Source organism: Danio aesculapii, chromosome 4 (assembly GCF_903798145.1).
Source record: "Danio aesculapii chromosome 4, fDanAes4.1, whole genome shotgun sequence".
Lineage (NCBI taxonomy): Eukaryota > Metazoa > Chordata > Actinopteri > Cypriniformes > Danionidae > Danio > Danio aesculapii.
The window spans coordinates 44,395,816-44,467,904 of record NC_079438.1 but is presented as its reverse complement, the minus strand read 5'-3'; the positions used below and the strand labels follow the sequence as shown (position 1 = coordinate 44,467,904).

General features: G+C 34.2%; 7 protein-coding genes across 8 annotated transcripts in view; 3 read left to right on the top strand and 4 right to left on the bottom strand.

The window, feature by feature from the left end:
- Nucleotides 1–6,752, top strand: part of shisal1a (shisa like 1a) — a 52,629-nt gene extending 45,877 nt beyond the window's left edge. The window contains exon 5 of the mRNA XM_056455774.1: nucleotides 4,295–6,752. Within this exon, the coding sequence (XP_056311749.1) occupies nucleotide 4,295 (1 nt within the window). The 3' untranslated portion in view covers nucleotides 4,296–6,752. The remainder of the gene's footprint in view (nucleotides 1–4,294) is intronic.
- Nucleotides 6,753–19,400: 12,648 nt separating this feature from the next.
- On the bottom strand, nucleotides 19,401–23,759 carry si:dkey-14k9.3 (C2H2-type zinc finger protein). The gene is made up of 5 exons (XM_056455080.1): nucleotides 23,444–23,759; nucleotides 23,171–23,207; nucleotides 21,951–22,178; nucleotides 21,666–21,709; nucleotides 19,401–21,580 (listed from the first exon to the last, which is right to left on the bottom strand). Exons 1-5 carry the CDS (start codon nucleotides 23,475–23,477, stop codon nucleotides 20,319–20,321), a joined length of 1,605 nt encoding a protein of 534 aa, XP_056311055.1. The 5' UTR covers nucleotides 23,478–23,759; the 3' UTR covers nucleotides 19,401–20,318.
- Nucleotides 23,760–24,436: 677 nt separating this feature from the next.
- akr1b1.1 (aldo-keto reductase family 1, member B1 (aldose reductase), tandem duplicate 1) lies at nucleotides 24,437–29,910 on the top strand. 2 transcript variants are annotated; one of them, XM_056455772.1, is made up of 11 exons: nucleotides 24,437–24,587; nucleotides 25,526–25,693; nucleotides 25,942–26,058; nucleotides 26,952–27,029; nucleotides 27,342–27,464; nucleotides 28,036–28,142; nucleotides 28,647–28,728; nucleotides 28,887–28,970; nucleotides 29,068–29,150; nucleotides 29,243–29,327; nucleotides 29,722–29,910. In XM_056455772.1, the coding sequence occupies exons 1-10, from the start codon at nucleotides 24,525–24,527 to the stop codon at nucleotides 29,283–29,285; spliced, it is 948 nt and encodes a 315-aa protein (XP_056311747.1). In that variant the 5' UTR covers nucleotides 24,437–24,524; the 3' UTR covers nucleotides 29,286–29,327; nucleotides 29,722–29,910. The 2 variants fall into 2 exon arrangements, with proteins under 2 accessions (XP_056311747.1, XP_056311746.1); XM_056455771.1 differs by having other exon boundaries at nucleotides 29,243–29,910.
- akr1b1.2 (aldo-keto reductase family 1, member B1 (aldose reductase), tandem duplicate 2) lies at nucleotides 29,683–35,958 on the bottom strand. Its single transcript, XM_056455770.1, has 10 exons — nucleotides 35,793–35,958; nucleotides 34,023–34,190; nucleotides 33,811–33,927; nucleotides 33,595–33,672; nucleotides 32,801–32,923; nucleotides 31,946–32,052; nucleotides 31,734–31,815; nucleotides 31,561–31,644; nucleotides 30,682–30,764; nucleotides 29,683–30,258 (listed from the first exon to the last, which is right to left on the bottom strand). The coding sequence occupies exons 1-10, from the start codon at nucleotides 35,856–35,858 to the stop codon at nucleotides 30,216–30,218; spliced, it is 951 nt and encodes a 316-aa protein (XP_056311745.1). The 5' UTR covers nucleotides 35,859–35,958; the 3' UTR covers nucleotides 29,683–30,215.
- An 838-nt stretch (nucleotides 35,959–36,796) lies between these two features.
- Nucleotides 36,797–45,504, bottom strand: prdm4 (PR domain containing 4). The gene is given in 12 exon segments (XM_056455769.1): nucleotides 36,797–37,413; nucleotides 37,805–37,973; nucleotides 38,896–39,327; nucleotides 40,226–40,353; nucleotides 40,489–40,574; nucleotides 41,679–41,797; nucleotides 42,200–42,349; nucleotides 42,673–43,428; nucleotides 44,940–45,084; nucleotides 45,086–45,129; nucleotides 45,226–45,338; nucleotides 45,457–45,504. Coding segments are annotated over 11 exon segments (2,472 nt in total). The 5' UTR covers nucleotide 45,338; nucleotides 45,457–45,504; the 3' UTR covers nucleotides 36,797–37,082.
- A 692-nt stretch (nucleotides 45,505–46,196) lies between these two features.
- psmc2 (proteasome 26S subunit, ATPase 2) lies at nucleotides 46,197–51,755 on the top strand. Its single transcript, XM_056455768.1, is given in 14 exon segments — nucleotides 46,197–46,365; nucleotides 46,700–46,737; nucleotides 47,139–47,220; nucleotides 47,316–47,415; nucleotides 48,396–48,527; nucleotides 48,610–48,682; nucleotides 48,766–48,861; nucleotides 48,969–49,071; nucleotides 49,074–49,109; nucleotides 49,112–49,131; nucleotides 49,235–49,322; nucleotides 51,018–51,220; nucleotides 51,347–51,443; nucleotides 51,545–51,755. Coding segments are annotated over 14 exon segments (1,296 nt in total). The 5' UTR covers nucleotides 46,197–46,295; the 3' UTR covers nucleotides 51,703–51,755.
- Nucleotides 51,756–51,945: 190 nt separating this feature from the next.
- Nucleotides 51,946–69,421, bottom strand: slc26a5 (solute carrier family 26 member 5). Its single transcript, XM_056456371.1, is given in 22 exon segments — nucleotides 51,946–53,199; nucleotides 54,411–54,465; nucleotides 54,914–55,023; nucleotides 55,026–55,122; nucleotides 57,255–57,383; nucleotides 57,579–57,616; nucleotides 57,619–57,663; nucleotides 57,816–57,892; nucleotides 58,186–58,241; nucleotides 58,243–58,342; nucleotides 58,471–58,562; nucleotides 60,335–60,412; nucleotides 60,629–60,742; nucleotides 61,934–62,081; nucleotides 62,182–62,264; nucleotides 62,359–62,511; nucleotides 64,089–64,253; nucleotides 64,810–64,982; nucleotides 67,543–67,652; nucleotides 68,056–68,220; nucleotides 69,080–69,179; nucleotides 69,182–69,421. Coding segments are annotated over 22 exon segments (2,280 nt in total). The 5' UTR covers nucleotides 69,234–69,421; the 3' UTR covers nucleotides 51,946–53,059.
- Between the last annotated feature and the right edge of the window lie 2,668 nt (nucleotides 69,422–72,089).

The window sequence follows — 72,089 nt, the reverse complement described above, 5'->3', positions numbered from 1 at the left end:
GCTGGCTTTGGTTTGGATTAGGAGTGTGTTTGGGTTTAGAGAAGCTCTCTTTTTTGCACATATGCAGACATGATCAGATCTTCATGTCTGCTTTTTAGATCCACTTTTTAAAAAACATTTTTTTTTATGAAACACTGATACTGTCCAATAGTCTTGTTTACATTTTGAAGATGATTGAGATTCTCTTGGAAGAAGCTGATGCGGTCTGGAAAGACTTGGAAGTCTTTCTCATGAATTAATGCTGAAAACTCAAAGACGTCACATGCCGTGACCCTTTAATAATCTTAATATCACATTTATACATAAAGAATATAGAATAAAATAAATATATAATCCATAATTACTTTTTCTTTTGTTAGAGAGAGAAAGAAGCAAACTAAACCTCGAAAGCTCCATTTTAAGTATTTTCCGGGATGCCTGTGGATTTTGGGAAGACCTGTGTGTGACATTTCAACTCTCGGCATGATCAGTGCTCAGAGGCGTTTCCTCAGACACCAGCAAACCTGTCTGCGCTCCTGGCCTACATTGCTTAAAAGCCGTCTGTAATGCATTATAAATGAGCGCGGCGCTCAGTGCAGACAGACCTGCTCCAAAGTAGGCCAAAGCTCTGGACATTCCCCAAACTTTAGCCAAGACTGAATCCTTAAAAAAAGCCCTGACCACGTCCAGAAGGGAGTAAAGATCAGTGTGTTTGAACACACTCAAGCGTTCATCACTGCAAACAGGATTAGTTTGTAGAAACAGGTTGATTCAATGTTCTGCCTTTATCTGACATTTACATTTATAAGGCTCTCTGGAATGGCAGAGCGCTCTAAATGTTTATGTTCTTTCCAAGTAACTCAACTAAAGTGACCAACAGTGAAATGACCAGTCTAAAATATACACAAATATACGCAGGGTTTTTTTCCTTTCAGGAAAAACGCACAGCTTTCCCCTACCGATAAACTTCAGGTGAACTGTTAATGTGACTATTTTCAATTTCATATGATTCATTTGACAGCATCAGTGTTGTACTGTAATTAAAATATAATCCGTTAAATAGACTTCAGCATTCATTTAGTTGTTCAGGCATAAAACCAGATGAAAATTAGTTTAAATGCAAGCGCTGTCAGTAGCAGCAGGCGAGTACAGAAACTCCATTGAAAATACTGTATGCTGTTCCTATCAAATAGCCAATTCTGAGATTTAGAGTTTTCATAAAGTGTTCTTTTTTATCTAAAATGTAAAGAAAACATCTAAAATTAACTTTTAAGTGTTTCTTTTGATCCACTTTTTCAATTTGTGTCTGTAGGTTTCATTTACAATATTCAGGTTTTTAAAGAGGGATTAGTTCATACAAAACATGCCTCTATATATATATATATATATATATATATATATATATATATATATATATATATATATATAAAGTTTGCAGTATTTTCTCAGAGATAAAGGAGAGATTGCCACTATATCCTTTGTAAAATCCTATGTACACGTATAATATGTAATATATATGTAAATATATGTAAATATATAATAAAGTAAAATTGATAATTAATTGATAATGTAATTTAAAAATGAAACAATCATTTTATATAAAATTGTGCCAAAAATGTAAAAGCCAAAAGCAAATATTTCAAAAAAAGTTAAAGATCATAAAAATAAAAAAACAACATTCTGCTATCACTGAACCTGAAGCCCCTATAAACTGACATGCAAAAAAATACTCATAATGAAGAATTTGAATAATAGAAATAAAACTGTGCTAAAAATGTTTGCAAATTAGCACATATTTCTTAAAATAATGCAAGATCATGTAAAAAAAAAAACTACGGAGGTCCTGAAGTGACATGGGCAAAAAATAAGAATAATGAAGACCTTCACATGAACAAGGGATATATATCACGTGTACAAGACATAGCCCCTCGTATCGCGTATATTTGTCGTGCACATACGATATGCATGTCTATATTGAAAAATTGAGGTTGTACTGATGTTCATTTGCACTAAATGGGGCCAAATTTTTGGGGCATACATTTTTTGAGCAAAGAAAAGCATGAATTTGAAACTTATCATTTCATGAAATCACTTCTCTTGATTCTTCTGTTACAATGCACATTAGTATTATTTGAGCTGTAATTTTATTTTGGTTAATTTTAGGGTTTGACTGGTCATGTTGCCATGATAGCAAATGTAAGATTGCATATGATTTCACACAGTAAATCGTAGCAAGCAGTATACGCCTTAAAATCATGTTAAAAAATAATGTTGTTTATTGTCTGTTTTTTGAGTGCCGTGATTTGCGTAAATCTATGCTGCAGAACAAACTGCCCCAAAATGGGACAATAGAGTTGCGATTAGCAGTAGCAGTAAAAGTAATTCACTCAATTTACTTCCATTATGTCACATTGTGCACAATTCAAAAGAAAAGGCTTTTTAGTTATCTGTGGTCCTTTGAAAAACCTGTCATATCTATGGAAACTTTGCACAATTATTTTATTGACATTTTATCATTACTATTTTTTTAATTTAAAATTGAAAGTTTGTAGCATGCGAATGACTAATGCAAATCATTATTTGCACAAGTTGTCTTTTTGTACTACACTCTCAGAAATAAAGGTACGCAAGCTGTCACTGGGGCAGTACTAAATTTTAGGCACAAATATATGTTTTTGAGGTACCAATTTGTACTTAAAGGGTCCATATTGGTACCTCAAAAACATATATTTGTACCTAAAATTTTTAAGGGGAACACTTTTGTACTTTTTAGGTACCAATATGTACCCTTGAGGTATTAATATGGACCTTTTAAGTACAAATTTGTATCTTTTGAAAAGGAATCACCCCAGTGACAGCTTACGTTCCTTTATTTCTGAGAGTGTAGGATCATAATGGTACAGTTTTTAAAAATGTGCAATTTTAACCATGTTTTCAATGTCATATTAAGTGAAGTTTCACAAACTAATTTCGAGAGGAGCAAGTGATATGATTGTCTACAGCTGATCCTCATTGCTAATCATTAGCTAGCCTATCAGATCATTCTAAAACTACTATAAATATCCTGCCTAAACTTCATTCCTTATCTTCGTTTTTGGAAACCCCCCCCCATCCTTCCCTTCTCCCTCCTCCTCATTCATGATCGGGCAACACGGTGGCTCAGTGGTTAGCACTGCTAACCTCGGGCTCATCTATCTCCGAGCTCAGGGTTCTCTCCCGGGACAGCATGCCAAACCTGCTATCATAGTCGAGCATTATCTAAGTGTGAACTCTTGAATGAACAACCTAAAGGCATAAAAGGTTATTAGTGACTAGTTTTTAGAAAATTGTCAGATAAATAACTAAATAATAAAAAGTTATTTAGGGAACCAAAAATGGCTAAACAGCTTAAATTTAGGATACACTTACAGGTGTGCCTTAGAACTGCACATTTTATGCCATAGCTGCAAGTGTATCCTTTTTTAGCAGCTTTTTTTTATTCTGTTTGGATTTTGGAAAAGGAGAAGCTTCCCAAAATACATCAAATACAACATTCTTGTGCCAGTCTGACTTCTGTAAACCATATTAGCAATTCAAAGGCTGTCTGTGTGAGGATGCAGTCTCTTCATATACAGTGATGTAGATCAGGTTGAGATGTGATCTGAGATTGTTTGTGAACGCTTGGCTAGAGCGTGCTCCGGCTTGCCCATGGCTACAGAGCCGCTGTCTGATTACAGCCAAACATCCACAAGCCTAATCAACACATCTGTTCCACCGGGAGATCCTGTTTTCCCTTTAAAGATCATCATACAACACTGATGGAGAAAGAAGACATGCTTGTATTATAAAACTCTCTATTTAAAACAAGGTTCCCACTATCAAAATATCAAATCCGACTAAAATCTGACTAAAAAGCTGAATTTGAAAAGTAGGCGTCTTATATTGTGCCAATATTATAATAGGGGTTAGTTAATTCATGAATTCAGAAGTCAAAGCTTTTAAAAGTGATATTATCATGACATCTTATCATTAGTTAACTGGTACAGTTTGGTAGCTGCAAGTGACTGCCAGTTGTTGAGAGTGAAAGGAATAAAATGGAGCTGAAAAACTAACTATAACAATAGGCATGAAATTATAAAAAATATATGTATAAATTGAAACAAAAATTTAAAGCAACAAATAAATATCACTGAAATTCCATGACTTGGACAAAAAATGAATGTCTGGAATAGCCTTTAAAAGCTGCATACAATTTATACTTTCAGAACAAGATAGAGTTTTAAAATAAGAGTATATACAATTTAATCTTAATTTCCCTCTCTCTTCGTTTCCCTAGATATCCTGATTTGATCCCACGGATTTACTCAGTACGACAAAGGAGGAACAGCCAGGAACTGGAGATTTGGTTTCCTGGTCCCATCTACATTTAGGACACGGACTGTGCCGACTACCTCCTGCAGCTCCACTGGATGAAATTTTCTCCTCATGCTGACGCTGATGCTGAGACTGACAGCTGCGAATGAGTTTCTCTGCCCAGTCAGCGGAGGCTTGTTCAGCTGGATCTACGTTTCGACAGCTGTTGAAGGACTTTAATGAGACTGTTGTCTTTGACAACCTCTGCCTTGCCTTGTCATTTCACAAGTTAAGATTTAGATGCAGGGACTAGGAGCACATTCAAGAGAGGAGGCTGCGGTGTCAATAAATCTCTACAGTATGTCATGTTTGCACTGCTCTGAAGCCATTGGCTGGCTTTTAGTTTTTTTGAAGTAGCTACATTATTTTTTGTTTATTTGACCCTAAAGGATACAGTGTAAGGATACAGTATTTAAAGGTCACATTAACTGATGTTCTGCAGGGAATTTTATGTGAAATTCGCCAGAGCAGAATCCCTAGCAAAGTCAAGCTGGTCATGCAGAATCTGCATGCTGACCAACAGAAAGACGATGTTTGGTTTGAATGTGATTTGAGGCCTGTGCTTCATACATCGTTATACTACAAAAGACAGTTTACTTTGAGTAACCGTACCATAAGGTGCCATTCACACAGAATGAAAAAAACCCAGGTCAGTAAAACCGAAAACAAAAAATTTAATTGTCTTTAGCTTACTGTCTTTAAATTGAGCGTTGCATTTATAGAACAAAAATGAGCTCAGCTGTCAGGTTCTTGAAGTTAAAAACAGATTCTTAATGATGGATTTTAATGATATTAACAATAAAAAGTATATAGAGGGCACTGTTGTGAGCTCCGAGGTTGCCAAATGACAAGTACAGTTATGTTGGTTGCACATTTTGGACATAGACAAGAAAATTAGATGTCCAACATATATTTTAGTGAATTTTTAATGGACACATATCCAAGTTAGTTGAATTTTAAAGCACAGAAATTCATAAAATACTAGATAAAAACAGAATAAAAATCTAGATATGAAAACTAGAAGCTTTCAAATTATCCATGGTTGTTTTATATACTATGGTATTATGGTTTAAAATATTTAAAGGGAGTGTTTATTCAAAACTGAAAATTCTGTCATCATTTACATTCCCTCCACATGTTCCAAAACTGTTTGACTTTTATTTTAACACAAAAGAAGACATTTTAAAAAATGTTGGTACTGGTAACCATTCACTTCCATGGTTCTTCTTGTTCCTACTATGGAAGTCAATGATTACAGGTTTTCAGTTTGCATTATGTGTTCAGCAGAATAAAGAAAGTCATTAAGGTTTGGAACCACCAGAGGGACTCAATAGTGAGTACATTTCCATTTTTGGGTGAATATGTCTTTAAGTGCAAAAATGTCCCACCATGACAGCTGAATTCACACTGAATTCACACATTTTCATACAATTCTGCACAACAAATCCCACCAAAAGAAAGCATTAGCTCCGCTCTTTTCCAAACTGCATACACTCAAAAACCTTTTTGCTGCTCCTTCAAACTGCGTGTTTAAAATGAGCTCAAGCAACACAATTCTTGAGCTTTTTTTATGGAGACAACTTAATTGTTTGACGTTCAATCTACTTAAATTTATAAAAACAATTCACTTATTAGATTTGTGTTGGGACAACATGGAGGAATTTTGATCCAATTTTCATCTACATGTTGCTTCAAATTATTTTATTTACATATAAAAACAATAAAAAACCAGCAGAATAAAATGCACAAATGTCTTCTGCGTGAATGGCACCTTAAACCTGGCTGACACCCTTTACAATTTTCTCCTTCAGATTCCAGAAAGGCTCATTTCAAACACTTTGAAACGTTTGTAACTACTGAAATTTTAGGGTGAGGATATCATTTCTACAAAAATACAATAGAATAACTATTTAGTGTCATTTATCCACCATAAAAAGTGGCATTGCTTCATTGAGTGTAGATCTGGATAGTCAGTTCATTGTAGAAATACAGCACCATCTTATTTCCCCCCTATTGAACTTGTGCACTAAGTTGAAACCAACTAGACATAGGTAAAAGTAGCCACTGTTAGGCTGTGAGTATTCACCTGCAATAACACACAGCGCTGTGCTGACTTGTGTTGTGTATAGAGGAGAACTTGTTGTGATCTTGTTTATCTATTTAAGGTGAAACTAATAGTTTTTCGACCCTCCTGGAGGGAAGAGAGGTGTGTTCTGTTTTGGAGTAATAAGTTATAATGGTTATAAATTGCCTTACGGTAAACCTGTAGTTCATGCCTAGCACCTTGTTCTGTGATAGTGGTTGGTACCTCAGTTGAAATGTGTGATCTGGCCGTCCACCTGTTAAACTTCTCTGTTTTTATTATGGGCTCGCTGGGTGGGAATTGGGGGGGGGTTAGGGGGGGCAGCGGAGTTGTAATTGCACTTGTTAATTAAATTTTTACTGTTGCAATCTGGGAGAAATAAAGATTTATCTTTTGCAGTGTTTTGGATGTCTATCAGAGCTTTCTCTCTCTGTTTCTCTTCCCAAACCTCCTCAAATGGTATTTTAATTTCAATTTCATACACTGCCATACTAAAATTTGGGATCAGTGAGGTTTTTGATAATAAATACTAAGTTTTTAATATTTTAAAACATGAACTGGTAACCATTGTCTTTCATAGTATTTGTTTCCTACTACGGAAGTCAAAGGTGACAGGTTTTCAGCTTTTTGGAAAATGTATTATTTTGTGTTCAACAGAATAAGGAAACCATTAAGGTTTGGAACCACTTGAGGGAGACTAAATAGTGAGTACACTTCCATTTTGGGGTGATCTGTGTCTTTAAGTGCAAATGGCAGCTGAATTCACAAAGGAAAAACTACATTATCCACAATTCTGCACTAAAAAATGCCACCAATCAGTGTTGCAACAAGCAAAGCACAGCAGAACAAAGCTATTATAGTAAATACTAATAATAGAGACACATTAAATTACTAAAAACTAACAATAATAATAATATTCAGTTTTTTAAGTTTCTCTTAATCAAAGAATTCTGACTTAATAACTTAATTCAGATTTTTTCAAAAATATCATAGCACAGCTGTTTTCCGCATTGGTTACAACACAAAATAAGAATTTAGATTAGTTTCTGGAGAATCCTGAGACACCTGAATATTAAATTAATGGCTGCTGGAAATTCAACTTGCCATCGATGAAATATTTTACCTTTTCCAATACATTCGAATACAAAACAGCTATTTTAAATCACAATACTATTTCACAATATTCCCTTTTTTCAGTATTTATGATCTTATAAATGCAGTCTCTGTAAGCATAAGAGTAAAAACTAATATAAACTCTTTACCTTAAGAATTAATTCATGATTAATATTTATGCATTTGAGCAAAACACAATTTTTATTTTATTGTATAAACCAGGGGTTCCCAAACTTTTCAGCCCACGACCCCCAAAATAAAAATGTCAGTAACTCACAACCAAGTATTTCATAAACATACAAATGTTGAATGCAACAGCTCACACACACCAATAGGCCTCTACCAACATGAGCATATTGACAACCCAAAAAAGCACAACAGTCGAACAACTATATATTATTATAGTCATTTATTAATTTGTTTAATTTAATATTAACCTCACCTATTGAGACTGGTGGGCACAATGTTTACAGCACAAGTCTATTCTTGGTATCATTTTGGAGACCACCACTTGGAGATCATACTCCATGTTCAGTCATCTGTATTTATTTTTAATGTGCTTGAGTGCCCTAAAGGTGTCAGAAAGTTTAGTTTGGTGAATAAAAAAAATCTTTAGCAAATGATGCTATTGCTGTGGGGATAATCTAACGTAAAAACCCCAGAAAATTGATAACAGATGGCTTTTAATTTGCTTGCTGTAACTATTTTTATCTTCTGTTTTTATCTTCTATGGGTTATGGATAAAATATAATAAGTATAACAGTCTATTAAAATTGATTTGATTTTTTTTAAATCACCAAGCAAGCCCCTCTCATTGTCCTGGACACCCACTTTGGTAACCACTGCAATAAACTAATCGAAATGCTTGATATAAAGTGTAATTTGTCTGTATAAATTATTAAAACTAGTGCCATGTACTCATTTTTAGACAACATAATAGTAATGTTTTATTACAAATGTTTTAAAATTAACATTTTGAGGAAAAACACTGAATACTTATACTATAAGCCTACCTATAATTCAGTCTTCTATATTGCCTTTTTTTTAATGATCACCAATACTGACTATTTTCTACAGTGGTGCATTTCCAAACTAATTCATAAATGTTCTTTGAATGCTGTCTGATTTTATTTTATATATCACACCACAAGTTGTCTCATCTCAAAGCAGAACTGATGACTCATGCTATCCACCCCTTTATGTTTCCATCACACACATCACATCTGTCAAAGGCGAGTGTGACCCACCAGACTTGAGAGTTTCCATCTCACCTTTGAGCAGTTGATTATTCCTCCAGAGGAGCGGCAGCAGCACCTGCCGCCTCCGTCTCCCCAGCGCAGGCTCCTCTGCTGGGCCTCCCCTTGCTCTAATTGCTTCCCAAGCTGGAAGTTCCTCTCTGAGGAGAAACACAGCTCAAATGAGTTTGTGTGGCCGGCTATTTCTGAACTTGTCTGAATGCAGAGCCCTGGGCGACAGACTGACGCTTTTGGTCGACAGACACATGTGTGAGTTTGAAAATAGTTTGTAAGAACGAGTCGCATCATTAAAGCCAGAGAGACGACAAGAAAAGTGTAGAAAAGCAAAAAATAAAGTTTTGTTTGATGAAAAGAGAAGCCATGGTCAAAATTATTGGCACCCTTGGTAAATATGAGAAGAAAAGAGATCCCCAAAATCTAACCTTCCATTAAAATAAAAACATTTAAAAATGGGGCAGGAAATCTCATTAACAATTCAGTGTTTTTTTAATTATTGGCACCATTGAAAAATGAAAAGTAACTTAACTGTGACGTACATTTCCATTATAAAGGTTTTTTTGCAACAGACAGAAATATCCATTCCCTCGAAAAAAAATTGATTAAAATGTTTAAATTAAACAATTCACTTATGTTTGTCTATTTAAACCAATAAAGTAAGTTTTCAAATTTGTGAAATTTGTTTTCATAGTTGTGGTGCTTCTGCAGTACCACATTTTGGTCAATAGTAATAGAAGTAATATCTGCACATGCGCAGTTTCAAAACAACACATGAACGAAGATACAGACCACAACAACTGCTCTCATTCCATGGGAATCAAAAGATGAAGATTACAGTACAAATTGAGAAAGTGCACAGAAAGTTTCCCCAATGTGGACACACAGGTGAGATTTTCACTTATTTTGCATTTCTAATGAGGCTGTGACAACATTTAAATCATGAATGTAACCTACTCCCTTGTAATACCATGTTGTGTATAACGTTAACGTTATAGTATTGTTATGAAATTGCCATGTTACTATGTCAATAAGTAAATAGATTTAAGCTAAATAATGAAATGTTGATTGAACTAAAAAACATTACATTATCTTTATGTAACTAACTTAAGCTCACTATGATAAATATTCTTTCTTTAAGGTAATTTAACTCGGTTATGTGGAACCTGTTGAAAAAGTTAATTAAAGCCAACATATCATTTTTTTGAGTGTTATTCTATTAAGTTATAGCCCTGCCGCTATATCATTTTTAAGCATTTTCTTCACAAACTGCAAATTATTATGAGAGTTTTGCAAATATTTAAAGGCAAATTTAAGATTTTTTTTAGATCTTGAAGACCAGGTAATCACCAGGTAAAGTAACACAATGAAATACTATTAGCATTGTATGCAATGGTATTAATAGTTTAGTAGTATTAGTAGTTAGTACTTAAAAGTAATTATAAAAATAATATCTAAAAGTTGATTACACCAATCGACATGTTATTTATTTTTATTAAATGTGTTAAATTTGTCTTAAAAGAGCTTATTCTTTCTTAAACACACACATATACATACATCATGTATATATTTATGAAGAGTTCAGATGCAAAAACCTCTAAATATTGTCTGAAATTTTCTCCTAAAATGATCATTTTTCTCAGCCTTCTATTAGTCTTTGGTTATTTTACTTTAAAGTCAATGAAAAAAACTTATTCATCACTATAAAAGCAAAATTACTGAGCCTACACTCAAGAGTCTGAGAAAAATGTTAATTTTAGAAGAGACTATCATTGCATTTAGAGGTTTAAGTCTTCATACACACAAAAATTAGATAATTTTTTGACAAAAGTCTTGTTTTCTGTTAAACTGATGACAATTAGGTGAAAAAACAAGTACAAATATCCCCCAATGGACTTTACCTACTGAGTTTAATTACTCTACACGCCCCATTTATAGATATTGTGCTTGTTTTAAGCCTCTTATGTAATCTTTTTGTCATTTAAAAGCCATTAAGCCAGTGAGATGACAAGAAAAAGTGCACAGAAACAGGTGTAAAAAGACAGATATGATGATTCATAATTGATTTAAAAGACGAAGAAAAAATAAGAAGAGCAACAGACAAAAATCTGATAATCGCATTCATTCATCAGCAGCTCTAAAAGCTAACCTTAACAACAAATCACAGAAATCACATTAATCTATTAAAGATCTATTTATAGCCCAGCCGCCGTCTCGTGTCTGAGGGGAGACTGGAAGCCATTCTTTGGTGAGTGTGAAGTTAGCATTAAACGGATTAGCTCATTAAGCGGAGCCGGGGCTCTTTACGTATGCATTAAAACTTTATCATGGTCTCAGAAGGGCTATTAAATTTCACGAAGCCCACTAGACACACGCCGAAGTTACATTCACCTCGTATAGTCAATGACCCTCACGGGAGCGTATCTGATCGCATGTGAATCCATTGCTAATGTTTCATCCTCACTAATGACTGGGTAAAACCGAGATGCACTGTCTGCCCCAGTTTGAGTGTCATTAAAGTTCCTTTCGGTGGCCTCCCTTCACAGCACGTCTCTTTATCTTTTGATGCACATTCCCACAAATGGTCTTTTCCCCTTTTTTTCACATTGAGAATATTCTCTGGACTGTTCAACACCTGTTCAAATGTGCTGTAGCTGGGATGGTCTTCGAACTAATGCAACTAGGGCAAATATATATGTCAGACACCTGTTTTGAGCTGTAAAAAAATCCATTGGTTTGATGCTAACAATTCAATGCACCGATTGTGGAATTTAGTTATTGATAATTAGAACGTTAAAGCTGATGAGTTTTAATTGCTTGCCTTTAAAAAGGGTTTCGTTCCAAAATAGAAAATTATGTACAAATCTGTTGTTGTTACTTTCACTTATTTCAAACAAGTTTCATGCTGTTTCAACTTAATTTTTTTAAGTTAAACTAGCTTAAAAGCTCATTTGGTTTAATAAACCACAGTATTTAAATCACTAAAACGTGGCTTAATGTTTTAAAACGGGGATATTAAACGCAGCAGGCACAGGGCGTCAACATGACGTCAGATTGACATTGTACCCCAAAATCGTGGGACATTGTAATTGGTTTGGAAATGAAAATCTATCGGACAGACACTGCATTTTGGTTACTTTCCAATGCAACCTAAAAACAACAAAAATCAATGTCTAATGATGTTACAGTCTGACGTCGTGTGGACATTACCAATATGACACTTATCAGACGTTGGATTTTGGTTGTCGTACCTGACAAATACATTTCAGTTTTTGACGTCAACATGACGTTGGTTTAAGATGTTGCCTCGGCATTGGATTTTGGTCACTTTCCAACACAAGCTAAAATCAACCAAATATTAGTCATTTCATGTCATTATTGGACGTCAAAACAACATTGTCCTTAGACACTGGCTAAATCTAATCTAATATTAATGTCTGCTGGAAAAAGATCGTATTTCATCGTTTACCTTACAGATGAAACATACTGTACACAATTTATGCATTCAGAGATGTTTTTAATGGTTTTCTGTGAGGAAAAAGTGCTATTAAATGTGTTCGAGGTGAATCTGTTCACTGGGATATAGTTTGATAACCAATCTTTGTAATCTGTAAGAGTTGTACTTAATATGAATGGTAAAAATGAAGAACAGTGAAGCAATTTCAGATTTCAGATGTGTCATGCTGTAAAGTGAATGACAGTACAGAAAAAGAGACAGTGCCTTGTATTTCTCATGTTGTGGCTACCAAATTTCCTTACATGTATAGCAATACCAGTAAATGTTGACCTTATGGGGACGTTTTTTTGGCTACTTTTACTTATTTCAAACACGTTTCATGTTGTTTCAACTTACTTTTTTAAGTTATTCAAGACAGATTGCTTAAAGCTCATTTTAATCAACAAAACCACAGCATTTCAATCATTAAAAACATAGCTTCATCTTCTAAAACAGTGATATTAAAGGTCAAATTTTGTATGCCTTACTGATAAAACATACATACTGTTTACAATGTATGCATCAGAGCATTTCGATCATATTAATGGTTTTCTGTGGGGGGGGGGGGGGGGGGGGTGCTATTAAATGTGTTCGAGATGAATCTGTTCACTGGGATATAGTTTGATAGCCAACATAACTCACACAAATTCACTTTGCATGTCATCTTCAATTAAAGTCATTGTTACAGCGAGTGCAAGTGCGCAGGACTGCAGAATTTACTGGTCAATGACACTTTAGGTATGCTTAAATCAAAAATAGTGATATGAAAAAACACATTTGTTTATGTTGACTCTAAATTCTAAACCTTAATTCAATTTGAATTAATTCAATAATAATTAAATACATTATTACACACATACTGTATATCAAAATAAATATCTCACACACACACATATATAACACTATGATTTCAATATAACCTATATTTGTCTGTATATGACAGACTTTGTTTATCATTTATTTACTGGTTCAAACAATTTAACATGATTAAAATAACATAACAAATTTAAAACTCAACAGCATAATTAATGTTTACCAGCAAGTTATTCACAATTTATTGATTTCTTCTCATTTTTATTGACTACCATTTAAAATTTCTCCTAAAACATCTGTCATTTTATATACAGTTGAATTATTAGCCCCCCTGTTTATTTTCTTCCCCAATTTCTGTTTAACGGAGAGATTTTTCCAACACATTTCTAAACATAATAGTTTTAATAACTCATTTCTAATAACTGATTTGTTTTCTCATTGCCATGATGACAGTAAATAATATTTGACTAGATATTTTTCAAGATACTTCTATACAGCTTAAAGTGACATTTAAAGGCTTAACTATGTTAATTAGGTTAACTAGACAGGCTAGACATAACTTTGTTATGTAGACAATCGGGAAAAAAACGCTTAAAGGGGCTCATAATTTTGACCTTAAAATGGTTTCTAAAAAATTTAAAACTGCTTTTATTCTAGCCGAAATAAAACAAATAAGAATTTCTCAGAAGAAAAAAATATTATCAAACATACTGTGAAAATTTCTTTGCTTTGTTCAACATAATTTGGGAAATAATTAAAAAAAGAAGAAAAAAAAATCAAAGGGGGGCTAATAATTCAACTGTATATACCACAATTTCTCTGGATTTACTAGGCATGTTCATAAAATGTTCATCTTTGTTAAAAAATATCATAGTTTGTACAAAAAAACAAAAGTGACTTCTCGAATCCAGAGGAAAAATTTATTTCCATGTTGACTCTTATTTTATTTTTTATTTTTTTGACCCATATATATGCCATTTTCCTATTACCCAAATAAAATATAACCCTTTAAATCCTTAAACATAAACATATACACACCTTCACTCCTGTTGTCTCACATCTGTACTCCCTTCTTAAGCAGCAAATCCCTGGAAAACCAGGTCTGAAATCCTTTCTCTGGAACAAAGCAAAAACACAAACAGGGCCAGGGATCGTGAGCGGTTCACACAGACTTATCGGCTGAATGCTGCGGGAGTTTGGCAGATGAGGGAATCTGTCCTCGTCAGGGTCTCGGCCCTGCAGAATTCAATCACCACTGGCTAATCTGGTTTATTTGGCTTGCACGGGCGCAGAGGCAATTTCCAGCTAAAGGCATTAAGGGCTTTACTTCAGCCAGGTAATTGATTGTTTGAGATGAGAGGGGGAAATTAGATAACACAAATGGATGGAGAGAGAACTGTGCCCTAGTGTTTGCTATAGTTTGACAAAGCTAATGAGGAGAAGACGAAAACCAAAGTTGCGAACGGGTGTTAAATTAATTCGGACAAACATTTAAATAGCCTTTTTGTCACTTCAAATTGAGGTGCCTCTTTTCACACCACTGTCTTTAATTAAACACATTACACCGTTATTGAGAACTGCAGGACTTTCAGAATTAATCCCACACGTCTGCTCTGTAATTAATGTTATACAGTCGATGGGATTTTAGTGCATCGAAATGCTCAACTTACATTACCAAGTTGTACATCTCACAAAAAATATGTATATTTTTGTGGTTAATTATTTCAACTTATTGTTTTGACTATATTTCTATAATTTGTCCATACAACAAGGCATTTTAAGAGTCTTTGTCTTGAAATCAACAATCATATAACACAAGTTAGAACTACTGTCAACAAAACTAAAATTAAAGAGATAGTTCAGCCAAAAATTACAATTTTGTCACGATTTATGCTCCTTTAAATGGTTACGAACTTTCATGAGCTATTCGTTCTTCTGTTGAAAACAAAAGAAGATATTTTGAAGAAATCTAAAAACCTAGGTGTCAATCAGGTTAAGATCAGGACTCTGGGCAGGCCATTTCATTATTTCAATGTTTTCAGCTTCAAGGAAGAGTTTAATCTGTGTGACAGGGATTCATTCCTGTTTAAAAGCAAACACTAATGGAAGTCAATAGTTCAACACTCTAGCAACCTTATTTAATGTCCTAGCAACAGCACAGAAACACTGTAGCACACCATCCAAACGACCATAACAGCTACACAGGAACACCTTAATGCCCACACAGAGATGCTTAACAACTACATAGAAATCACCCATAACAATCACATAGCTGCACCATTAGAAACCACTCAGCATTCTAGAATATTAAGCCTGAAGCCTTTAAAAAAAAGACATCAACAGAAAAGGACCACCACTCTAAAATATGGAAGCAAAAGATCAAACTTTGATCAACGATTACAAAAAAAGATTAACTTGCACAGAATAATTGTTCGCCTAAAAAAAAAAAACAATGTGCGCTAACTAAAAAAACATTGTAAATTTATTTCATTTGAACTTTAAAGTTTTCTCTTTTTTTCTGGATGTCTCCTACAGTGGATATTAAAATTAGAGAACTGTTTATAATCACTTCTGTGTATAATGTAGTCTTCATCATTCAAAATTTGAAGGAATTTTAGTTGTGGTTCTTTCATGCTACAAAAATACGGTGATAAAAATTTGAGGATAGTTTTTAAGGTTACTGGAGTCAAAAATGGGTAGGAAGTGTTTAAATCAGGTTCAGTTCAGGACTCTGGACAGGCCAATTCATTATTTCAATGTTTTCAGCTTTAAGGAAAAGTTTAACCTGTGTGACAGGGGTTCATTATCTGCTGAATGAAATTGCAGGATGAAAAAATGTTGTTGCTGAAGTAAACTTCTGAAAAAACAAAAACATTTGGATTCCTACTATCATGTTTCTGTATAAGAGCCCAGATCCTATTACAGAAACCAACACCAAGCCACTACATTTCACCTCCACTTTACTGATTCTACACTTTGGGTTCAGTCTTTCTCCAGGTTGAGGACAAACATAATGTTTCCCATCAGACTTGCTTTACTAAAGTAAACTTGCTTTCATCAGTAATGAATGTTAGGCCTGTTCTCCATCCATGCATCATGTTTCTCAGCAAAGATTAGTCTTGCCTTTTGATTCCTTCAGCTGATCAGATGGTCCAGATTCGCGTAAACATTGAGACACGTCAAGAAAGATCTTTACCCTGTTCAACATTGAAATGGAGATCTCGCTTTGAAAGTACACTAAACGTGGATCATTTTTGGCAGACAGCAGCACCCTGCCTCTTAAGTGAACGCATCTTCATGCAAAACAAGGCTGAGCAAGAAAAATCACTTTTACAGTTTGCAAGCCGATGCAAAATTCCCTCTTGCAAGCTCTGTATTTATAAACCATATGGATCTTAGTGCGTTGCATTAGTAAAGGGCTCCTGCTGTAAATGGAAGGTCAGTGCGCAGCAGCTGGGCAATGCCGGCCTCTCCCGTCCCAGCTGGAAACACTTACCCACCGAATGGACCAAGCAACTCCAAACAACCACCCACAAGTATCTGCCCTTTTCGGCTTTGTGTTCTAATATAGCACTATTGATTTTATGTTTCCCTGTGAGGAAAAGAATCTGGCTTTTTGGAGTCCATTAATGACAGCTTGCATCTTGCTGGAGAGACCAAATGGAAGAGAGAAATTGAAGGGGGAATGAAGCTTTTAAACTAGAAAAATGACACAAGAGCAGTCGGTGAAACACCATGCATTAGTATGTTCCAATATGACTTTAAAAGCCAGATTAACTGATTAGGAACATTATAAAATGTCAAGGGTTTCAGTCAGTAGTATGATCATTTAGAAAAAAAAAAGTCTTTACATACACTTAGTAAATTTACTTAAACATCATACTTGAACGATTCGGTTTTGATCCAGTTACATCAGATAGCAGTTTGCTGGAGGGAAGGATTATCTTGAAAAACAATACAAGCAAATTTAGATATTTACTTATTTAACCAGGAATGTCCCATTGAGATACAATATCTCTTCTACTATTTATAAAACCAATAAAATCATAACATGTCACGAGAAATTCACGAGAAGTGCAGCATTACATACTAAGTGAATTCTTTGAGGTTATAAGTAAAAAAAAAAAAAAACTATGCTAGTTCCTTTTCTAAATAAGAGGTATTTAAACCCCGGGATTACAAGAAAATTGGGTCATGTCGCATTAAATTGTAAATATAAAATGAGTTAATTATTAAATAAATAATAAAAGAATCAAAAATTGTATAAGGACAAATAAACACAGCATTAAACTAACAAGACAAGCAAACTAAATTATATATTTATATTAGATCAATAACCATACGGTTATTGAAACAACATGGAAAACAATGCGGCATTTAACTAATCAGACACTTGTAGAGCAGTCTAGATGAAAATGATCTATGATATTCGCACATTCGTTCATTTTAGAACAGTGACAACTTGTGACACGGTATTGTTTACCGCGCTATTTTGAATAGTGGCGTCAAAACACGTCAAAACTAAATTAAATTGAATGTTGTACTTTGGTATTAGCTGCTAATATGATTTCCTCATTTAGAATTCACCAAGAATACTTTTCTGAAACTATATTATTAAGGAGAATGTCCGAATATAAACCCAATAAACTTGACCTCCATATGAAATTGATTACATGTTCGGTTTCAGTCCTGCTTCTTTGCTAAACGCAGACTGACTTAAAGTATTGACATGTTTTACATCCAAATTAGATTTAGTAAGTCAGTATGGTTTTGAGTATGATCAACTGTTTTAACAGACAACCAGATTACGATTAAAACAAATCATACCAGTTTCCTTCTGCTTGTAGTTGTTATTGACAGCTGCTGGCATTGCTGAAAACACGGGAACAACAATTAGCGTGTGGAACATTTGTGAATGACTGTTGTGCTGGTGTCACCTAGTGGATGGCACTGGTAGTGTGGATAACATGGTCGAGATTCATTCATTCATTTTCTTTCTGCTTAGCCCATGATTATTAGGGGTCGCCACAGGGGAATGAACCGCCAACTCTTCCGGCATACATTTTACACAGCGGACGCCCTTCCAGTCGCAACCTAGTACTGGAAAACACTAATACCCTCCCACATTCACACACACACTCATACACTACAGCCAATTTAGTTTAATTCACCTACAGCGCATGTCTTTAAACTGAAGCACCCAGAAGAAACCCACGCCAACACAGGGAGAACATACAAACTCCACACAGAATTGCCAACTGGCCCAGCCATGACTCTAACCAGCAACCTTCTTGCTGTGAGGCGACAGTGCTAACCACTGAGCCACTGAAATACATATAATAACTTAAACGTACACTTAAAACTTTTTTGTTTACTTTATTGTCGTGAAAATTGGTCTTTAACAACAGCAGAATTAAAACAAAGTATAAAAAGTTTAAGCTACAACAGGTCTCATCAGGTAGATGTGAAACATGATAAATGATAATAAAAGTAATTTTGGTCAAACTTAGATATAAAGACGCATACATTTACAAGCCGATTGCAACAAGAAGAAGAAACTAAAATGTCCACACTGTTAGATATAAATGAATTCATTTCAGTTTTTTTAGATAACCCATGAAAGGTTTTCTTTAAAGCATTACTGAAACAACAGTTACTCACCGATACCAAACTATTCATATTTTGTGCAAGTTTATGAATATATACATTTATGAATATATGCTTGATGTCAAAGACGAAACTGTATTAACTGGAGACACAAAAGGCACTAAATCCTACAAATGATAGATACCAGATTACCATTATGAGATCCTTTAGGAATAAACATGACACTTGACATTTATTTACATATACCTCGAAATATCATCACATACACGACCTCACATACGGAAATTCACTGGCTGTTATGATTTCTGACACAACCAAAATCCACACTCCTTTGGAGACCTTTAGCCTCTTTTTTTTTTTTTTTTTTTGGTCTTCCAAGCTTTTTTAGCATTATTATTCTTTGAGCTTTCAAATCAATGAAACAGTTTTATTGACTTATGATTAAACAACAAACTCCTTTTCTTGAAGTTAACTTAAATGCCTTATTTTTCACTTATGGAATATTAAAAAAATAATATCTGACAAAGATCTATAGATTACACTTGTACTCTGGTTTAAAACAAGAACCCACAACTTAAGTTCCCATTTGTTTGGGAACAAATAAGGAAAAGAAATGCTCAAAGTGCGTTCAACTTTTTATAATATGTGTTAAAATACTCATATACAAATCTATACAAATCACCATTATTATTTGTTGGTAGTTTACTCACACACAGGCCATACAAGAAGGGTGCCATTTCTTTAGCAGAACATTAAATAAGGAACCATGTTCTTTGACGATTCATAAAATGCAAGTAAATATCAATTTAAGAGTGGAAAAAAACATATACAGCAAAACAAAGTTAATACCCAAGTATCCTGGTAATACAGAGAGGTCTTAAAGCGCAGGTGTCAAATCCAGCTCCTGGAGGGCCGCAGCTCTGCAAAGTTTAGTTTCAACCCTGATAAAACACACCTAACAAATCAAACTAATTGAGTCCTTTAGGTTTGTTTGAAACCGACAGGTATGTTGGATTTGGGTTGGAACTAAACTGTGCAGAGGTGTGGCCCTCCAGAAACTGGATTTGACACCTGTGTCTTAAAGGAACACTCAAATTTTTTTGGAAATAAGCTCATTTTACAACTCCCCTAGAGTTAAACAATCAAGTTTTACCATTTTTTAATCCATTCACCCAACCTCCAGGTCTGGCACTTTTAGTTTAGCTTAGCTTAGCATAAATCATTGAATCAGATTAGACCATTAGCATCTAATTCAAACAAATAAAAAAGAATCTTCCTATTTAAAGCTCGACCCTTCTGTAGTTACATCGTGCACTAAGAAAAAGTTATTTTCTAGGTCGAAACTCTTCGAATTTTTTTGTGAGATGCTAATGGTCTAATCCGATTCAATGATTTATGCTAAGCTAAGCTAAAAGTGCTTCCTCCAGACAGAGGTTTGCTAAATTGATTAAAAATGGTTAAAATTAAAGCGAATCACGAAAAATCTTCTTTAGTTTTCTTCCAAACACACCAAAAAAGACAAGTACATCTTACATGGCCTGAGGCTGAGTAAACAAACAACAATTATTTTTGTATTTTTGGTGAACTATTCATTGGATTTTTTGCTTTCGGGTTTCTTTTGCATGTGAGTCTGGAAGTGCACTTTCAGATGATACGGCTGCGGGAATCTCTTCCCGCAATCCAAGCACTCGAAGGGCTTTTCCCCCGAATGAATCCGCAGGTGCCTCTTGAGATGGGACGAACTGTAGAAACTCTTGTCGCATTGGGAACAGGAATAGGGCCGTACGCCGGTGTGCTGCCTCATGTGGACCTGCAGGTAGCAGGCCTGCGTAAAACTCTTTTCACAGTCGGTGCACTGGAACGGTTTGTGTCCTGTGTGGTAGCGCTGGTGCTTCAGCAGCTCGCCAAAAGTTAAAAAGCCCTTCCCGCAGTCCGAGCAAAGGAACGGTCTTTCTCCGGTGTGTGTGAGTTTGTGCCGAATCAAACTGGACTTGAATGCGAACAGCTTATCGCATGTGGGGCACTTAAAAGACTTCTCTGCTTGCGATTGGGAACACACACACTTTTCCGTACTTGAGTCACACTGTGTGCAATGCTCTGGATTACCTTTAGAGTGCTTCTTTTGGTGTGTCGTCAAAGCTCCGGGATACAAAAAACCCTTACCGCAGTCTAAACAACGATATGGTCTATCTTCAGTGTGAGTGCGTTTATGAGCTAAAAGAGCACCGCGATATTTAAAACCCTTTCCACAGGTACAAACGAAGGGTCTCTCGGACTCATGCGTCAACATGTGGTGCTTGTAGGAGGTCGAGCAGATGAAGGTGGACTTGCATTTAGAACAATTATAGGATTGCTTCTCTTCGTGGATTTGCTTGTGTCTTTTAAGAGCCGCTTGACTGCTGAGCTTCTTCCCGCAGGCGGTGCACTGATTCACAGTTTCTTCGGGATGGGTTTTGTGATGGTTTCTCCTGGCACTAAGCGAGCTGAAGGTTTCTCTGCAGTAGAGACAGCTGTAGCTCTTTTGTCGAGTGTTTTCCTCAGCATCATCTTGCGATGATGTTTCAGGAGCAGGTCCATGTTGATGTAGGGCTTGGGAACGGGAGAAACGGGAGCTTCGTTCAGACACGGAATGCTTTTTGGAGTGAATTCGCTGGTGAGCTTTCAATAAGAAAGAGAATCGGTAGCTTCTGCCACAGACATCACATTTACAGGACAAACTGGGATCAGCGGCGGTCTCGGTTTCCGTAACCTCAGTGGAATGGGCTTTCTTTATGTGCTCCCTGAGGTTTTCCTCTTGAGAGTGAGTGAACGGGCAATGTGAGCAGGAGAGGAGCTTGGAAGGTCCTTCTATAAGCAGAGATTGGCATCATGAGCATTTATATGTATGTTATGACTTCAAAATAAATAATGGAGGATTGAGAAAGAAGCTCACCTGTGTTTTCAGAGGCGTGATCAGACTTGTCTAACTCCTCAGCCCTGAAAACATTTACCAATATCAACTGTTGTGTGTAGAAAGACAATTATCAAGTGCAAAGCATTCTAGGTATATATCTGGGAACCTGCATATATATATATATATATATATATATATATATATATATATATATATATATATATATATATATATATATATATATATATATACACACACACAAACACACACACACACACATATATACACACATAAATACACAGTTCACTTGAGAAGTTCACTTACGGATTAGCTGGTTCATTAATATGATCCGCATCCTCTGCATTACGAGCTGATTCATTTATTTGATCCGCATCCTCTGCATTATGAGCTGATTCATTTATTTGATCCGCATCCTCTGCATTATGAGCTGATTCATTTATTTGATCCGCATCCTCTGCATTATGAGCCGATTCATTCATTTGATCCACTCCCTCTGCATCTGTGCTCAGCTTCTTGAACTCCGCTTCAGCACTAGAGACAAAATATTAAGCAATGCATATTTTCAGCTTCTCAGACACACAAATAACATTCAAAAAGGTATGTTATTTGCTATGTTAGCGCCTTTTATTAGTACTTGTAAGATTTCTTTCAAAAGATATTATTATATTTCGGGTGGCTTTTTCTGTGATGATTTGCATTGGTTTATATTGTGCACTCCTGAGTGTGTCACAAAACAAGGTGGAATGCAACTCACCAGGATGCACATTCCTTATTGCTCATACTTACAAACGTATTAAGGAATAGGTATTATAGGCATAACTTACTAAATGATTATCTTTCTGTCCTCATTTAAGTTGTTCTGAATCTGTAAGATTTTATTATATATTATTTTTTGTAATATATTATATCCCCTGATATTATACAAATGAACTTTTATGACTAAATGTGACCCTGGACCACAAAACCTGACATTATTTTGGAAATATGCTTTCCATTCATGGATGTTTGTTGCGATGTGGCAATATTTGGCCAACTATTCAACATCTGGAATCTGTGGGTTCAAAAAAATCTAAATATTTTGAGAAAATTTCCTTTAAAAGTTGTCTAACTTCATGACAAAGTATATTAATAATCAAAAATTAAGTTTTATATATTTATGATAGGACATTTACATAATGTTATCTTGGAACATGATCTTTACTTCTTAAAGGAATAAAGGAAAAATGTATCATTTTGACTACTTGTATTGTTGATTATTCACCACAAAAAATATACTTGTGCAACTTAAAAGCTTAATGTTTTGTGGTCCACAGTCACAAAAATGAGTTGAACTATTCTGACACCAATAAAACAAAATCTACTGGCATCCCATAATTCATGAAGTACTTCTGCAGTACAGTTTTCCATATGAAGATAGAAAAAGAAGTGTGAAGGGGTGAAGAGCAAAGGAAATCTGCCTGGAGGTAAGTGTCAAAGCATTTTAAGGGACAGTTCACCCAAAAAAATGAAAATCATTTACTCACCCTCCACTTGGTCCAGGTGTGTTTGAGATTCTTTCATCTATAGAATATAAGGAAGAAAATATCTTATTTTGTGTTCAAATGGAATTAAACCATCGTCAAAATAAAATCATAATCATAATTTACAATGCATGCAAGATCAGTTAGCATGATTGAGATTTCACTGAAAATATTCAAATGCATAACAGTTCGTAGAAGGCATATAAGTATTTAAACGTCTAATATCTGTAGAATAAAATGTTTATAAATGACAGACACGTGAGGTATTTCTCTCACCGAAGTGCTCTTGTTTGGAGATTTTATTGTCCATGATGTAGGCATTTAACTGCTGTGCTTAAAGTCTAGAGGTGCTCTGCATATCTCGTGGATAGCTTTTTAAAAACCCTAATATTGTTGGATTATTTATTAGTGTATTTACCACGCAAAACAACTAAATTATTAATCACTTTGTTTTGGATTTTAGTCCGGACAATCATGTGAAAACGGCTCTGACGACAACGTCAAAATGAGTTTCAAAATAAAAGCTTCTGGCGTACGTCCGCAGTAAAATAAAGTAAAACGATACAAATAAACAACTGTTGCAATGATTGTTATCGATGTAATATATGTTGTCTTACACACAATATAATAATAATAATAATAATAATAATAATAATAATAATAATAATAATAATAATAATAATAATAATAATAAGACTCCAAAGAAAGAAAGAAAGAAAAAAAGAAAGAAAGATGTTTTATGATTTTTAAAAATTATTATTACTATTATAAATATCTCAAAACTATTTAAATAAAAATAATTCAAGCGTTTCACTCTATAAAATAACAAACACTGATGCTTTAATATCATTTTTGCTATTACTATTGTCGTTCAAGTTTTAAAAATCAAAGACTATCGCAAAACTCTAAATTTTAATAAAGTACTCAAACTATTAAACTATTGAAACAATTAATTTATTCTAGCTATAATTAATTATTAAAGTCGATTAGTTTACAGCACAAATTAAACGCAAATGTATTTGCAATGAGTTCGAGTTATAACTATTGCTGTGATATTGTTTATTTATTTATATTTACTTATGTTTTATTTTAATTAGTTTATTTATTTATTTATTGTCAGTTTCATGTTCATGTTTAACCAGAAACATCTCAAACCCTGTTGATGTTGGAATAAAAATGGAATTTCTGCTCCTCCTTCGATCTACGGGGAGTTTCCAGGCCTGACCAATCAAATCCACACACGAGCAGACGCAATAAATACAGAAGCTCAGGCTGCTGTGGAGAGAGAAAGCTGCAGATTTGAGCAAGTGCTTATGAATTAGATATCTAATATCTGTTTTTAAAAATACACCTCACAATGACATCTGTAACTCTCAATAATGGAGCTAAGATGCCCATTGTTGGACTGGGAACATGGAGGGTGAGTATATTTTTTCTGTACACTAGTTTCATTGTAAATGGTTTTGATTATATTACATTAATACTGCATTTTTTGGTTTTGCCAAATAAAAACGAGACACAGCAGGCAAAAACACTGTTATGAAGATTTTGGGTTTTTATTTTAATAAATCTCCACTTACTGTACAGTTTCATTCATATCTGAATGTTTGTGCAGTAGAATATGTTCATAGCTCATTTGTTTGACTATATACATTATATAGAACCTGATTTCCTCCCATATTTATACTTTTAGAAGTGTAAAGTAGCACATGTTTGAATTAAACAACAACTTATGTGCATATTTAAACATTTATAATAATAATTTATTATATTAAACCTGATTTCTTCCAATGTTCAGGCTTTTACAAGTGTAAAGTAGCACATATTTGAATTAAACAACACCTCATGTGCATATTTAAACATTTATAATAATAATTTATAATATTAAACTTGATTTCGTCCAATGTTCAGGTTTTTAGAAGTGTAAAGTAGCACATGTTTAAATTAAACAACACCTCATGTGCATATTTAAACATTTATAATAATAATTTATTAAATTGAACCTGATTTCTTCCAATGTTCCGGCTTTTAGAAGTGTAAAGTAGCACATATTTGAATTAAACAACATCTTATGTGCATATTTAAACATTTATAATAATAATTTATTAAATTGAACCTGATTTCTTCCAATGTTCAAGCTTTTAGAAGTGTAAAGTAGCACATATTTGAATTAAACAACATCTCATATTTAAACATTTAAAATATTAATAATTATAATTCTACCTTAATTTCCTGCAATATCCTGCCTTAAAGACTAGTATTTTTTCTTTAAAATGTTTTAATTCATTTGATTCTTCTCAATTTTGGATATAATTCCTAACAATTGCTTTATTAACCCAGTTTTGAAACCTCCTCCAGTCTCCTCCAGGTGAAGTCACGGAGGCGGTGAAATCTGCCATCCTGTCCGGCTACCGGCACATCGACGGGGCCCATGTCTATGAAAACGAGAACGAAGTTGGGGACGGCATCTGTGCCATGATTAACCAAGGAGTGGTGAAGAGAGAAGACCTTTTCATAGTCAGCAAGGTACCAGAACATGACGAAAATGTGCATGTGAGGCACATGACTGGAGGCAAGTGTCATGTGCCAGTGTGCATTTCACACAGCCTACAACCACGACACAGATAAGACACATGTATCGCTGTGTGCTGTAATACACTGTTACGTCACGCCCTAACTAACAATTACTGAAGTACAAATCACTGTTATAACACGGTAATAAATTATACAGAACATGTCATAAAACAATAAACCTACTTGTGTGTCTTTTGAAGTTGTGGTGCACTTTCCACGAGAAACACTTGGTCCGAGGAGCCTGTGAAAAAACCCTGAGTGAACTTAAGCTGGACTATGTTGATCTCTACCTCATGCACTTTCCCATGGGCACTAAGGTAGTATTTAAGAAGAATTGGATATATTTTCTGCTCTTAAGCAAATTTAGAAACATAATCATTTGGTGACTTATTAATTGTAATGAATAACTTTTAATTCTACCCACTAGGATTCACCCATTTGTCAGCAAGTTGTACAATATAACACGGTTGTATGTTCAATGCTATAGTCACATAGTTTAACAAGCATGTTCTTCAATCTTTACATATCTGTTATGCTGAATGGACATAATTTCACCCACATTTTGGCTTTTGCCTGCACTAAAGTTATTTGAAACATTAAAGCAGACACTTTACTTGCAAGCAAAGCTTTAGAAGTAAACACTTTGATATGATCTTTGAAATTGGCACATATATGCATAAGCTCCTTGCTGATAAATCAGTAAAACCGTGTTTAAGAAAGGTGATATATTTAAAATGATTATTAAATTTTATGTATTTGTTGCACTGTGACCTTAATGTCATTAAGATCCGCTGTCGCCACTGGCTTGCATGGTTCGGGATCTATAGAGCTGCGCATCGTTGGATTTGCTCTTCAGTGTTTGGACTCTCAGTAGTGATTATTAAACCACACTGAACTGAGCTAAACTGAACTGAACTTAAACACTACAAACTGAACTACACTGTTCCTATTTACTTTGACCTTTTATGTGAAGCTGCTTTGACACAATCTACATTGTATAAGCGCTATACAAATAAAGGTGAATTGAATTGAATTGAAATAGTTCTTGATTTAAGATGATGACAAGGTTTTTGGTTGTTTCACTGAATTTCAGTGGGCGTCTTCTGTAAATTTAATTAAATTATTATTAAATTTAAGGCTGTTATTGTTTTTAATGATGGAAAAACAGCATTTATATTATGATTACACTTATTTATGCTCATATGTGTAGCCTGGAAAGGATCTTTTCCCAATGGATAAGGATGGCCGTGTGATTCCAGACAACAGCAACTTTCTCGAAACATGGGAGGTAATAAACAGTAGAATAAATGAGATTACTGTAATGATCATGGCAGAATTACATTTGACGGTCACACTTTATTTTGATGATCCATTTGTTGAATTTAAGTTAAAATGCAACTAATTCTCATTAGATTATAAGTAGACTGTTAGGTTGGGGTTAGTGTAAGTTGACATGTACTTGCAAAGTTTCTTATAGTCAGTTAAATGTCTGTTTAGGAGCAGTATCAACAGATATTAAGCAGACAGTCTACTAATACTCAAATGGACCATCAAAATGAAGTGTTACCTATTTGACAATTGTTGCTTCATTTTCACAAAGGCAATGGAGGAGTTAGTGGACGCTGGGTTGGTTAAAGCCATCGGTATCTCGAACTTTAACCGGGATCAGATTGAGGCAATCCTGAATAAACCAGGACTCAAATACAAACCTGCCAACAATCAGGTATTATTATTCAGTTTTTTCCCCCAAACACATTTAAAAAAAATGAAACAGATTAAGACTCAAATCCCAGGATCACACAGAAGCCTAGTCCAAGACTAAATTGAACTCTTAAAATACATGAATGCTAATGTTTTGTCTCACGATGCACACAGTTAATTTGTTTTCATGAGACAATTTAATTCACCTTATTCATAGTGTATGAGCAGGCGCAGCCATTTGAATCTTTTTGCCTCGAGACTTCCGGTCTCATTCACTTCCATTCATTTTTAGACGTTAAAAACAGCTTGTTATGCTGCTTGATATTGCAAACTTAAAATTTATTATTATATTATGCTACTAAAGTCATGCAAACACTTGTTCGTAGAGAAAGTAGTTTGACTGTTTTCTGCCGTTTAGTATTCCTAGTCATTTCTCCCATAAGGAGCTGGGAGATAAAAACTGTTTAAATATTGTCCCTAATTACTACTAAGTTACTTTCTAAGAGCTATAGCTAGCTTAAGTCATGTCTTGTAAAACAGAGTCATCGGTTCTTATCTGGAAATACTTGAAATAATTGTATTTTTATTTCTAGATTGAGTGTCATCCATATCTGACCCAGGAGAAGCTTATAAACTACTGTCAGTCCAAAGGCATAACAGTCACGGCGTACAGTCCTCTGGGTTCACCAAACAGACCATGGTGAGTATTTTACAAACTCTTTTTATATTAAAACATAAGGTCAGGCATATATAGATAAGCGTCATTTGATGACACATTAAAAAAACTGTATTTCAAGATATCAGTGCAGCCCCAAAATACTAATTAAATGTTATTTGAAGTCTTTATGCTTTGTTATTATCCTTCAAACCACTTGATTTTATACATTCGCACAAGCAAGAAGCTTTTTACCAATTAAAATAGAACTAAACTGCCTACATCACTCATTTAATATATTTTTTAATCACTACAGTTGAGATAAGTATTGAGTTATTATTTTTACATAAATATATGATATTCTGAATGAAGGAACATCATTTCATCCATATAAAAATCTAAACAATAGACATTGTGTATCTCAAAACCTTTCAATGCATATAAAAATCACTTTTTAATTCATTTTATTTGACATCTCATCTTTTGACTTCATCCTCTTCATTGTATATCAGCCTATACATTATTAAATATAGATGTGATTTTCTGTAGGGCACAGGCAGATGAGCCTTCACTACTGGAGGACCCAAAGATCAAGGCCATCGCAGATAAGCATGGTAAAACCACAGCTCAGGTACAGTACGTGTAAACCTGCACGCTTTTTTTATTATTAGTTATGAAACACCAAGTCCACACTTTCATATTCATGAACCTTGAAGTAGTGTTATAACTGTCAGCTGAATATAATCTTACATGCTATTTTCCCTTCATCATATGATGTCTTTTTTTTAGGTCTTAATCCACTTTCACATTCAGAGGAATGTTGTGGTCATTCCCAAATCTGTAACTCCTTCTCGAATCAAAGAGAATTTTGAGGTATTTCCTGTGCTGTACAGTTATACAACATAATAAAATCATAAATTCTCAATATATGCTTGGTATTATCAAGATTAAGTTGTTGTTTTTCTTGCAGGTCTTTGATTTCGAGTTGAGTAAAGAAGAGATGAACACTATTTTGAGTTTTAACCGGAATTTTAGGGCTTTCGGGCTGGAATGGTGAGTCACTGTTACGCAAAGTGCAATGAACTTTGTCTATTGTGTAGTATTAAGCTTCTAGAAGGTTAACTAATTACCTCCTATTATTGCAGGGCTTCAAAACATAAAGATTTTCCACTGAATGCTGAATACTAAGGCTGTTTGCTGTGGAAGCCCATTTCTGCCATAGGATATATAGTATGTAGGACAAACGCACTAGGGATTTTTCGATCTCACATGTGTTCTTTTATCATAAATCTCAAAAAGAAAAGCAAATCTTTAATTTAGAGTACACTCTGAATTCATAACTAAAGTCTGAACTCAAATGCAAAAAAAGAAAGGCAAGACATAAACCAAGAAAAGTACATTTCATTTCTGAGCGTGTGTTTTTTTACCTTTATTTGATGACAGAAATGAGCTTACTGCTTGTTGTATCTTATAAGCAATGTGCATTAATATTGATTCCAGCCATTTGAGGACCTCAATATGTTAGATTGTAAAGTAACGGGCAAGCATGTTGTTTAAATGCTTGTAAAATGATAAGACTGAGAGCTGTCTGATGCAGAGCTTTATTTGGTTTTTTTTTTTAAAGCATACATCAATACAGTAAACAAGAGCCGCTCTTGCCAACCGGAAGTGCTTTTGTTGTCACATCATGGAAAAAAAGGAGTATGTTACTTCATATTAAAAAAAAAATATCCTCAGGACCAATGCCTTCCTATATTGACCAATAGTGCAAAGTTTGTGATATTGTTAAAAACAATAAAACAATTGACCAGTGCATTCGATTTTCTTTTAAACAGGGTTGATTGATGCTGTGTGACACTGGATTGCTACATTTCCACATGCACACTTGTAACATTTTAAAATAATGTTCTTGTAATAATTTGATGTTTAAGTGCTGTTTGCTTTATATTCTAAACATGAAAACCACATATCAGGGATGAACTGTAAAGACGCTTCAAAGTAACAGAAAGTTAATCAGTAACTATACTGTAGGTTTCATAAAATAAAATGAGGAACATTTCATAATAAGCAATGGGAACATTTTTTTCCATCAACGAGCATGTTTTGAGAGGTCTTCTTTTAATACTCTGCATTAAATGGGTAGTCTTTGTGCTTCACACCCCTATATTGGAAAAATCACATTAAAATTATTGTTCTAACTTAAGAAAATATAGTTTAAAACACTCAAAAAACAATACTCAATAACAATTTTAAATAATTTAGTTAGATTTTTTATTATATAGTATATATATGACCTTTATTTATTTTTTTATTTCACACTAACAGCACATTTTTAGAATAAACCAAAACTTTTTTTTTATTTTAATTATTGTTAATGCAACCAAATCTGATTCTTGGTGCACACCAAACAAACAAGTCAAGAAGAGTGCTGAAAGAGGAGTTTGTTACTTATCAGTGCAGTTCAACTGAATTGTTTATGCAAGACAAACCAGAGACATTTAAACATATAAATCAGGACTAATTTTCTTTTCTTGGTAAGGACCAAAAGAGTCTAATTAAAAACGCACTCTAAACAGGTACTCACCAGTGCATTGGACAAGCCCTGAAGTTCCTGTTAAAGCTCAAAATGGTCTTCATGTCCTCCTCGCTCAGTTCAAAATCAAAGACCTTTGATTACAGGAAAAAAATAAGAAGAAAGATTATTAGTTACTTCTACAGCAGGGAGTTATAGGAACTCATTGGAACGAACCATCAAGCTCATATCCTTCTGGGCCATTTTCCTGGTTGCATTTGCACTGTCATTAAGAACTCTAAACTGACGAGGACTTAATTGCCCATGAAAACTTAGGGATACATTTCATGAAAGCTGATTAAAGGGATAGTTCACCCAAAAATGAAAATGTACTCACCCTCATGTAGTTCCAACCCTTAATGAGTTTTTTTGTTTATATTGAACACAAAAAAATACATTTTGAAAAAAGTTAAGAAAAAATTATTACCAATGACATCCATAGGAGGAAAAAACGAATACTATGGAAATCAACGGTTACAGGTTTCCAGCTTATTTCAACATTTTCTGTCAAAACAGGTTTGTGACAAGTGAAGGGTGAGTCAATGATGGAATTTTCAGTTTTGGGTGAACTATCCCTTTAAAAATAGTAGCTAACATTAGCTTTCTGGATTAGTTTTTTATACATTGTGCGTGTGTTATATATGGCATGTATTTACCAAGTGTGCGTTTACGCGTCACAGTAGTTCTAATTGTGCTTAAGTAGACCTCAAGTATGAATTTAGTTGATCAAGTAGGAGCTTATTAGTTCCCTTAAATGGCATTCCTAGAACTAAAATCATTCCCAGCCAAAAAGCCGGGTACTTCCGCCAATAGTTAGAGGAACTATAAAAACAGTTCCTCCATTCCAAAACCCCTTATGAAACCAGGCCACTAATAAGAGCATAAACACACCTGGAAGTTCTCTTGAATGCGCTGAGGTGTGATTGACTTGGGGATGACGATCACGTTCCTCTGAATTTGAAAGCGGATGAGCACCTGTATTTGGATGGCAAACAGATATTCCTTTATGAATCAATGATAAGCTCTGCCATAATAACAACAGTAGGGCAGCAATCTCTCTTTACCTGGGCGGTCGTCTTCTTGTGCTTCTCTGCAATGGCCTTGATGTTTGGGTCATCAAGCAGTGAGGGGTCTTCAGGTTTAGCCCTGCATTTAAGACGAGGAGCAATGTTATTCAATAAACCATATATAAAGTCACAATCTGCACCTTGATCCTTCACAGCAAATAAAACGTCACATGCTGTGAAGCTTCAGAGTGTGGTAATCATGTGCCTACCAGGGTCTGTCTGGAGAACCCAGAGGACTGTATGCAGTGACTGTAATGCCTTTGGATTGACAGTAGCTGATCAGCTTATCCTGAGTCAGATATGGATGGCATTCCACCTGAATAGAGGGGGAAAAACAATTAAATTCCTAAATAGTTGTAGTAAATATAATAAATACACATTAAAAAATAAAGCGAAGCAGGTAACTTTACAATAAGGTTGTATTCGTTAATGCATTTACTAATATGAACAAACAAAGAATAAAACATTACTGTATTTATGCAAGTTAATGAAAATACAGTTGTTGATTGTTAGTTCATGTTAACTCATGGTCCATTAATGCTAACAAATATGAATCTGAATGTTAATAATGCATTAGTAAATGCTAAACTATAATAAATAAATGCTGTACAAATATTGTTCATAATTAGTTCATGTTAGTAAATGCATTAACTAATGAAGCCTTATTATAAAGTGTGACCACAAAGCATTTGTGTTACTATACAACAATATACTACATTATTTAACTTGTATTCTTTTATACATGGCATTTCTATATTAATATAGTAAATAAATATATATTATATATACTTCAAAAGATATATTCCAGATATGGTCTTCTCTAAGTCAAACATTAGGCCTGCAGACCACAATGCAAGCAGTGTCATAATGATATTTCAAGACTGGATCCAGACAAATAACTGTGTCTGTCCCTGAAAACTAGCAGGAAATTAAAGAAGCAATTGCATTACACAGTTGCTGAAGGCCATACATTGATCATTAGATAAGCGTTGACCTTTCTCTGCACGTCAGTAATTGTCAAATGAAAGCACACTGATGCCCTTTAAAGAGTCTATGGTACCAACCTGATTGTTGGCAGGTTTGTACTTGAGTCCTGGTTTATTTAGGATGGCTTCCATTTGTTCTCGATTAAAGTTGGAGATGCCAATGGCCTTGACCAGCCCAGTGTCTACTAACTCCTCCATGGCCTGCAGAACGAGTATTGTGTTATTTTTATGGCTGATTATACTAATATGTAGCAAAGTGTATAAAACACACACATATTTATATATATATATATATATATATAGAAAGAGATGAAAATGACAGGCAAAAAAAAAAAAAAGGAAACTGAAAGAGAACGAGAAAAGAAAACAGGAAAAGGGAAATTAAATTACATGGAAAGAAAAATGAAAGGAGAGAAATGATAGGAAGAAAAAAGGGAAGAAAGTGACAAGCAAAATTAAAATGAAAAGAAAAATGGAAAGATGTTAGGTATGAAAACAAAGAGAAACAAGAAAAAAAAAAGGAAATGATAGGTGGAAAAGAAAAAGGAAATACAAAAGGAGGCATGAAAGGAAATGGGTGGAATAAGGCAGTATTACCCAACCCTGTTCCTGAAGGCACACCAACATTACATATTTTGGATGTCTCCTTTATCTGATCCATTCGTTTCAGGTTTTGGAGTCTGATTAGTTCTGATGAGTTGATTCAGGGGTGTTTGATTAGGGGGAGTTTGAAAATGTGTACTGTTGGTGTGCCTTCAGGAACAGGGTTGGAAAACACTAGAATAAGGAAGTAAACAAAGGAAATAAAACAGAAAGCAAGGTTATAATGGAACCACAATGAAACAGGCTAAATCAAATGCACATCCTCATACCTCCCAGGTGTCTAAGAAACTACTGTCATCACCGATGGTCAAACCTTCGCTGTCTAGTGGGAACTGCTCTGACCCAGACTGAAATGCATCGATGACAAGGCATTTGTGAAAAGGTTTACAGTGAGATCTGATCTTGCAAACACTGAATAAATTGCAAAAATGAAAACAGGAGGAAAAAATGCTTAAAAATTTTATTTATTTATTTTTTTAAATCACCTTAAATCCCATTGGCCAGTGAATCAGGTAAAGATCCAGGTAGTCCAGATTCAGGTCGCTTAAAGTCTTCTGACAAGCTCCTTTCACCAAGGCCTTTTCGTGAAAGGTGCACCAGAGCTGTGAAAGAAAAAAAAAAACATGCAATGAATCAGCTTTCCTTCATCGTGAAGCTACTATATCACAGCTCGTCCTTCCATTTGTCGATCAAATACCTTGCTGACCACAAAGAGTTCTTCTCTTTTTACCACACCATCTTTTATCATGGTTTGAATTCCCTCTCCGACCTCAGTCTCGTTGTTGTAAACTGCGGCGCCATCGATGTGCCTGTAACCTGCAGCGATGGCTGCCTTCACAGCTTCTGTCACTTTACCTGGAGGAGACTGCAGGAAAAAGAACTTCTGAGTATGTATATATATATATTCATATATATATATATATTCATATATTCATTTATATTTGGGTGGACTAGTTATTTGGCCATTATCGCAAGTTATTTTGTTAGATAAGCTCCAGATTTGGCTTCAGTACTGACTAATCTAACGTATATGCACAAATATAATATTGTATAGCTTCCAATAAAAATATGAATTTAAAAAAAATTGAGGGGTGCAGACATTTTTTTGTTAATATTTATACAATGATGGCCTTAAATACTATTACACTACCCCAAAAAACCATAAACACTGTTTAACTTTTAATTTTGCTCTGTCGTATTCATATGTTTCTAATTTGTTATATTTTATGCATGTGCACTGCACAGAAAAAGACTTGATCATCTAAATGAACGAATCTTCAAAAATTATATTCATATCACACTATATATCACAGCAAAACGAAATATCATGCAGTCCTATATCTGAGTAGATACAACAAAGAAGGAGAGGGAAATAAAACACACAATTAAAAAGGCAAGAATCCAGTGGACAGGAGAAAGAACAAGAAAAGGAAAAGAGAGGAACCTGAATATAAAGTAAATAGGATGAAGAGAAAGGAATGAAAAGATGGAAGGAGGAAAATTAATGGAAATAGACAAGAAATGTAAGAAGAGGAAATGAAATGTAAGGCAGAAAATGTCGACAGAATGGAACAAGACAGGAAAATGAAGAGAATGAAATACCAGGTGGACAATGAAACAAATGGAAAAGAAAGAAAACAGGAAAACTAAATTGAAAGGGAAATTTAAATCTAATGAATAATAGAGAAAAGAAAGAAAGAAATTAAAGGAAACAGTAAAAAGAAATGGAAAAATATTAGTGAAATTATGGAAATGACAATAAGAGAAGGGCAGATGAAACCAATGGAAATGGAAAAATAACTGGAAGGAAAAGAGAAAAGGAACATAAATTGTAAGAAAGACAGTAAGGAAGGAAATGATTATTAAATGATATTAAGGGGTTGGGAAATAATATAAGGTATGTAAAAGAAGCAAAAGGGTCACAAAAAAAGAAGAAAAAAAATAGATAAGTGAAAGTAAAAGTGCAAGAAATGAGAAGTAAATGAAAACCAAAGGCAATCCACTAAAGCCAAACTTGATGAGAGTGTGCTTCCATTGTTTCCCAATATTATTCTACAAATTGACAGCTACTTGTTTTGTATTATTATTAATATTATTGGTTTCACACCTATCAAAATTTACTGAATGTTTCTAATCATAAGCCACGCGTACTCTTTATGACCAACTGACTTCCTCGAGACACAAACATTGATATTTTATAGATTGCACAACATCGTTTCCGACTGTTAGACAACCTAACTTTTCAGAACTGCCCATGCAACTCTCCGAACGACGCCCATGTGACGCTTCATCTCCTGATTTTCTGCAAATTCAATTCAACATTATGTCAATATTTACGCTTCATATTTTACTTCTGCATGCATTTTTAAAAAACGTTTGTCCGCGAATTCCACAAGCAATGTGTTCGGTTATATTCGTGCACTTATATAATGTAATACGATCACTCAGAAATGAAACCAGAGCATACCTTCCACGTGCCCAGTCCGAGGATGGGCATATCAGCCCCGGTATTGAGTTTAACAGACTTTGACATAGTGAAAGACAGATTTAACACAAGCGACTTTAACACAACACTTCCAGGCTCTGTGCAGAAGTGGAGGAGAAGGAGTTTACGCAGGTGCAAGTGGATCGATTACTCTTGCCTGAGCGTAAAAGGAGGGACTTATGGGACGTCACTGGACGTTTACCAATAAAACCCAATGACTGGATAAAACCCTGTTGTTAGGAAAATCTTTATTTGCATCTTCATGTGCTGCGTTAAAAATCTATTATCTAATGCCCAAACTTGTTCGTATAAAGAGTCAAAAGCCAAATATCTGTTGGGTGACAGTATGGACATTTAAACTGAATCTGATTCATTTACACCATTTAATTGAAGCATTTAATTTCAGTTAGCTTTTAACAATAAATCAAACAAATTTGAAATGACATTATTCTTCCTCTTTTCTCAGATTGGATGGCAGGCCAAATAAAAGGTTACTGTGCGCTAACTTAGCCCCGCGGGTCCTGGTTTGGGCATCCCTGATCTAAACTAAAAGTTTTTAATTTAGTTATACATTGCATAACATTTATAACAATATTTATTTATTTACACTATAAACACATTCAAAATATCTTTTGTTTTATTTTGGTATTAAGTTTTAGTTTATTAAAGATGACAAATATGGTTTGTGTTAAATAATAATTTATTTATAATGCATATTATTTGCATTATAAAAGGCGAGATGTTTAAATGCAAATACTAATTTATTTACAGTATAAATACACAAATGTAAACACATTAAACAAGTCGAATTATTTATTTCACTTTGTTTATATATTAGAAAACTATTTAGCGCTTAGTTTAGCGAACAATTTTCTTTTTTTCTTTATTTAATAATACTTAAAATGTATTCTAAATTATTTTTGTCAAAAAAAACATTTGCATTATAAAGAACAAAATGTTTTCATGTAAAATGCAATATCCATTTATTTACATTATAAATACATACCACATAATAGACATGGATGCCTAACACAGAAAGCACAATAACCAGAAAATAAAAGGGGCACTTTAAAAAGGCAAAGTCTTTTGTTTGTATTTTGACCAGTAATTTAACACTGAAACTTTGTAATGTTTTTTTTAACTCTTTAATTAAATCTACAGATTTCTGTTGGCGTATGATATATAAAGTTTGGCAAAAAAGGATTTAAAGGCTTATTAGGCAGAACAAAAAGGAATAATAAATAGGCATGGATTCATCCTGTTACATATAAGTTACATATTTTTTTCAGAGGCATAACCACCCATACCGATTGCACACTCCTCCTGATTGGCTGGATGGACCTCAGCATCTCTCTCCTCATCCTCTTCTTCTTCTTCCTCATCATCTTCATCCTCCTCTTCCTCACCCTGTGTGGCCCCTCGGCCGATCTTTGGGCCCTTGCAGATTTTGAGGTGGCGTGTGAGGTGGTATTTAGTGAGAAAACCCTTGTTGCACTTTTCACAGATGAAGTCCCGCTTCCCTTCATGAGAGTTTAGGTGTTTTTTTAGATGGTCCGTTTTTAGGAACTGCTTGTCACACTTTGGACAGGTTATCTGCCGTTCTCTGGAATGGAGAAAATAAAAATATAGATTTGTTTAGATTAATATATTGTAAGTAGACCAAGAATATGTGTAAATACTCATAATCAATAAACATAGTAGGAAATATTCTGTTTAATTTTGTATGCATAAGTGTAAAAGGTGGTGGATCTTTATATACTTGCACATATTTTAACTTGTAAGTATATTCTCCACCCCAAAAAATACATTTTTATTGATAAATGCATTTTTAAACATACAAATATATATAGTTTGTATTTAATTTAATATATAAAGATACATTATTAAAATAAAATATGACAATAAAATATTTACCGTCAAATTGAAGTTGTTATTAATGTTGTAATTAAATTTGACAATAAATATTTTAAACATAAAGTGAAATATAACCTTACAGTGAATGTGAGTACATGTGCTGTTTAAGATCTTGTTTTCGCACAAACATCTTGTCACAATGATCACATTTAAGGTTCTTGGCTCCGATGTGTATAACCATATGAGATTCCACGTGTGACTTCTGAGTAAAAGACTTCCCACAAACTGTACACCTGAAGTTCTTCTGACCTGCAGAAGAAAAAAAGGGCAACACTTTAGTTTAGGTCACAATTCACGGTTTTAACTACTGGCTTATTAACTGCCTATTATTAAGATATTACCTGTTCATTAATAGTTATAAAGTATGATCTTATTCTGCATCTATAATCCCAAAACCCAAACTCAACTTCTACCTTACTATCTATTCATAAACAGCTAATTAAAGGTTTATTAAGCTAGTAGTGTTAGTTAATGGTTTATTATTGCAAATTATGACCTAAATTAAAGTGTTACCGACAAAAAAAACATGTATTTTATGAGTAGAGCAGTAATTAGTGTAGAAATGTTACAAAAAAAAACAGAGCAAAGCAGTGTCTATAAGTATAATGCACATTTAATCACGAACCAAAGAAATGCTACACTACCTCTCTTCAAAAAGCGCCACCTACTGGCAAAGAGTGAATCTACGTTTTCATTCAACTCTCCTTGTTTTTGTTGTGTAAAGAGGTTTTATGTATTATAAAACTAACAAAGCTAATGTCAAACGATTCTGCTTTTACTTTTTTATTCTACAAATAATTGATAAACTGCGCAGGCTACTGTGTTTAAAATACAAGTACAGAACTTTTAGTTCTGCTAATAAATAAGCAAACTGACACATTGCTCATGTACCCATAAATTAAAATCAAGCTAAATGCTTGATAAATAAATTGCTCCACTTTAATGTATGTTTACTTAAAATCTACATACCATTGTACTGGGCTATACTGGATAACTACATGACTTAAGGTTAGGTTTAAGGGTAGGTTTAGAGGAAGTACCCTGTTATTAACCAGTTTATGTAACGCATATTATCAGTAAATAGCACATACCTGCTAAACAAGATTGTAAAATAAAGTGTTACAAAAAAAAAATAAAACATTTTGTTAAAGTTTGCCATAATTTTTGTTACCTGTATGAATTCTCAGGTGTTTTCTGAGGTTGCTGGGATCACTGAAGGCTTTGCTGCAGTAGCTGCATTTGTGTGGCCTCATGCCCATGTGACCCATGAAATGCACGTTCAGTTTAGTGGACGTAGTGAACGCTCGTGTGCACATGCTGCATTTGAACTTCCTCTCGCGGCCGTGTCCATTACTGCTGCTACTGCTGGAATGTTCATTCACATCCGAATGGCACTGCCACTGTGGGGACGAGGTGGAGCGAAGCGGCTCATTGGTCGCCTTGTCCTGCGAATGCGATTGGCTGTGGGTAGGGTGAGCGGGATGCCCATCCTGGGCAGGACTGTGGCTCTGAGCGTGACTGCTGAGGTGAGATTTAAACTCTGTGAAGGAGGCACACTCTTTTCCACAATGACAGATCTGGCCCTCTGGAACTCTGGGTACACCTGAACACAAAAAAATGACAGAAATTTACAGAGAATACCCACATTCATACCAAAATATATTTAGTACAAGTACTTTGGTTTGAAGTGTAAAGAGCAAACAGAGTTCTTTTAACAACTGGATGAATGAAACTTACCTGTATAATGTATATTTTAATTTATTGATCTCTTCACTTTCTTATAAACAATCTATCTTTCTGGGAAAACACTGCAATACTGAGTGTGCTCTACACAGTTGAGTGGGTTTGACAAACAACTTGTAGGAGACACTTGTTCCCCAACGCCTTCTTATAAACACTCTATACATAAACATATACATATTTATACATATACATATACATATATATATATATATATATATATATATAGATATATAACCTTCTTATCTATCTATCTATCTATCTATCTATGGTAATTTCATCATTTGTAAGTGGTTTTGGATAAAAGTAAATGTTCGTACATTTTTAAATACTTATCAATATTTCAGTAAATGTCGTTTCAATTGATGCATAATAAAAACATTTAACGCTTAAACATAAGGATTGTTTTTCTTTCATTAATAAACAGTCTCATCTTTAATATTAAGTCAATTTTATCAGGAAATAAAAACAATAAATGTTATTTTGACACCATTTGCTATGTCATGATTGATCGCTGTATAAATGTGTCGACTTTAACAAAGAAAATTACTAAAAAACATGCAATCATTCTTTCTTCATTACTAGTTACAGCACCAAATAAACATGAATGAGCAACTTATGTTTTATGCAATCACTAAATCTGCATTTCAACCATGAAAGATGCCAATAAAGTAGCTTGTAAACAGAATCACATGGTTCACATGGCAATACATTTACCTCAGGCAGGTCATCCAAGTCACAAAGTTATCCTCTATACCCACCTAGCTGTCTGCTGTAGTCCCTGCTAAAATAAAACAATAGCTCCTGATCGGGCAGAATCTCTCTGGTTGTGCAGAAATACAGCTTCCCATTGTCAATATACGCCACCAGATTCTGCTCCCCTGTAGTTCTGCAAACAGTGTTGGGTTTTAGTTTTGTACCTCATAAAATGTAGGGTTTTCAATAAATAAATCTTGCTGATTAACTGGAAAGTACATTTTAACTGAGGATAAACAGAGAATTGAATTAAAAGTCAGGCAGTCACCTTGCTTTCCGTACAAACATCATCCAGTTGCATTCATGCTCATCTGTCGTCACAATACAGAATTCTTGGATGTCGTTGTGAAACATCTACATTAGATTACAAATAAACCATAAATAAACCAAAGTCATTAACCATACGAGAGGTCAGTACGATAGTGTATAAAACATGCAAATGATGTCATTCCGAATACACTAAATGTTTGGTTTTTGAAGTCTCAAATGATTACTAGGGCTGCATTTATTCAATTAAAATGCAGTAAAAAGTGTCATACTCTGAAATATTATTACAATTTAAAAGTTTTTGATGTAAAAATATTTTTAAAGGTCATCTCTTCCTATGATGTAAGACAGCAGACATAGTGAACAAGGATAGTTCACCAACAACTGAAAATTCTGTGATCATGGACGTCCAGCATTCAGTGTTCAGCGTTCTCCTGTCTCCAGTGCCTAGACTGCAGCTCTGCACAGGAAGTTTAGCCAGAGGAGAGATCGTCATGCCCAATTGAGCCTGGTTTCTCTCTAGGCCTTTTTTCCTTCACTTTCGTCAATTAGTGAAGTTTGTTCCTCGCCACTGTCGCCACTGGCTTGCTTGGTCTGGGACTTGTGGAGCTGCGCATCAATGGATTTGCTCTTCAGTGGTTGAACTCTCAGCAGTGAAAATTAAACCACAATGAACTGAAGTAAACTGAACTTCAACTCTGAAAACTAGACTGATGCCGTTTCAATTGACTAGAATTTCTATGTTAAGCTGTTGTGACACAATCTACATTGTAAAAGCGCTAAATACATAAAGATGAATTAAATTGAATCATTTACTAACCCTAAAAAAGTAATTTTGAAAAAATATTGAGAACATAACCATTGACATCCATACAGTTTGTTTTTTCTACTATGGAAGTCGATGATTATTGGTTTCTAACATTCTTCAAAATATCTTCTTTTGTGTTTCGAAAGAAAAAGAAACTCAAAAAGATTTGAAACCACTTGAGGGTGAGTAAATTAAACTTTTTGAGGTGAACTATCCCTTTCAGTCTTCACACACTCCTTCAGAAATAATACCAATATGAAAATCTCGATCTTTTGTATTATAAAAACTTTTACTGTTGTCTGATCAGCAGTGTGCATTCATTAATAATGAATTAAGCAGTCACGAATTAAGCGGTCACTTATTTATAAACATGTTGCAAGGACCTTCCATATTTGAGGGGTGTCCTTGTCTGACCAGTCTGTCAGTTCCACACTACTGCAGTGCTGTCCAACCATTGGCCCAAAGCAGGTTCTGGAGGGTATGGACTCTCTGGAAAACACACCTAGAGAACCACAGCAACAAAAATGTCTTTTCAGAATCCAAACACAAAATCAAAACTGACTATTCCTATTGTTTTATAAAATACTGCAGATTTATTTTAATAAATGCTTAATTTGGTATTTAAACTATTGTTAAACCTAATACCATTTTAGTATGTTAAATCTGTTAAACATTCTAAAAATATATAGTAGTAATCTGTTTTGCCTCAGAAAAAAATCATTAAACAGGACACATTGTAATGAACAAACAACTTAAAGCTAAAAAAACAAACATTGAAACCTGAATTGTACGTAAGAGATGATAATTTCATGTCAAGATGTTTCAGCAGTCTTAATGTACGCAGACTCAATGGGACTGACTGATTTTCATTGTGCTAGATCCAAAACAGTGGCAGTTGACTTACCAATGGGCTCATCGGTGACAGAAATGCGGAGGCACAGGGGGCGGGGCAGGGAGAGGCGGGCTCTGCTCTGGATGGGCGTGTCTGAGATGAATGTGACAGGTCCATGTTCAGGACAATCTGAGGGATAAGACCGCTCACATAAAGTGCACCCTAGAAGACAACAACAAGCATGACCCCCCCACACAAAAAAATAAATCACATTATTAAAAGGCTCCATATTAACCCCCTGTGCATTCTTGTGGACATTTTATCCCCCATGTTATTGAATACACTTCCTTTAAGCATCAGAAATACACAAGCTAGGGATTATAAATATTGTTCTTGTGCGTTTAGCTTTACTGTACCTCTTTTTTGGTTGAAAGAGGTGCATTACAAATAAAATGCATTATTATTTATTATTATTATCTCAGCTGACCACTTGTGATCGCATCACTTAAGACTTCCAACCAAAATCAACCAAAATCAAAACTTACATATGTTGAAGGCAGTTGCCATGTTTTCCTTATTAGATGTGGAATCCTCAAGCTGTAAGGTAGAATTCACTAGCACCAAACTGTTGTCTGGTCCAAGAGACACTTGTGCGGACACATTGACCTGCTCCAGTCCCAATCCTGAAGGCCCATGTAGAGATACTCGCTCTAATTGTGTCTGCGGCAGCATTGCCCCCGTGAGCACCACACTAACCACCCCAGAGTTCAGTTCTCCAGCTGAGTGCAAGGCTTCACTCAACGTCCCGGGACCACCCGCTCCTGTACTGCCAGATCCTACTCTTCCACCCATGTGTTCCTGCTCCATCACCACCGGGAGCTCCAATCCTGCTCCGTGAAGAGGCATAACACCTCCTGAAGAGTCCACGCCTGTTAAACCCTCATGAGTCTGAGATCTGCTGCCGAGCTGCTGTTGGCTTTCTGCCACCACGACACCCTCCATGGTGGCCAAGTCTTCCCCCATCCCGTCAGGAGACATCGGACTGCTCACACGGGACTCCATGGTTAGTCCTGTGGCGCCCAGCTGGACTTCGTGAGAGCCTCCTTGGTGGAGATCGGCTTGGCCTCCGACCTGCCGTGTGTCTAAAGTCACCAGGCCTTGTTCTAGAGGGCCACCGGGGCCACTGTAGGGGTCTAAGCCAGAAGGGTTGTTGTTGGACACAGAAAGAGTGCCGTCCATGTTGAGGCTGCTGGGGTGTATGTATTGAGGAGGCGGACGATCTGCTAGATATGACAGAATACCTGAAGAGATTTAAAAAATATAAGGGTTCATTCATGGACTAACAACCATGGAGGTAATGCATGAGTTCAATGAAGTGATGAACAAAAAATATGTTTATTTAAAAACTACAATAATAAAAACAGCAAAAATCAGTCCAAGGCACTCTATTCCTTAAAAACTGTGCATGCAAACAACTGCCTTCATCAGGGTAACAGTGATCAGGTGCGTCTGGAGTTTCTTTTGAATACTATGGTTTTATGACCCAGAATATCTAAACAACACTAAAATAATATATTGAACACAAGGTCAACTTAACAATCATTATTAATTCAGCACTGAGAGAGGGAGAAAAAAAACTTAATGGAAAAAAATTAAAAGATGATGCATGCTATACAATGTATTTCTCAAATAATACAACATGGAATAAAATAAAAAAATATATATATTATTTCTGGCAAGAAAACAATTTAGATAAATCTTCAAAACACATTTCACACATATAAAAATATATATATAAAGCTTTATAAAAACATATGGTAACAAACAAAAAATGTTTAAACCAAAATTTCATACATTTGTAACATTTATATATTTAAATGTGCTTAATTTTCTTAAAGGGGTTTATTTAAAATGCACTATTTGCAGTAATTTAATTTTTTATTAATTTCTTCAAATTAAAATGAATACAATTTCTACTCAAGCTTTTAATGTATTTAGTACATTTTATAAAATATTTTATAGAATATTTTGTTTATGCCTATTTATTATAAATTATAATGAAAATTATGTACATTTAAAACTGCAGATAAACACATTTAAATATAATTTCTAAGACCTAATCCCTGATCAATTCAAAACTATAAACATCCCTTATTTTACAATACATTTACTGAATCCCTGCAAAGGCCATGAAGAAATGTTTGATGATTGAACAATTAATACAAAAAAAAGACTCTAAAATGTATTAAAATATAACAGAGGTGTAAGATGCTGTTTTACTGTCTTATGTAGGCATGGGCTGGTATAAGATTCTGACAGTATGATAACCTTGGATAAAAACATCACAGTTTCACGGTATTGTGATTACTGCTCTAAAACATAATCTTTTTAAATGTCTGAGTAAAAAAACAAACAAAAAAAAAAAAGATTCCCCTTTGAACGCAATATATTTTATTTTTAGAAATATTTTAAGTATTTCAGAACAGTAAACAAGTCAGGCTAAATAATTCAAATGAATTCTTGACTTCTGCTGTCTTCATTAGATTCAAAAAACTATTTCTTTACAAATTTAAAAGGCATCTTTGGATGTCTTTTCTGCTGGAGATACTGTTGTCCTAAAAAAACATAACAAAATAATCTTACATATACCATAGGAATAATATAGCAGAAAGTTTGGCGGTTTTTTAAAATCTTCACTTTTTAAACCGCTGCATACCTTGAAAACAGTTATCAAACAGTCCCATGCCTAGTCTTAAGGGGTTCCTAAAGCCTTTTTAAAAGTGTATCTTAACAGGTTTTCTGTAAAAATTACCTGGCAGGATATGTCTGAAATAGCTGCTTTCCAGGTGCGGGTATGGAGGAGGTGGTAGTGTATAATTTCTCTCTGGGAGGCCACACATAACTCCTCTGTCCCCTAAAGGACCCATGGGTAACATCAGGGACAGTGCAGAAGGAAGGGGTCCCAAGTGATGGGCCCAAGCTTGGTATAGCAACTGGCATGCCTGAAATAATACCAGATGATGTAACTTCTCCATAAATTAAACATCCCACACCACATCGAACAAATGTAATGCCATATGAGCGTATTAAGTCCTGACCTGGAGTGGTGATAGGGTTGTGGGTTGGGGATGTGGGGAGGCCAAGGTGACTTGCACTCACAGGCACACTGAGCTGGTCCATGCCCACTGGGCTGAGGTTCATATCATTCATGCTGCACAGACAGATAATCATGTTAAATTTACAATACATTTGTGAATGTGTAAATTGTAAATTGAATACAATTACATTTAAAAATACAACTTTTATACTACGATCATATATTTGTTTACCTGACACAGATCAGTTAAGGCATTGGTGTGATCGATTCATTCTTGGATCTGGAAATAAAGAGAAGGATTTTCAATAATTAGTCGTTTAATAACACTTTAAATGCTTTTAAGATATTTTATATAATCCTACGTGTCTGACAATAAGCTTGACAAGCTGTTTGTGTAACTAAAACGAATTATAACATAAAACGAAATACCAACACAGCCTAATGAATACAAATGTCTACATTACATTTAATAAAAATAATGTAACGTTATTTAAACTGATATCAACAAGAAAGAGAAAATAAATCAGCTAATGTTTGAAGGTGCTACGTTGGCCAGTTTACTATCTAATAAAACGCAACATCATATTGCAAGATGTTCATTACACGTTACATATATTATTTAAACGACAAACAAATAAATAACTTACTATAAACACCATAAATTAATCCCTTCGTGTACGATTTGTGGTATGAAAACAATAACATTGCTACAGGCAAACAGTATGTATCAAGACGGGACAGTGTTTCATAATAAAAGTCCAACGATGTCATTCAGTCTATTACAACAACCAATTAAAATCTAATTTAAGCACATAAAACATTTTAAAATAATTACAATATGTATGGCATATTTTAATAATCGTTGTGTGAACTATGTTTATATAAGTGTGTTTAATTATAAAAGGAAATCAAGGGGTAAAAAACAAACGTTTATTTTGAAATGTAAGCTTAGTTTCCTGTGTCCTAACGCACCGGAACACAAAAGCGCAGTGACTGTTCGTCTGAAAAGCTGCTGTGTAATCTCGCCTCTACAGTCACTTACCGAATTTGTTAGCAATCAAGCAAGCAGTCATGCCTGATTATTTAGGAACCGAACAACGCAAAGTAAAAGAAGAGGAGAAAGAGGACAAACCAATTCGAGGTGTTTTTGCATGGATGTGGACGCATTGACTTTAATTTAAACGAATTAGCAGACATGTTAGCATTTGTTGACTAGCCACATAACGTTAGCAGTTGTAAAGTGTCAACAGAAGCCAAATACTCTTAAACCAGTGATTTCAGATTTGATTTCACCTATTTACTTTAGAAAGTTCATGATATGATGTTTCAGTTCTAGTTGTGTCAGCTTGTTGGCATGAGTAGGATTATTACAAAAATAATATTAAAGAGTCATTTGATTGGAGTAACGTTAGTAATACAGTATATCATGGGCCTTATCTATATTTTAGTGTTTAATTTTTAACTCTATTTCACAGCTTTGGATGAAGGAGATATTGCACTCCTAAAAACCTATGTAAGTACTACTACTACTATAGAAAGAAATCTTTTCATTCAGATGGGTTTCATCAAGTGTTATTTAATTGAGGTAAAGTTGGTTTTATATTAGCACTGTCAGACTTTCTCCTTAATAATATAACTTCAGAAAATTATTATTTGATAATTCTAAAATCAAATTATTAGCAAATGATTATCAAAGTACAACATTGTTCACAGTCAATAAAAACATGCTAATGTTGTGTTGAAGTCATACTTGCATGCCATTTCAGAGCCAATATTTAAAGTAGTCTGTCACGAGTTGTCACTGTACCAAAACGAACGAATTTACAAATATAAAAACAACTTTACCTCAATAGTTATTTACAATAATAATTACATTAATAAAATAATTTAAAACATTGTGTTATTTGTGAACAGGGCCAAAGCACATATTCCAGACAGATCAAACAAGTGGAAGATGATATTCAGCAGCTTCTGAAGAAAATAAATGAGCTGACAGGTATGTTCGCTGTCCTTGCAATGTAAGAAACTGATTTTATGTCTCACTATTTTGTAAACTAAACGCACTTATGTTGTTTTGTGTGTGTCATACAGGTATTAAAGAGTCTGATACAGGTCTGGCTCCTCCAGCACTATGGGATCTGGCAGCAGACAAGCAGACTCTACAGAGTGAACAGCCTTTGCAGGTGGCCAGGTATGACTGTTATAACATTTTATACATTATTAATCTAGGGTCCAATGAATGGTGGAATAATAGATTAAAATAAATAAAAATATCTGTCTTATAATGTAATGAATACATTTTAGATGGAAGAAACCTGATGCAAGGTTGTACACCTAATCCAGGGTGTCTGCAGAGTCTTAAAATGTCTTAAATTTCAAAAACAAAAACTAAATTTTAAGCCTTAAAAAGTCTTAAATTCACTGAAATATTGTGTTGTAGGTCTTAAATCATTTAAACGGGTCTTAATTTTCCTCTGTCCAAGTAAAGCTACCCCATTGGGTTGATATCCAACAAATCACCAACAATCCATCTTAATAAAATCAGGGAAAGAAAACTAAAAACAGTACATAGTTCCTCATAATAACAGATATGACAAAAAGTATGTCACTTAAGAAATAATAATTTTTTTGTTGTGGCAAACCGGGCTATTAGAAATAACCATTAGTGTTTCCACCCTGTAGAAGTCTAAAATTTCATTCACTGGTCTTAAAGTCTTAAATTTACTAAAGTAGTCTCAGGAAACACTGAACCACATAAAGTCTGCATTTTTAAGTATATATATATATATATATATATATATATATATATATATATATATATATATATATATATATATGTATATATATATATATATATATATATATATTTATTTATTTTTTATTTTTTTTTGAGCTTTAAATAAGCTAAATAAACTACATTTTAAGTGTACATAAATACAATTTAAAAATATTTTTCATTTATGCTAATATAGCACAGTATTGCATTTTTATTTTTAAATGATAAAGCATCTTTGCTGACTGTTATAACAAAACAACAATAAACAATGATGAGAATTAATTGAACAGTAATTTCTGAACATCACTGAATGTAATAGAGGTTGTAATGATACTAGATTTGCAAAAGTTTAAACTTTTATTTAACACAACATTATTTTTCTTTGTTGTTCATAGATGCACCAAGATCATCAACGCCGACTCTGAGGATCCGAAGTATATCATTAATGTGAAACAATTTGCCAAGTTTGTGGTGGACCTGAGCGATCAGGTTGCTCCGACTGACATTGAAGAAGGAATGAGGGTTGGGTAAGCAAATGAAACGATAATCAGCTATTTCTCTATTTTACCTGCGTAGCACTCAAAGTGAGTGTTGTGTACCTGTTCACAGTGTTGACAGGAATAAATATCAGATCCATATTCCTCTGCCACCCAAAATCGATCCTACGGTCACTATGATGCAGGTATGAAACAACACCGATTGCTTGGTATCATTAACATTATCAAGGAGGCACTGCGTAAATGACAAAGTCTTGCATACATGCAGGTAGAGGAGAAGCCTGATGTGACCTACAGCGATGTTGGAGGCTGCAAAGAGCAGATCGAGAAGCTCAGAGAAGTGGTCGAGACTCCTCTGCTCCATGTGAGTCATACATGCATACAAATGTGCACCTACTAAAAATACACAGCAGGCATTACATATATATGGACATTAGTTAAAAAAATAACCTTAATCTCTTTTCATTTCAGCCTGAGCGCTTTGTCAACCTGGGTATTGAGCCTCCAAAGGGTGTGTTGTTGTTCGGGCCTCCTGGTACAGGGAAAACCCTGTGTGCCCGAGCTGTGGCTAACCGTACGACGCCTGCTTCATCAGAGTCATCGGGTCTGAACTGGTCAGAAGTATGTTGGAGAGGTAGGTGCCTTTTCTCTTCTGCTTGAAGCTGTAATTAAAAAAAAAACTGTGATTTAAGTGTACGACAAATATGAATAAACACCATGTTTTGTGACTAACTTAGGGTGCCAGGATGGTTCGTGAACTCTTTGAGATGGCGAGGACCAAGAAAGCCTGTCTGATCTTCTTTGATGAAATTGATGCTATTGGAGGTAATTATAAAGTCTGCATCACATTATTTTTGCTACTTTTGGAAGCTGTGAAACGTGACATTTTGGGCCCCCTTAACAGTCTGCTGAGGGCCCTGCTTTAAAACAGTCAAGGTTTGCATGCAGGATGACAATTCAGTAGCATTTTCATACATTAGTAAACACTTGAACTAATCACAGACTGATCTACAGTTCATTTAACCTCTTTGGGATGTGCTTTAGTAGATAGTTGACAGATAGTTGAAGTAAGACCCTGAAAAGTAAGACATCTCGAAAACTGAATTGTCAAGATATGTTTTCAAATATTTAACAAGCCATGAGCATTAATCACTGCAATAAAAATCCAATCATATGCTGTCTGAAATTGCTCCCTGTGCCCTTAAATAAGACCACTATTGAGGTGACATTTGTAGCAGTGTCTGAAACGAAGTTCAATCCTTTAATGCACCAGCTGATGTGCTTTCAGTGGTTAAAGAACACTCCTAATGCACTAATGGGGTCATGGCAAATGAATTCCCACATATCACCAGAAGATGGTGCCCAAAGCTGAATCATCTATCCATTTTTCCAACCAGTGATCCAATGTGGGTACATCTTAATATCCTGCAGTACAAATTTTGAATTCATTAACCCTTTAACTACCCCACCAAGAAAAAAAAAAAGTGTTGGGATTGCATTTCTCAACTCCTAATGTCGCTAAGTAACACACTCAATGCTTTTTTTTTTTTCAACATCCTATAATTTCTAAAATATCAGCCTCTACCAAATGTTTGAAATGTCGGTTTATGGTAAAAGTACCAGAATTAATACGTAAACTATGAAAAATCTGAAAATATGAAGTGTAAGACCAGTTTATTTTTTTTAAATATTAAAAAAAAAAACATCTTTAAGTTTTAAGTATGCCATGAAATATTTCAGATTCTCATTTAATATGCTTTTTGTTTTTTTTACAATAAAACCTAAATCAAGTGTAGTAGTGCAACAGGATGTTTGTTTGAGATATATATATATATATATATATATATATATATATATATATATATATATATATATATATATATATATATATATATATATATATATATTTGTAAAGCAACTATGCTGTGTGTGTGTAAGCCATTATTTAAAACAGTCATTCTGTAAAGGAATTTTAACAGTCATTATTTTAAAAAGGTAAAAACATGTTCAACCATTTGGTAAAGAAGGCAGTTAAAGGGTTAATAAATTTAGGATTATATGAACTAAATTCTATAACAGTGTTCTATTATTTCAGTTGCTTTCAGTTTGCTTAGTTTCAATTAATAACAGCAAGGAACAATCATTATTCATCATTCAGTCCTTCAGGTGGACTATAGTAGTGAACTCATGAAGGGAATGATAAATGAGATAATATTGGGTCATTTCAAACACTTCTATTAAATGTATTATTATTTTGTTTTGAGTCCATCTAAAAAAAATAAGACTTCTGTCTTTTGCTTCAATCCTGTTGTTGCAAACTTCTTTGGAACCAAAACACCTTATTAGTTCAATAGAAAAAATGCAAGAGAATATTTGGGGGAAAAAAACAAGTTACTAAAACAGTTACCAACATTCATCCAGGTATTTTATGCCTACTGCTTTATTAACATCCTATCTACCATATAGTAGGGAAGCCTTATTTGGACATCTAATAACTGTACTAATGCTATGCTCTGATAGGTGCCCGTTTTGATGATGGCGCTGGAGGTGATAATGAAGTGCAGAGAACGATGCTGGAGCTGATCAACCAGCTGGACGGATTCGACCCCAGAGGGAACATTAAAGTCCTGATGGCCACCAACAGACCAGACACCCTAGATCCTGCTCTGATGAGACCCGGCCGTCTGGACAGAAAGATCGAGTTCAGCCTGCCTGACTTGGAAGTGAGTATTACAATAGTGACAAGAAGCCAATACAATAGTGACAAGAAAAAATAATGCTGCTCCTTTAGACATGATTGTCATTTAACATCACATTCTGACTGATATGTAATGATTTGTGTTTTGTAGGGACGTACTCACATCTTCAAGATTCATGCCCGCTCTATGAGTGTGGAGAGAGATATCCGCTTTGAGCTTCTTGCACGACTCTGTCCTAACAGCACAGGTTAGTCCTTACAAGCAAACATGAAAGCACATTATATTTGCAAAGACTTAAACAGTTTCTAGCTTAAGTTCACATTGCTTGGTGGGTTTTTCTTCCCTCAGGTGCTGAGATTCGCAGCGTGTGCACAGAGGCTGGAATGTTTGCCATTAGAGCTCGTAGAAAAATCGCCACTGAGAAAGACTTCCTGGAGGCCGTGAACAAGGTCATCAAGTCTTACGCCAAGTTCAGCGCCACCCCTCGCTACATGACTTACAACTAAACCTCTTATATGTGCTTTTCTGTTTGTTTTCTGCCTGATAAAATTCAAAGATTCATGTCTCTTCAAATAAAAACATTATCCATACTGCATGTCCTCTATTTGTATTATTTTTAAGATAAAATATTCCCTCAGAAACGTTTTTCATACACAAGCTAGCAAGTCAAAGAGGGTCTAATTTGTAAGTTGGCAATAAGAAGCTATTTTATACCTTTTTAAAAAATATATAAATGAATTAGAAGGCACTTTTAAGGAATAAACATTTAATAAATTAGAGTTTTGATTTGTATTTATTATACAAAAAAAAATCTTAAATTCACATATGCATAAAAGGACAATACACTGCAGTTGAAACTGATTGTTGAACTTTGGTCTTCATTACCCCCAATGAAACAGCATCTAAATATTAGTACAGAATAAAATATATATATATATATAAAATCCATATGAGCACAAAGAGTGCCCGGAGTGAACATTTCATAGGCAGTGTCTGCAGCAAACATCAGAGACTTCATAAACGCTTCATGTAATGTCTGCAGCTAGACATCTGCTGTTTCAATAACCAAGACCACTTTGTGATAATAATGTTTTCTGAACACAAAGAAAATAAATAAAACTAAAGGTTCAAAGTAACCCTGGTGTGACCTAGATAAACTATTAGCCAAAAAAAGTCACCGATTGAACTAAGGGGGTTGTAAAACCCTAAAGCAAAAAAGCACAATCAATATCTGGCAGCAAAGAAGTTGTTTTCTCAGAAACGTCAGATTAAAGTATATCATAACATCAAAAGCAGCATCTTCGTCGACTGTGCGATTCTGTGATATTATGTAACAAATTAAGCTGCTTTTTAAACAACTGAATACTACAGCCAGATCAGAAACTGCACCTAATAACAATAAAACAGAAATACTCATTATTAGCCTAATTTGTTTTGCCGAACAGCAAGCACACCACGTACAACTGTAAAACTAAATTTCTATCATAAAAATAAGCTCACTGGAATGTCATTAACAGATTAAGACCAGCGCTAAAAACTAAATTGGTCATTAATCCGTCCATTCTAATTGCACTTAAAATAACTGAAGGTACAGAGTGTTTTACAGTCATCAGTAACAAATCTTAAAACCATGGCTATTGCAATAAAAACCACAGTACACATAGTAATAAGCCCAACAGTTGCTGGTATATTGGCATTAAATAAAGTGTTTTTTGAAATCTAAAACATTTTGGGCTCCATGACTTCCAAAGAGACTTAGGAGTAACAGTACATGTGCTCGTTCCAGCACAACGCCATCCATATTAGTCCCACTCCAGCCCTACCCGCTCAAACCCAGAGGTCAACTGGGTGTTTTGTTTGTGTTCAGTGGATGTTTGGGTGGACGGGAAGATCCCTCCAACGTTTACACTGCAGTACTGCGTCATGAATGGTGGGGAAAATGAGGTCAGGGGTTACAGGCTCACTGAAGAACTGGAGCGTCCTGAGTTCAGACAGAAGGGTCCCTGCACAACACAAACATATATAAACCAGTTATACAAGCATCTTGGGGAAGAATTTGTTTATTGAATCAATGTTCCTTTAATTAAATTACATAATATTATATTGATGACTTGAATTCTAGTTGGCTTGTCTGCATGAGCATGTTTTTAGTCGCAACTCTAGGTGGAGATGTTTCCCACAATTAGCAAATATGAATGAACTCTACCTACATAAAGCATTTGACCTCTGATAGACACTTCAATTACATATTATATTATATTATATTATATTATATTATACTATATTATATTATATTATAATATATATTACTTATTGCCGTGTTTAACAAATATATCATGAACTTTAACCTACATAAATCATACAAACTCTTATCGAATTATATTATATTATATTATACAAGCATCAGTTGTCTTTACATAACAATGTCAAGGTATTGTCCCTGTTTATTAAACAAACAAATTAATTAATAAATAGTATTATTACATTACATACAATATAAATTACGCACTGCACACATGTAATGTAATGGTTTATAATATATTGTCATGTTAGCAATATAAAAACCCTTTATATTATATTATATTATATTATATTATATTATATTATATTATATTATATTATATTATGTATATTATATTATATTTATTATATTATATTATATTATATTATATTATATTATATTAGTGCCGGGCAAAGACTAATCATGACTAATTGCATCCAAAATAAAAGTTTGATTTGACGTGTGTGTTATATATATATATATTACACAAACATACACACACAGTATATATATATATATATATATATATATATATATATATATATATCTATATATATAATATATATCTAATATTATATATTCTTCAGTTATATATATATATACCACTTATTATGTATATATATTAAATCTATATATAATTTGTATAGTATACATGTATATATAAAATCTAAATATATAATAATATAACTAAATATAAAACAAAAATCTCAACATATTCATGCATGTGTATATTTATATATACATAATAAACACACTTAATAATGTCAAAACAATCTTTTATTTTTGATGCGATTAATCGTGATAACATTTTTGCCCAGCACTAGTTATATTACATGCCTTCCTAATTACTCAGCAAAGTAATTACTCTTTGCTACACATATTATACTCTATTATATTGTATTGCAGTTTACTTTATTGAAATAAATAACTTACTGCTACACCCAGCAAGTACAACCTTCACGTCAACTGTTGCATACTCTTTGATCACCTGCAAGACAAAGGAAAAACAATTGCAAAACGTAACGCAAGTCAATACAGTTGTACAAGATTTCAACAATGTTTTGTCTGATTGCCAACGCATTGTGAAAGAGCAGCTAAAGTTTTCAGAGTGTTTAGCAACCTAAATCTATAGTATTTTTTCATTAAGTGAGTAATTATAAATGATACCACTCGGTAACCTGCTCTGCCCAATATCCATCGCCCAAATAATTACGAAAACGTAATATCTTTAAGTTTTACACTAATAGTTAAGGGTTTGTTCAAATATCTAACTCCAAGTCTGAGAAAATGGTAAAACTGAATGGAAATCTCCCCCCTTACCCTGCAAAAAAACAAAAACACCTAAGCAATTATATGTAACAGCTCAGCAGGGTGGTCAAACATATTAACCCAGATCTCAAATATCAGCTTGTTAGTGAATAAAAGCTGTCGACTAATGATTTAATGGTTTTGGCTCCTACAGAGTCAATAAAGTTAACAGGAGTAAAGTCCAGGATGATGGAGTGAATGGGGGTGAGACGCTGCAGAAAGAATTCATCCTCAGATCAGATTCGATGTGGTTCTCGGTCATCTGGCCATTGGTGTGTACGTGCTTTGGTTTTTGTGGCCCGTTCAGGACTTCATGAGTGACGCCCAGCTCCATGTCCTATTAGGGCATAGCAGAATATATCAAAGTCAGAAATTATGTATCACCAAATGGCCACATTACAAAATGAGATTTAATATAATATGGATAGATATAGTGGTGTGTTTAATGAGCCTGGTGAAGGCTATAGTTTGCATAGATGTGAAATGGCATTTGGCTTGCAATTGTTTACTTATACATATGGGTGTGTGAGATATTTATCATCTTATAATAATACTGAAATTGTTGTTTAATCATTTATAAGCTGTCAAAAAACACTTCTTAAATGTCTAAAAGCATTCGCTGTGTGATGAAACCTATTAGAATGAAGTTTAAATGAATCAATAATTCTGTCAATAATACACAGGCAAGTTCAGGCTTTCACGAACACCAGAGCACAATCTCAAATGTGATACTGATATTATACAACAGTTCAATATTGAATGATTGACAGTATTGACACAGTATTGTCTAATTTTTGTTATTTCCTCAATGAAAATAGTTCCAAACAAAGTCAAACCGAGTATTTGTGCATCTTAGAGTAACATTGTGATGTTTTGCTCCTTACTGAATCTGTTTATAATTAAATAAATTAAGTCAATGATCATTCTCTTGCTTTGTTCTGAATAAATCTGCTGATTAATTCATGATTCTTTAAAGAGCCCCTATTTTGCACTATAAAAGGTCATGATTAGCTTTGGGGGTCTCCAACAACAGGCGGATATGTCATTGTCTTATAATATGCATTTATTTTTGACCTAATTATTCCCAACGAATCCCATATGATTCGTTCAGCTATTCATTTTTTCCCAAAACCCCACCTTAGCGCGAAGCTAATCTGGGCTGATTTGACCGTAGACCCAGTTTGTTGTGATTGGTCGACTGAGTTCAGCATGAGACAGAGCAAAATGGCCACCACGGCTATGAAGTAGCAGCCAGAGAGTCTGTGAGAGAGTGTGTGAGAGCCCAATGCAGGAATGCAATTAAGCAATGCAGTAAAAACCCAAGCGTATTTCTTTACTCTTAACGCTAACCCAAAGTAATAACAACGACACACATTTAGTATTAATCCACACAGTGGCAAAAGTTGAACTATTTTGAAATTGACCGTGCTGCGTGTGAGGAAAAGCTGATGGTTGCGATAGCAATAAACAGCAGAGGGTCGAGAGTTCAGAAAACGCATATAAATCGTAAAGGAAGAAGCACTTATATAATGGATAAGTGATTACAAGCCGTGCAGGGCGGATTACAACTTCTAACACACAATTAACACATATTTTGAAAACTACACAAAACGAGGAAACAATTTTAATTACATTTATATGTCATGATCTGGAGGAAGAAGGAACTGGTCCATATGAACTGTAACAGTTACTGACAAACTCCCTGTCAATGTCTGACAAAGTCCCATACATAATAGTCTCTGCTGCTCCTTGCATTAAAAGCAAACGGGAACCGGCCCGATGAATACCGCGTGCAGCGTAGGTTATTGTATCCAAAAGTTGGCTACACGGGTGTTATTCTTGTGAAAAAGAACTTTAACCCTTTATTCCCTGCAGTCGAATCCCCATCTGTCAGTGATCGTCATCTATCACATGTCATGATCAGTCCTGTGATCCCCACGCTCTTCTAGTGTCTAAAGGGAAAGCGCGTTCACATTTTACCGGTTGCTGTACTACATATTTGGTGATGTACCGTATCGACGTCGACGCGTTCAAGCAAAAGATTTCAGCCCAACTCCATTCCTTTATTCGACTCTGAGTCGAATATTTCATTAAAGAACCGATAGTTTTGAACATGGTGCAGATTTAAACCTCAGCTGAATGTTTTTATTCACTTAGTGCTGTGTTACACACTACACTACATGGAAGGTCATTTCCAAAAAAATCCATAATAGGGGCTCTTTAAGACAGGCACATGTCGCCATCATATTGTTTTTAGATAAAATATATATTGACAATGATTGCACACACCTACTTTTACTTGAATCAAATCAGATGCTATGAAAATCTACAACTCTACAAATATAAATATATAACTCTACAAAAATAATTTGCTGCAGCATAAATCTACAAGTATCTGTGTACAAGATAAGAAAACTCATGACCAAGCTACAGAACAAATATGTTCAGATGAAAAAAAAAAAAGCATACCAATAAGACGACTGCATTTTTCTTCAGCAAAGAGCCTTGGTTTGTAGTCTTTTTATCCTCTGCGTCTCTTTTGGCATATTTATCTGTAATTTCTTGGCATCAAGCAGTTTTTTCCGGGTCAATTCCAGTCTGAAGTCATAGCAAGAAAAAATGTAACCACGTCTGTGAAACGGGCTGAACTTTACAAGGGCCAAACACCTGCTGTTCATGGAAACGTTTCACTTTCACAGGATGCAACCAAACACACTCAAGGACAGAACAGTAAAAGACTATTTCTCTGGTCTAAATCACAAGTTGATCATAACACAGAGCATTTTGACTTGCCCTTTGCTTGAGGGCCTTCACATACAGCTCACTATTGCGAAGTAGATGGAGGAATTGGACTGAAAAATCTTAATCCCTGAGCATTCTCAGCCTTGAGCAAGAGAACAAACGGCAGATAAGAGAAGAAAAAGATGATAAGTTAAATCAGAGTCAGTTTGGCTCCTGTGACAAAGAAGAGCTGATGGTTATAAGTTCAGTCTCCTCTAACTATAACCCAGAAACTTTTTAAAATTAAACGTCTTACCTCTTCATATTCATCCACATCAAAGTACAATCCTGTATCTGGGATTTGTCCAAGAACAACATTCTTGGGGCTTAAAACAAAAGAAAACAATGTGAATCAGACATTTTACATTTATGAAATTAATGTTTAAAGCAAACATATAATAAATATATTACAGGGTTAATTATAAAAAAACCAATAGTAAGTAATAATAGTAACATAACAATATAGTAACATAATGTAACCTCTTACAAGAAGAGGAAATAAGTAAATACATTTTAATTCTATATCAAGATATTGCAGTTGTTCATGCACAAGTTTTATTCCGGCAAAAGAGCAATCTGTATTTTGTATCAGTTGACATTAGAGCATTAAGAGTTTTACCGTTGTGTCCTGTAAATCACGGTGAGTATGGCAAAAGACATGGCAACTACCAAACCCATAATCAAGTCCCAGGAGAACTGATGCAAAAACGACACCAGCCAAATTCCTGAAGAAAACATGTCGGCAATTAACAGCAAAACCAACAATCGTGTCCCAAAAATAACCCAAGCATACAGAGTAGAATGAGCAGTTCAAAGAAAGAATAAACGCAAAGCATAAGTACATTGGAAATTGGTGAAAACATTATGATGAATAAACCAAATGAGAATTGCTTCTGACGCTCACCAGTTCAATCTTGCTTTTCTCCATAAACTGGAATATCCCTTGTTTGCTAAACATCCCCAGGAGATAACCATGATGATAGCAGCCAACACCGTCTGACGAGAGTGCAAAGATGACAATAATTACATCACCTTTGTCGTTTTGCAAGATTCTTTAGTTTTGCCAAAAAAACAGACCTACAAAACATACTTTCTTGATTAATTGACAGGTTTGGGTCAATATAATTAAACTCTTGTGCAACTGTCATTGCAGTTAATTTAAGTAAGTATGAACGCTGCATCTGAACCCTATGATACACGCCAAACAAGCGTACCAAGACCTCTGAGAAATTGGACAACTGTCCACTTTCAAAAAGGTGATATATTTGAATTATTTTTTTAAAATAACTAAATATCATTATTTTAATTTTAGATTAAGTTTCAGCTTTCATTATTTTAATTTTCAGAAGAGAAATGAAAATATATGGTGGAACAACCCTGATTTTATATCACATCAATGAAAAAAAGTTCTGACCAATAGTCATTTTCTAGACCAAAAAAAACCTCTAAATGACAATATGCTATATACAGTTGAAGTAAGAATTATTAGCCCCCCTTTGAATTATTTTTGCTTTTTTTAATATTTCCCTTATTATTAGCTCCTTTTAGCTATATTTTTTCAATAGTCTACAGAACAAACCACTGTTATACAATAACTTACCCTAATTACCCTAACCTGGCTAATTAATCTAATTAACCTAGTTAAGCCTTTAAATGTCACTTTAAGCTGTATAGAAGTGTCTTGAAAAATATCTAGTCAAATATTATTTACTGTCATCATGGCAAAGATAAAATAAATCAGTTATTAGAGATGAGTTATTAAAACTATTATGTTTAGAAATGTGTTAAAAAAACTTTTCTCTGTTACACAGAAATTGGGGAAAAATATAAACGGGGGCCAATAATTCAGGGGGGCTAATAATTCTGACTTCAACTGTATGTTAAATTATCTTTACTGACAAAACGGTTAATATAAAATGTTGTTGTTGTAAAAATGACAGGGTGAAAGCTGAATCAATAGCCCCTTTCACACATGCAGACCTTTCTGGAGAATTACCGGCAATTTTCCGGAAAGGGATCATGTGCGAACAGGCCCTTTTTGAAAATACTGGTAAATTAGTTCCAGCAATTTTCCGGAAAGAAAAGTTGTAACATTATCGATAATTTGCCGGAATGTTGCTCTGTGTGAACGCAGAAGGAAAATTGCCGGAAAGAGCACGTTCATGATTAGAACGCGCTGACGTGAGACGTCTACTCCAGCCAATCAGAACATTCAGACGCATTTCAATCCGCACTGTTTATGAAAATAAAAGCCTTTCCATTTTCCAGACACATTTAGCTGATAGATGTTAATAAGATAATGTTTCTATGTTCCTTCTTAATACCAACTGTGGAAAAAATTCTAGATAAAATGCTTATGATAAACTGCCATTTGTTTACCTTCAAGCTCTGCTTCGGTTGCTTGATGCGTGCACATGAAGCAGCCGGTAAACTCCGTGTGTAAAAAGTACACACACATATTATGTAATGTAACCATCAATCATCAACAAAAGCCCAACCCCTTCTATGTTTACAAATACAGGCGCAGCCGTTTAGAGCTCATTTCTGGTTAAAGATGTCAGAATTTACCAGTATTTTGGAATGAATGTGTGAACGTTCTTGCCTGTGTGAACAGCGCTTTTTTGAGTCTACCGGTAAAGTCGTTCCGGTAATTTTCCGTATATTTACCGGTATCGCTGTGTGAAAGAGGCTAGTAAAGACAACATGTAGCAGTTTCCTTTTCAATCTGGACCAAAAGAACCGAACTATACGTATAGCACTTCACATACCGTGGGCAATGGCTGAAAGACAAATCCAATGGCCACCACCACCAGTAGCACAAGTAGGGACGCCAAGAGTCCTGCAATCTGCAGACACACACACATTACCATAATTAAATTGAGCGTTTCGGGAGGCACGGCTGTTTTATCTTATCTTTATGCTTTTACAGCAGTGATACTACCATTGTGATGAGGTCATTATCTGAAGGACACTCCATTTCGAGAAATGAATCCTTGCATCATTTGCATTAATCCTTATTTGTATCATCGATATGGCATATTACACAAATGTGTCTGACTTACTTCAGTATGTCCTCCAGTGCTCTCCTGTACCAGACTGCGAGACATTGAGGCGGTGACGACAAACGTGTGGAAGAACGAACTGACAAAGTTACAAAGTCCCAGTGCGATGAGCTCCTACAGGCACATGAAATGCACAATGACTTTACTTCAGGATCATAAAAATATGAAAACTGTTGTATAAGTGCTGTGAAAGATTTTAACTATGCAATTTGTAACCCCATTTTACATAACGTGCACGATATACACTATCATTTGATTTTTAAAAACAGATATGAATACTTTTTATTCAGCAAGGATTAATTAAGATTGATTACAAATATTTGCAGTGTTACAAAACAAAACAAAATTTTAAATAACTGTTGGGTTTTTTATCTTACCAAACAAAAAACTAAAAGTAGTGTAAAGCATGTAAAAACTGCAAATAGTGAATAGATTGTTGGCGCGGTTTCAAACAATGTCCTGCTACTCTATATAAAGCAAAGGATGTTGGCTTAGCACACAAAGTTTGGTACTAAACAAGTAAACTGGTCACAATCCATCTCTACAACTGCTGTTCACTTAAACATACCACTTTGCAACATTTGCCCCATTTGAACTTTCCCTGAAATTAGAGTACGATAACTCACTTTGGACAAAAGTATCCACTAAATGGCAAGTAACAGTGGGGTCTGGCTGATTTAGACTTTCAACTGCAACTTAAAAGCCATAGAAACCCAAATAAAGGGCAGCTGAATAAAATCCAAGTCCCTACTTCAAGGAAACAGAATCAAGTTACTTTAACAATGAAGAATGGGACAACTGAATTAGATTACGGTGCGGCAGTGCATCTACTTTTAAATCACTTTCAACCTAGAAAATGTCTTGTGGGCAATGTATTTGTTTGTAAAGTATGTTTGCTCATGTTATTCTTCTTCAGATTAAATGCCATAGTCAATGCTTAAATACGTTTTAGTACAATGATAATAACAAAAGTACAGTACTTGAACTCCCTTTTACGGAACTAATTTTGCTTAGGTCTTTAAATAAAATCTATTATAATACAATTTTCTCAACTAATAGAAATAGTTATTTTGTGGTTATTATTTTTACAACAAAAAGTATTTTTGTTTTGTTTTAATGTTTTGATTTGTAGTAAAACCATGGTCAATAATATTCCTATTCATCAGCTGTGGGATTTAAGAATTTATCATGTGATTTATTCAAATGAAGATATGCAAAACGTCAAGTATTTTGATTCGTTATTAAAACAATACGATATGCAAATCATCAGAAAAATGTACTTTTACACCTAATTTTCTTCTCTACCTGATTTCCATCCACACTGTAGCCATACTTTAGGGCGAAGGTTTTGGCTAATGATATTGTAATGGAAAAGCCAACAACAGCTATAGGGACGGCGTCTGCAAAGAGGTTAGGAAAGACTGAGAAGTCTGGAACCTTGGGTGGCAGCAACCTTCAAACAAATCATTAAGGAAGAAATATTATAATGGGAACATTTGCAAAAATATAAACAGCATTAATTCTGTATATTTAAGCATGGCTGTAAATCTTACCCGGTAGGAATTTTACCCACAACGTCCACACCATAGTTTTCAGACATAACCATCCCATATGAGATTCCAGTGGACACAATTACCTAAACAAGAACAACATCATGTATTTACACAGGGGGATTTTCTGTGTGTAAGCATGAGAACAGTGTTTCATGGGAAAGGCCTTTAAAGTTTTACCACTATGATTTCTCCAGGGATGGGGATAAGTAGCTTCTTCTTGAAGCGTTCGTTGAGCTGTTTGATGATGTACAGGAACACAGTACACCCCAGCCCAATAATTAGAGTGACAATATTAGTGTCTGCAATGTTCCTGAGAACAGCATCGAGACTCTGGGGAAAATAAAATAAACAAACATAAAGATATAAAAATAAATATGCAATTACAGATCAGTGTGGAGTCTTACAGTCTAATTTTAGGCTAGGGGAGCTAAAATTGAGGGGGGCTAACAATTCTGACTTCAACTGTATATTTAAATAATATACATATTAATTTTTTATGCAATTAACATCAAGCAAACAAAACATTACTGATACAGAATGAAGCAAACCTGCAAGTACTTGAATAGCTTTATTTAGCATTAATTTAAATTCAAATTTCATACATCTAGCAAGATTTTCAACATTATTTCAATGTCAAAAATAACACAAAACATTCTAAGATACATTTGTCACTCTCCTCACAAATAGATGTTAAATACAGGTGTAAACAGAGTCTAATCTGTTTTGGCCACCTCCAGAGGTAGTTCAAAACACATTCGATCAGACTGCTTTTGAAGTGTAAACACTAAGGTGATTAAATGTGTTCAAATAGTAGACCAGCAAATATCTTACCTAACAAATTATCTTTTTTAAAGTTTCATGGGAAAGCACACAAAAACAATACCTGCATATTGTTTGTGTTTAAAAGAAGTTTAATAGATGTCTAATAGATATCTAATCATATCAAATCTTTACTAAAACAAGGATAAATTTGGGCTAACAGTAAAAATAAAAATCTAATAGATATGGTCTAAGAATAGCCCAAAACAAGACTAATTATCAAATGGACAGAAATGAATGACTACACATGTGAAGTCTGTTGAATATGTATATATAGTGTAGTTTTGGGCTGCTTTAAGATGTCTATTAGATTTAGCCTTGTTTTAGTCAAGACATCTATGTTTAGATGTCTATTAAACGTCTATTAAATGCTAAATTGCTTGGCGGGAATCAAAATCTTAATTGTAAACCACATCCTTTTAATTTGCTTGCTTTCATGCTTGCTTATAAGTAGGGCCAGACAGAATCTGAAGACATTTTTTGCTTTTTCTGCAGAGAATTTTGTAAAAAAAAATCTGCAGATTTACATTAATATTTTTGGAGTATCATAACTAAAAACTTAATATATGAAATAAAAAATAATACCTTTTCAACTTTTATTTCATGTTTACAATGCAAATCCAATTAGATTAACTTATTTGATAAGCAAAGCAAGTCTCTCGTATATCTACTAAAAGACAAACTGTATTGTAAATAAATCAAATGAACATTTTCATATGTCAATAATTTTACTGAAATAAATTTAAAAAACTGAATAAATACAAACATTTACAAGTAAATAAATAGTAAACAAGTAAATAAACTCAATGATGGGCTAAAAATATGTGGAAATCAGCACGCACAGATTCCGTGTGGGCCTACTCATAAGGCACATAACATGGTTTGTTCATTCACATCGCACTGAGCACTCCCACAAAAGCAGGATGAAAATATGATAGAAGAGTTTCAACAAATCTGAACACAAGTGGTCACAGAGATTGCTTTAAATACATGTTAATAATACCAGGTTGAAACAGGTCTAAATGTTCATTAAATAATATGAGAGAGGTTTATAAAAAACAAACTCTCAAAAGTCAAAGTTTACTCACATACACTACAGAAAGAGGCCCATTGAAGCGTGCAGTCTTCACTCCCAGCAGGTATTTGAGTTGCGACACTGAGACGTGCACAGCCGCGGCAGTGGTGAAACCTCGCACCAGCGGCTCAGTCAGATAAATCGCCAGGAAACCAAACCTCAGCAGACCCAGAACAAACTACAGGAGAGCAAAAACAATTATGTTCCCAAACATCAATCTGAAAGTAACTATAGTAACTTGAGAAAGATAACATGAAGTAATCGGCTCTAGCAGGTTTACAGTATTCCATAAAAGGTGCCTATTAAAAACAGCGTGTGCGAGGTTTGTAATATGTACCATGGACTGCTTTTAATAGGTTTATAGTAACATTATACTGCACTTCTTTCTAGTACAAAGTATGTCATTATAAAAGTTGCCCCCCTTTAGAAGAGAGGATGAGCTGAGTGAACTAAGAACTGCAGTCAAGTGTTTTTCAGATTTATCTACGTGTGATCTAACAACATGACAATCAATCTGTTTTGTAATAAACCATTCAGCTGTGTTGCAGGAATTTAGTTGTGTGCCTAACAAATCTAAAAATGCACTTGTTTAGATCTGCTATGGTTCCAATGTGGCAAGAATATTACAAAAAATCATTTCAAGACAAAAACAATTCTCAGAAATTATTGAGAAGATTGTACAATCAATGTGATGCTCAAAGGAATGGTAAGGAGGTGATCAGAGAGTGACGCACCTGGATGATTCCTACTAGAGTTGTCAGAGCTACAACCACCTCCACTCTTCTGGAATCGCGGGCCTCAATATTCACAATCAGTGAAGCATTGGTCCCATTGACCATAAACATGGAGTCTGGGGCCTCTCTTACTGCAACCCCACCAATCATCAGACTGATTACAGCAAATGTGCCTGAAGAAAAACAGTAATACATTTGACTTAATACTTAAAGATACTGTGCTAAAGTTAGTAGGACTATGCAATATTTAACATAATAATAACAATACACAATACACATTAAATATAAAATAATATAATTAGCATTATTAGTTTTACTACAACTGCTACTTAAAATACTAACAACAACAAGAATTACTGAAATATGACAAGTTATTAAATTTTAGATAATTAAATGCTTTTTTAATACTGTAATTCAACTTAAATTTATTATGATTATTATTACTATTATTATCTTATTTTCTATAAAAATAATAAAAAATAAAATACTTCAATATTTGACTATGTTTTTATTATTATTATAAAATAATAATAACAACAACAACAACAACAACAACAACAACAACAACAACAACAACAACAACAACAACAACAACAACATTACTGTTACTACTACACCAAATAATAAATAATTAAATTATTATACAATATAATATATATTTTATAATTATATTATTTTATTTTATTGATTTTTATGTTATTGTAAACAAATGCAACTTAAAAGTACAATTATTATTACCATCATCATCTTATTCACTATAAAGATTAATACAACTTAAAATATTTTAATCCGTATTTATTAATGTTACAACTACTATTACCAGTTTCATTCCCACCTATATTTTTGAAATATAAATAAAACAAACTACTATGTACTAACACTAGCATTACAACGAATATCAATTATTATTAGTTCAATATCATATAATGCAATATCTATTACTCTGTTAAATATATATACAGTGGAAGTCAGAATTATTAGCCCCCCTTTGATTTTATTTATTTTTTTTTTTTAATATTTCCCAAATTATGTTTAACAGAGGAAATAAATTTTCACAGTATGTCTGATAATATTTTTTCTTCTGGAGAAAGTCTTATTTGTTTGATTTCGGCTAGAATAAAAGCAGTTTTAGTTTTTTAAAAACATTTTAAGGACAAAATTATTAGCCCCTTTAAGTTAGTTTTTTTCCACTGTCTACAGAACAAACCATCGTTATACAATAACTTGCCTAATTACCCTATCCTGCCTAGTTAACCTAATTAACCTAGTTAAGCCTTTAAATGTCACTTTAAACTGTATAGAAGTGTCTTGAAAAATATCTAGTCAATATTATTTACTGTCATCATGGCAAAGATAAAATAAATCAGATTATTAGAAATGAGTTATTAAAACTAGCATGTTTAGAAATATGTTGAACAAAATCTGCTCTCCATTAACAGAAATTGGGGAATAAATATAACAGGGTACTAATAATTCAAGGGGGCTAATAATTCTGACTTCAACTGTATATTATAGATTATATATAGATTTATACTAATTTGATTTAATTTCTTTCTTAGCCTTACAGAGCCGTTGTGTGAGAAGTACAGGTGGTCTAATCACTCCTGAGTACACAATGGTGAAATGAGTGTTGTTGTCAGGGAGCAGAAAGCATCTGTAATCATATGAGGAAAAACACGTCCTACTGCATATATAAACATGAGCTTTACCAATGGCAAGCCCTCTAAATCTGGTCTGTATTATATTGCCATTACACCGTGGAAGACAGAGCATGAGTGTTGTTTAAACACAGAAAAAGCTGCCTCGTGTGTAGCAGTGACATTACCAAAAGTTTGAACAAGCGCCAATTCTCTTGCTTTCAACCCAAACCACAGGGGCTGAGAAAGGCAAGATATGAAAGCAACAACTCTGGTTTGAGTAACCTTCTTGACATTTGAACTTTTGATCCATCTTCTCTGTGGTAGGTTTCTAACATCCCGTTGTGATTTCTGAGGGATTGAGATCTCCATATAGACCAGGAGACAAAAACAACACCGCAAGGATCAACCTACCCTATAAAACCAATCGCCAAAAAATAGGACATCGCAATCAAAGCCCTTTTAGAGTTGTTAACAGATATATTTCACAGGAAATATGAACACGTGGCTTTCTGATCTGAGGACTAAACGCAGGAACCCAGAAATCAGGGAAGTGCTTTTTTTTTTTTTGTTTTTTGGTTTTTAGATCATATCAAGCTGACTGCACCTTGATTAGTCTGCCAGAAATTATTTGCATATAAGTATGACTAAGCAAAACCGTATGGCGGAATGTCACATTACAGGATGTCACACAGCGCAGCTTGTTCTGTGACTGTCTGAATAACATTGGAAATTTTAAAGTGCTGTGTGAGGTGGGATTACCAAAAATAAACATATTAGTACTTAATATTAGTATTATAGCTTATAAATGAATGCCTTTTACAATATTATAAACATTCTGCTCAAAAATTCTGTTGCTTGAACTCATTGTAGAACTCAATCAATCAGAGTACTACTTTCCAACTCGGGGAAGCACTTTTAAGGCACCACATTTATACGTTGCTTAGTATGAAAATGACTTCTGTATGATTAAATGTCATTGTTATGTGATTAACTATTACTAGACGATCAATGGACCAACTGTGGGTGGTCCGTCTGAGGCTGAAACCTTATTTTAAGTCACATGCATGTTATTAAAAAACCTCAAAAATCTCACCTATTGATATATGTTTGGAGGTACCGAAGAATGTGTATAATAGGACGGGATAAAATGATGAATATAAGCCAAATACTGGAGGGACAGCAGCCAGCATTGCCTAAGCAAGACTGTTGAATTGAACAGATAGAAAAAGAGAGGCAAATACATATATTAATAACTACCAGTGTTGTTGTAATGGATTAGTGTATACGCAGATTTAATACTATTACTATATGTTGTTATTAGGCATGTTAAATTGCATCACATACAAAAAAATCTATCATAACCCCCCTTTTATTAAAACCTAATTTAGAATTTCTGTATGAAACTACATAATTTACGCTATTCAGTTCTAGGGAAAATATTCCAGTGCCACATTTTTGGAAAATCATGCATTCAAACTGTGGCTATTTGCAAAATAATCATTGCATAAATTATGTAACTAATTATAGTAATAATCATAATTATAACTTAGTTTCATGATAAATAACAGCCCTAAATAAATAACCACAGTTCATTTTTAAACATTACACTATTCTTCTGTGTAATATCTCACCTTGAGGTAGCTGCATTACACCTGTGCTGATTCCAGAGACGATGTCCCCAAAAAGATATTCCTTTAGTGGATATGATGGCAGCCATGTTAAAATGGGTAGAAAACCAAATACAACAGACTTGACTTTCTCAGACGAACAGCTGAAAAGCGAGAGAGCGATGGAACGTTAGTATGAGTATTCAAGTTCAAATTCTCCGAGCCATTTTGCATTCTTGATATCAAATCAGATGTGACACATTTTAATACACCATACTTGAAATAGATTTGGGAGGTGCCAGTAATGGAGGAAATGATTATCACTGAATGACGACTTAAATTATTGTCTGTCCTTGTCGATTGACTGAAAAGTGAATCATCAGTTAATAATCCAGCTCAGACTGGGAGAGACGGGTTTACAAATGTAATGTGTCGGGGACTGTTGTGTAACATAGTAGTAGTGCAATCTTACATGCAAGATATGATAAAGTAACGAAGACGGTCATAAATAAATGGTGTTTACTTAGTCAAACAGCCGTTTTATCAGTTAAAACCGATTTTCTGAGGTTCAGATAGGGTCAACACCTAATACCACTATTACAATATAAAAATACATCTGAGAAAGTGAAGAAATCATGTGAAGCAATACATTATTACTACATATTACTATACATATTACTATACATTACCATATATTACTACAGGTCTTTTGTTTATCATTTAAGTATTATTGTTTCATTATCAAATATACAATTTGAGTAAACTGAAAATACAGTTATTTTCATATAATCTATAATAATGTATATATAGAATGTATAATAATTAATAAATATAATTAATAGTGTGCTCAGTTGAAAAAAATATCTGCTGATCTGTACAAAGTATTACGTGATCAATTCCACAACTATGTTTACATGATAAGAAATGGTGCAGAATATTTCTCAACGCAGCCTCAGACTTCTGACCCCGTCATCAGACCTACAATGAGCAATTAAGAAAGCTGTATGTATTGAAAAACCCTACCAGAGATGCTCTGCTACTCTCAGTTTATAGGGTTTGGGTGTCTTCTTCTTCTTGTGCAGAAGCTCTGAGTCAATAATGGCTTCGTTGAATATGGGTCGTCCACATGGGACATTAGTGTGGCGGACGGCTCCTCGCTGACAGTTACGTGCTCCATGGCTGCAGTGGAAACACCGGCATGTCAGGCTGTGATGACCTATGAAAGTGCGCTCGTGCTCTTGCTTTACTTCCTCTTCCTGTTTTCAAAGAGCGCTGAAAGTTAGGCAGTCTGTGAAGAAAGAAAGGAATTCAGAACACGCAATGCTGATTTTATCCAAGCATGTTTTGTTGATCGGATATTAGGTAGCAAAACATTTTGTCACACTAATGACTTGAGACCTGCAGTGGTCAAACACTGTGGGTTGTATAATTACAAGTCCTCAAATAATCTTGAATGACAGCCAGTTTTAGTTTGTACAGGCTGCTAGAGAAGAGATTTCTGATATGCCACATACTTGGCTTCTGCATCAAAAGCAAGCACACGTAAAATATCATGAATAAAGTAAAATAAAATGGCCTTTTAATTTTTTTACTTTCAATTTTTCTCCATTTTTTAATGCAATAATTTTTTTTATCCATTCATAGAAACTAATCAATGTTGTTTCCTTAAGTAAAATGAAATGTAATATGGTTTTTATGATTTAATCTAGTTTGTCTAAGCACACAACCTGTCCAGAGGACACAGTGTACAGCTTGAGCAACAAGAAGAGCCCATGCGTGGATCCAGTCCATTTTTAGTACAGTGTGCTGCAGATCACAAGACCATAGTAAAATCAAATGCACTGGATATCAGTGGCATGGCTGGTGAAGGCTAAAGTTTACAAAGCAGAGATATAAACATTACAAACTGTGCAAACTGCACTAGATGACATAAGAGGGTCATTCCACGAAATTTGCTGCATTCATTCTGAAAAGTGCTATTAAAGCATTCAATCATAAGGAAAAAATGTTCAAACCATACTGTAGAACAGATTTTACTCTTTTAAAACAGTGTACTCTACATACAAAAGTGAAAGTACTAGACATTTTATGCTCATTTAGCCATTATTATTATTTCTGTGTTCAATGTCAAGGCTAGTGATGATCAAGAAGTTTAAATGCTGACTATTTGGGAAAATAAATTAATTACTTAAACAAACAAACAAACACAAAAAAGAAGAAGATTTTCAGATGTCGACATTCTTAACATTCTTTCCTAATGAAACAGAACCTAACAAAATATGAGACCAAACAAGAAAGTGATTTAGAAACTTATTTTGTTCAGTTTGACAGTAGCACTATCTTGCTCTTGATAATGATGTCACTATTCCTATTTTGTTTTTATTTTATTAAGATTATTTACAGAATTTAATGCAAGAATTTTGTGCAAGTTAATGCACAACTTGAGGACAAAGCATTGAATGAATATGAATATTTTAGTAAAGGGTAAATTAGCTACAATCTTAAATATAATAATATTTTTAATAATAATAATAATAATAATAAAAATAATAAAAATAATAAAGATTTATTGTATATATCCATCTCCCCTTGCCCACTCATTGCCATTTTTGAAATTTTGCCCACGTCATATAATCTTACAAAGATATAATCTGATTGCACAGCTTTTATTGTGCTATTAGCCAATTGACTAATATTGCTTAGGTGGAAGGATCAGAAACCTCAACACAACACAGTGGATCGGTGATGTCCTCTTCTTCCTAGAGTTGGAAAACATAGATTGTCTAGAGGTTCATCTAACCAGTTTAAGAAAATATGGGACCCATTTAGGAAATATATCCAAGAGCATGTTTAATTGTCAAATATAGACCAAGTCCTTGTTCCAGCAAATTGATTCTTTTTCTTCCTAAGTGCAAAGGCCAGTGTATTGTGTAATTGTACAATTGTAATTTTTGTTAAGCCACATTATTATTTCCTTTTTTATTTGTTGGTGTGTTTTTTTGTTTTTTTCTCATTGTACGCATTTAAGTTGGTACTATTTATATATTTTTTACTTAATTGTTTTGTTTTGCTTTTTTTACTGTAATTTGCCAAAAAAAAGTCATAAAACTTATAAAAAATTTATATGATTTATGCAAAAAAATAATAATAATTAGTCTTGTTTCTAGTACAAATATCTAAATTTCCATGCAAAAACATGATTATTTTACTTACCTCATCGGCAGATAATTTAGCTTGTTTTAAGGAAAAAACTAAATGTTTTTATGTGATCTAAGAATGTTTAGTTATTTGGACTAGAAACGAGACAAAGTACACAAAAACATACTTGGTAATGTGAATATTCAGTTTCTGTACCTGAATTACTGTAAGACTCCCCAGAAAACTATCAAATAGAGCTATTCAAAGCATCCTGTGAACCTGTATTTACAATATTTATCACAAAAAAAATATCGCAATATTAGATTTTTCCAATATTGCGCAGCCCTAATAATAATGCAATTGTTATTCTTAATATCCATTTTATTGTTAACAATAAAGTATTATTATTATTACTATTCATTTTTCAAATCTAGTGCACATCTAGAGCAACTGTGCATTGTTTTTTACGTCTACAATTGTTTAATAGAACAAGCACAGACAAATAACAAAAACATCTTTAAAAATCAAACACATTTGATGCATTAAACGCAGTCCAGTTATCTTCAGTTATTGAAGTAACTGTTTGTTTACACTAGTTCACAAGGAAGCAAAATAATAAAACACAATGTGCAGTAGCTGGGCTATATCTGACAAATCTATAGGTCAACAGAGCAATCATGTCATAGACTGAGTTTCATCATCGTACGTGCCTTTCTCCCATACTCTATTCCCTCACAAGACAATAAGAAATCAACATTATTCTTCTTCGTTCTGTTCGATGTTGCTGCTCCGCAAACCTGTTAAGCAGGTACGATACAATTTAACCAAGAGGTTTTGTGTTATTACTGTACTTTAATGGATGATAAAGAAGCCTAAGCATCTTACCCTCGTCGCC

Coding starts and splice junctions, on each gene's coding strand:
- si:dkey-14k9.3 (XM_056455080.1), bottom strand. CDS start 23,477: ATGGACAATAAAATCTCCAAACAAGAGCACTTCG. Junction 23,208..23,443: donor CTCCAAACAAGAGCACTTCG/GTGAGAGAAATA, acceptor TATATTCTATAG/ATGAAAGAATCTCAAACACA. Junction 22,179..23,170: donor ACACCTGGACCAAGTGGAGG/GTGAGTAAATGA, acceptor TTTTGTCTCTAG/TGCTGAAGCGGAGTTCAAGA.
- akr1b1.1 (XM_056455772.1), top strand. CDS start 24,525: ATGACATCTGTAACTCTCAATAATGGAGCTAAGATGCCCATTGTTGGA. Junction 26,059..26,951: donor ACTTTCCCATGGGCACTAAG/GTAGTATTTAAG, acceptor TCATATGTGTAG/CCTGGAAAGGATCTTTTCCC. Junction 28,729..28,886: donor ATGGTAAAACCACAGCTCAG/GTACAGTACGTG, acceptor TCTTTTTTTTAG/GTCTTAATCCACTTTCACAT.
- akr1b1.2 (XM_056455770.1), bottom strand. CDS start 35,858: ATGTCAAAGTCTGTTAAACTCAATACCGGGGCTGATATGCCCATCCTC. Junction 32,924..33,594: donor GTTTCTTAGACACCTGGGAG/GTATGAGGATGT, acceptor CTCGTTCTGCAG/GCCATGGAGGAGTTAGTAGA. Junction 30,765..31,560: donor GCATTCAAGAGAACTTCCAG/GTGTGTTTATGC, acceptor CTGTAATCAAAG/GTCTTTGATTTTGAACTGAG.